This window comes from Nicotiana tabacum, chromosome 22 (assembly GCF_000715075.1).
Source record: "Nicotiana tabacum cultivar K326 chromosome 22, ASM71507v2, whole genome shotgun sequence".
NCBI classification, from domain to species: Eukaryota; Viridiplantae; Streptophyta; class Magnoliopsida; order Solanales; family Solanaceae; genus Nicotiana; species Nicotiana tabacum.
In genome coordinates, this window is record NC_134101.1 from 94,973,439 (window position 1) to 95,045,527 (window position 72,089).

Below are 72,089 nucleotides of genomic sequence, written 5' to 3' on the forward strand. Positions count from 1 at the left end.
AGCTGAAAATTCTGCTTTTCTTCACTTTTTCTATTTGAAATCAGCACTAAACCTGCTATTTGTTCTATTGAAACTTAGGTTCTTTTCTTTGAGTGTCCGAAAATCAGAAACTGTGTTCCATTGTTGCTTCGGATTCACCTATTTCTGCCTGTTGATTAACATTGGTATTTATGGGTCTCAACTGAGTCTGCTGAGTCTGTTTGTTTGGGCACTGGGTACTGTTTCATTGGGTTATTTCTGGTTTGTTCATCTGGGGTTGATTCTGCTCTACTGTTGCTGCTGCCATTTTTTGCTGCTGCCATTTCTCTTGCTGCTGTTGATTCTTCTACTTCTTTTTTTCTTCTTGTTGTGTTTCAACATCCAGGTACACACTCGAATTTCACACTGATGTAGCAGTAACAATGAATATGAAATGAAAGAAGCAAAGAATTTTAATCACTTGGTTTTGTAACTATAAGTCTTGTAAAGTGTTAGTAGATTATACGATTCTTTAAAGTTATAAGTCAACGGAAAATGAATTAGGTAGTTTGTACTTAATTGAAACTTAGTTTGTTTAATACTGTGATATATAGTTTGTTTAGTAGTATGCATGATATAGCTATGTAATTCGTGGAATGTACAAGTAGCTAGTATATTGATAATTAGACTTCATCTCCAGTCGTGTTTTGTACATATAGGGCGGGTGGCTTTTAACTTTGCCAAATGCAACGCAGTTTTAATCTTTTGAGTGTTAACCTTATCGGACTCCGTTAGGCAATTTATAGGACGAGGTTCGAATCCCATTGGTATCCATTGATCTCGCTTAAATGAGTTAGTTTAAATTCAACTTGAAGAATGTTTAGCGTGAATTTAGCATTTTATTAATCTTGTATGCAATTTTCTTTAGCAAATTAAAAGTATTCGCCCATGGAATAAGGCACGAAACAATTCCCGCCTCGTAAATAATTAATCTGATAATTAACAAGAATCCGGAGTTGGCCAAGCATGTAATTTAATTAGCATGTATTTTCTTTCTTCCATTTTTAGAGACAAAGATAATAGAAAAATGTAGTCGCTTTAGGTTTATCCTTTCAAAAAAAAACAAGACGAGCCTCGCCAAGTATAGATGCAGACTACGGGGCCCTCAATAATTAGTTGTAATAAATACTTAGAATTTGGGATGGACTGTTTAGTGAATGTCACTTCCTTCCCCAAAGATAATAATGCGTTAGACTCTTTAGGCGCGAATTAATTAAATTACATTCTTAAATTCGGGTGCGCATTTATGTGACCCAAATTCAAATCTCAACGGAGTCGGAATGTATTAACAACCACGAGTGCATTGACTGTGACGTGGTTCGAGACGCATTTTTACGACGTTGCAATTCTATAAAAATGATAATATTAAAAGCGGTTTAAACTTAATAAAAGTACATAAGTAATAACATGTATTAAATCAGATATTTAGCCATTATAACAATTTAAGCGACCGTGCTAGAACCACGGGATTTGGGGGTGCCTAACACCATCCCTCGGGTCAACAGAATTCCTTACTTAGAATTTCTGGTTCGCAGACTTCATTTGGAAAGTCAAATATTTTCCTCAATTTGGGATTCAAGATAAACCGGTGACTTGGGACACCAAAAGCAAAACCTTTCCCAAGTGGCGACTCTGAATCAAATAAATAATCTCATTTCGAATATTGTCACTTAAATTGGAAAAACTCCCTCGCGCATTTTACCCTTCGGGGTGGGCGCGCAAAAAGGAGGTGTGACAACAACTGGAACTGATTGAAGGGTTGGAGGCTTCGCCTCCGTATTCTTTACCCACACCAAATGATAGAAACATCCTTCCATGATCATCTTGCGAGCCTTAAGGTAAGAAATAAACTTCCCTTTATGCAACGCAATATCCCCCTTCCCTTCAATAACGGGCTCTCCTGAAAAGTTAAAGTGAACAACTTTCTTCAAACAATCCACCGTAGCATAACAAGAGGCTAACCAATCCATGCCCCTAATAACATCAAATTTTATCATTTCTAATTCATTTAAATCTGCCAAGGTGTGGTGGTAATGAATCATCACATTAATACCTCGATACACCTGCCTATCAAACACAGACTCGCCCATAAGCGTGGACACTTCAAACAGTTATCGTAACAATTCGGGTTCTTTACTGCATTTAGGAGCAACAAAAGGAGTAATATATGACAAGGTGGATCTTGGATCTATCAAAGCATACACACTAATAGAAAATATGGATAGTATACCTGCAACCACGTCCAATGATGACTTTTGGTTCTGTCAGCCTAACAATTTGTAGATGTGCTTCTATTGTCCGCCCGAGCTAGCCACTCCATCTCTACCTATCCCCCTCCCCACCGACGGCTGCATACCTTGCTCTCCTGAATGTACCATCGATAAAGAAGCTATTGCAGATCCCGCTGGCAGTATTACGCCACCCACATTTCTCAATGGGCAAAAGCACATGACATGACCGGGCCGCCAACAAGAATAACACAAATCTTAACCCTACCGACAATGCCTAAAATGATTCTTCTCAATCCCGGCGATGCCGCAATGCGCCATCGAGGGTCTCACCCTACTAGGATCCCCACTATTTTGTGAGTTATGTCCTTAAGAATTTCGGCCCATACCAAAAGAAGTGGTTCGTTCCCGACGCTGGCTCTGGTACTGTGATCGCATGTTAGCCACCGAATTATGAGAATGCCAAGGAAACGAAGGTCTAAACCTACCTTAAAACTAACTCGTGTCACTCGTGGATGTGACTCTTTTGAATTTGCTCTAGTCGTGTTCTCGACCAGCTCGTTGTTTGCAATCCTCTAAGTTTTGAGCACAATCTTGAATACAATCAATATCCATAATCGAATTCAAAGAAGTTATGGTACATTCATTTATCATATGGGTCCCAAGCCACCCGCAAATTGATATACCCGGTCACTCATCTTAGCCACCAGCGAAGGAGCATACCAAGATAAGGAGTTAAATTACATGCTATACTCATGGACACTCATATTACCTTGCTCAAACCGTAAGAATCTACCTTTTCTTTCTCGGGGGAGCTCAAGGGAAAATACAACTGCATGAACGCTTCAGAAAATTCCTTACATCCTGCTGCTCGGACAAGAGATCACCTAGACAATTCCCAAGTCTCATTCCAAATCAGGACGATATCCTGCAATCTGTAAGAGGCAAGCTCTATGGACTCAATATTAGTGACATGTATAACTTGCAAGGTCTGTTGCATCTGATCTAGAAAATTCTAGGGATATTCATTTGGATCAGTTCCTGTGAATACACGGGGATCCAAATTTATGGTATACCAATCCCTTGTACTAACTGCTCTATCTGCGGTGGCAGGGGCTTGAAGTTGGTCCTGAGAGTCCACTAATTGAGTCAACAATTGTACTGCACTTTTCATATCTAAATCTTGGTCAGAAGCAACCAGGGGAGAAATAAGAGGTACACTAGTTTCTCTATGCTATTCCGGGGGTAGTGGTGTCGTCGCCAAAACCTGAGTATAAGCTTCATTATGAGTCTCATGTTTATTCATATAGCCATGTGACACCTGGATGGCACCTTCCCCTGCTTCTTTATTCAATCCCTGAGCAATTGCCTGACGTTTTGTGGTAAGAATCACTATAACCATAAACACAATGGGGTTAGAAGTGAATACTTACGACTCTGCTCTATTGCACGATCTAGATCAGAAGGAAGGGTATTTACCCTAAAATATCCCGTAACCTCTTATTTATAAGTATGGTGCATGACATACCCATAAACAAGACTACTAAATACGGCTTGTAGACTCCCTAGAATAGACCTGCTCTGATACCAAGTTTGTCACACCTCAACCTTGGGAGGTGCAACAGGCACACGATGCCCGAAGACCCATGCAAATCGATGTCCATACTTACATCTTTAATCATGAAACCTGGGCCAATGAGACCTCTAAGTAGTAATACTGAAAATTTAAAATGTACACAACTGACTATGAAAGAAGCATTAACATTATACAACTTCACAACTGTTACCAACATGGTAATAAATAACCATGTATATACAACCGAATATTCGTCTGCAAGCCTCTAAGAGCGCTGGGAAAATATAAATATATGTGCAACTTGGTTGGGATAGGGCCCCACCATACCCAAAATGACTGCAACATAAACTTTGGTACCTATTGACTTCTGAACAGCTACTCCGAAGAAGTGGAGTGTAACAATCTATAGCTGAAATGCACACCCTACTAGGGAGGGACATCTCTGTTTCTATTTACACCCGTGGGCATGAACACAGCGCACAAAATAAAGGGACGTCAATATGTCAGCACAGAAAATATGATGAGTATGTAAGACTATGAAGATATGTAAATTCAAGACATAACATAAAAGATACGAATACATTATTTCAATCTTGATACCTAGGACAAGCCATTGGGGTGTAACCTCTGGAAACCATAAAACTTAAAAGTATGCATGCTTTATAAAAGGATAAGCCACTCTTGGAGATCATGCATTAAATATAACAGAATATTGTTCAGGCACTCTTTTATGCATATCACTCATCATACCTGGCTTGGTAGAGGACTCGGTAAAGTTTTATTCTTTCTTCATATTGTACCTGATATTAGGAGGCCTCGGCCGTACCTGGCCTCCCAAGGGCTCGGCTATGTAGTATTTCATAACGCATTATTTTGTACCCGGCCTCACTGAGAGCATCGTACCCAGCCATACAAGGGCTTGGTCATACCCGGCCACACATGGGCTCGGTAATATTTCACATTGTATCTCATCATACCCAACCTCGATCAGTGGTTGCACAATGCATGTTGTACCCAGCCGACTATAACGCAGCTCGGTAAAGTAAAATAGATACATACATATAAGTGTAATGCAAAATCAATTTCTCGACTTACTAAGATCAAACTTTAAGATGAATCATATTTTCCGACTTTCGGGCACTATCTGGGAACGCCTCAACCTTGAAAGAATGTTATCGGTGAGATGAATAAGAAAAGAAACAATGTTACTGTGAAGAGCTTAGAACCAACTAGCCTTACATTAACAAAAATCCCTTTTTAGAGAAGGAGATACTTTCAGCAACTCATGCCATCAAAGAAGGTTTTCCTGCATACCTTTGTGAGCACGTGATTTTTGACCTATGAGAATTACTCCCAAAAAAATTCAAAATAAAACAAGTTTTCCGTGGTTTGCAATTTTGTGGATTGTTGCGGTATTTTCTGTTATTGTTTGCATTTGTCTGTGCATGTTTATTTGTTAAATTAATGAAAATACAAAAATATGTTGCGTTTGCATTTAGGATTTAATTTTACAATTAGGATTAGTTAAGTAAGTTGTTTTACAAAAATGAAAAAATCACAAAAAATAACGTACTTCGCATATTATCGTTTAATGTCAAAATGGTATGATTTTCTTTTAATTAGGTATTTAGTTATTTATGATAATAACTACTTAGAATTAATTAATATTTTTTAGGATAATTTGGTCAAGGTTAAATTTAGGTTTGTATTTTTATTTTAATTAAAAAGAAAATTGAAAAGAAAAAGAAAATAAGAAGAGGAAAATCTGGTTTGGGCCAATTTAGTCAGAATCCCAGGCCCAAAACAAAAACCCACCCCAGACCTAATCCCCAGTCCAGCCCAACCCGTTCCCTACCCGGTCCGCCCCTACCAGAACCAAACGACGTCGTTTGGACACGCTTTGATCAGGGTCGTCGATTTCATTTGATCGAACGGCCCAAAGCCTTACCCATTACCCGACCCCGACCCATTTCATCTGAGACCGATCCCCCATGAAAAAAAACGACCCCGTTTCCTATTAACGATTTGATCAGAGCTGTTGGATTCCCATCATCCAACGACTCTAATTAAATCAATCATTTTAATATACCAAACCCCCCACTTGTCTCTCTTCAGAGATCAAACACATACACCACCTCACACCACCGTCCGCCGCCCGCCGAAAATCGCCCACGGCGGCGGACAACCTCCAATCACCCCCAGTTTTACACCATGGAACCCCCTTGATCTCCTCTTTCTAAATCCATAACCCATTCTCTTTAAATCCCCCTCGAATCCCTCGAATTTCAGATCGAAGTTTGATCCCCGAACCCTAGCTTACCCAATCGACCCCAAATCAACACCACATAACCCCCATAACTCCCTCATACCAAATCCATCATTGGTTTCCTTCGAATCTGAACGGAACTCATTGAATTTTAAATTTAAGTTCGAACCTTAAAAGTTCAAAATCAGTTTCTGTTGAGCCTGATGACATGCATCGATCCAAGCCTCTAGTTTTTTGTGATTAGAAGATCAATTCACTACAAAACCGATGTTGTTCGTTTGTTCTTGATAAAGAACAAATGATTAGCATCAGTTTGGGGTGAGTCAGAGTATCAAAGCCAAATCTAAGTTCGAGCCTGTCCGGTGAGTTCTTTCTTAGTTTTTGTTTATTTACATTAGTGTTATTGTGATATTCGTCTTCCTCATCTTTTTTCTTTTCCTGGTCAATTTCAATTGAAATTCGATCAGTTCTTTGGTATAAATTATTCCTGTTCACTGTTGTTTCTTTAAGGTTTGTTTTTGTGGATTTGTTTCGATATCAGCTTGTTTTAAGACTGTGAAGTTATATCTCGTTAATCACTTAGTCAAAAAAGTTAGGATTAGTTCAATAGTCTGGTTTAACCTCTTGTCTAATTATGTCGATAAGAACTGATTAATATAAGTATAATTCAAGTGTTTACCTACTTAAGAAGTTTCTAGTAGATAGTAGGGTTAGGATTGCACTAACGGATTAGATAATTGAGTGGACAATTGAGTGGATGATTAAAGAAATGAAAAGTTGAATTGATAGTGGTAAATGCACTAAGATGAATGCCTATAAAAGGCTGAACTTGAGAAGTGTTAAAGAACAGACAGGAGAGATTCTGAAATACTGGAAATGAAGAAGAACACTTTCTGAAAAATACTAAAAAATAGAGAGTGATAGACATTAATAGAGAAGATAGCTAAGAGATAGAAAAAAATCAGAAACGGTTGCAGAATTTTAGGAAAATACACTGTTTCATTGAGCTCATTTGGCATTTTCTGAAGTTTTCCTCTAGTATGGAAGTAATTTCTGGTTAGCTGATATTAGGAAAATACAATGTTTCTGCGTTCGCGCAACATCGGGTGAAACAATCTTAATCTTAATAAAACACTATCGTGGTTGTGTACATGTTCGCGTGACATAATTACGATTCTAAAAGCAAAATCGGAGTATGCGCAATTTTGGCCCAATTTTCTTAACATTAATAAAGCGTTATTAATTATGGACACGTACATGTGACATGATTTTTGACGCGCCAAACAAATGAGTATACGTGCACGTAACCCGTTTCAAGATAATTTTCTTGATTAAAAGGCGTTGAAAGGTAAATGCACATAGGTTTTAAAGTCAGTAATTAAACAATTTTAATAAGCCAAGTATGATCAAAGCGACCGTGCTAGAACCACGGAACTCGGGAATGCCTAAAACCTTCTCCCGGATTAATAGAATTCCTTACCCGGACTTCTGTATTCGCGGTCTGTATTACAGAGTCAACCGTTCATCGATTCGGGATTTTAAACCGGTGGCTTTGGACACCATAAATCTCCTGAGTGGCAACTCTGAGTTTAATGTAAATAATCCCGTTTCGATTGTCCTTTAATTGGAAAAACTCTCTTATACCCTTTCCGGGGTGTACGAAAAAAGGAGGTGTGACAGCTCTGGCGACTCTGCTGGGGATGAACCCAGAATCCCTAGTTCAGGGTTCAAGAATTTGAGCTTAGAATAATTGTTATATTTGGCTTTATTTTTTTTTATCTAGTTTTGTTCACATGTTTGTGCTTAATGTGCGAAATTTTGCTTTTTACTGCTTTGATATTATCTGAACTGCATATATAAACTGTTACAAAACCCTTATTCTTTCTGAGTCTTCTGAATTTATGGTGCACATGTGCGCGTGGCCCACCTTTCTATTAGAAGTCATACCAAATAGAACGATGTTGGGCCAAGTAACTAGGTCGGGTAGACTTTCGTGCTCCCGGTACGTTGCCTCCACTTCGGCTCACGCTGTCCGCTTGGGTAAGCCAGGTCTAGAACAGTATACCCCAGGTTTTACACTTATAATAACTCAGCTTCATGTCGGATCCCTAGTAGGAACGTTTGTTTGCATCATGTGCATTTGACTTCGGAGACTCAACACAAGGGTTGGGTCTGTCTAGGACAGGTGTACCCGAAATGAAAAGACCATCCTGATGCATCTTACTTGCTACTTGTGCATTCATTTGTTTCGGATTTGCATGTTGACCAGCTTATAGGAAAAGTTAGAAAAGGAAAAGCAAAGTGAGGACCAAGAAAGAAAATTGGCTGTTTTTCGAAAAAAAAAACAATTTCCAAAATGTTTTGAAATTCTTTCGAAAGTTTGAAAAAATCAAAAGAAGGAAATTTTGTGTTTCTTTTAAAAATAGTTTTATTATTACGAACTACATAAGTTTGATTCTCGCCGGATGTGAGATACGTAGGCAACCTACATCGGGCCCAACAATTTAAATAAATAAATAAATAGATAATAAATAAATAAAAATGTGGGTACATAAATGTCATTGTGTTGTCATAAGTAAGGCGATGCCATTCTTGTCCAAAATATTCCGAATGTCCCCAAAAGGGTCCCGTAAGGCTGGTTTTGTAAGAACATCCGCCTTTGGTCGTTTATTTTTCAAAAAAAAAATTTTGTCGGTTAGCAAACACGACCTTTAAATCTTCTTCATCGAAGTTTTTTTTATATGAATTTTTTTAGAAATATTAATGATTTTTTCAAAATAAGTCTTGATCTTGGTTTTTAAATTAAAATCACTCAAAGGTACAAAATGAGCACCATCCAGAACCCACCGTTCACAGATGTAGATGAGTTTCTATTTCGGCTTCAGATGTGGTGGTATGAGTTAGGAGGAGATGGTCAGAAATGGGTCATTAAGTATTTGAGAGCTTTCACAAATATTATGAAAGTTAAACCACGCGATGATTTGATTACGGCACTAGTGACTTTTTGGGACCCTGTTCACAATGTCTTTCGCTTCTCTGATTTCGAGCTTACTCCTACATTAGAAGAAATAGCTGGATATTTCGGTTTTGACGGAGATTTGAGAAACCAGAATCTTATATTCCCAAAGGCTCCCTCAGTACATCGATTATTTGGTCTTCTAAATATCAGTAATCAAATCAGAAAAAGCAACGTTGTCAAAGGGTGTTGTTCTTTTAACTTCCTATATTCAAGGTTCGGAAAGCCGGATGGATTTGAAATTCATGAAAAGGGCCTTACTAACAAACAAAACAAGGACACCTGGCAGATTCACCGTCGCTTCGCTTTCATGGTGGCTTTTCTGGGAATCATGGTCTTCCCAATCAAAGAGCGGACGATTGATATTCGCATAGCCAGAGTCGTACAAGTCCTCACTACCAAAGAACATCACACTCTCGCCCCGATCATTCTCTCAGACATTTATCGGGCGTTGACTTTGTGTAAATCCGGGGCAAAATTCTTCGAAGGGTGCAATATTTTGTTGCAAATGTGGTTGACTGAACATCTCCAACATCACCCCAAGTTCATGCAGTATGGTCCAAGCAAGGACAATTTCATCGAAAGTTATGAAGAAAGAATAAAAGATTATAAATCTCCAGAAGGGGTGGAAGCCTGGATATCCCATTTAAGATCTTTAATGGTAAGTCAAATTGAGTGGACTTTGGGATGGATCCCGGTAAGAGAGGTGATACACATGTCAACCTTAAAGAGTTATTTGTTGTTGTTGGGTTTAAGAAGCATCCAGCCGTATGCGCCACAGAGAGTTCTAAGACAGCTAGGGAGATACCAAGTGGTGCCTGATCATGAAGATTTAAGTGTGCAAGTGATTGAGCTACACCCCGAAGCCACTCTCCCTGAGGCTTTAATCCAGCAGATTTTGAATGGTTGTCGATACTTGAAAGATGATACCCAAGTTCCAGATCCTGCGAAAGGCGAGATAAATCCGGGTTATGCTAGGTGGTTTGAGAAAAGATCCCGTGTGGATGATTCACCAGAACCTGATCCTAGAAGGCCCACAAAAAGACCGCATGTTCAAGCCTTTGATGATAAAATCCAAGAACGGTTGGCTTGGGGTGAAAAGGAAAAGGGGTACAAAGCAACTATTCATGCCTTAGAAGAAAGCCTAAAGAACCTCAATTTGGAGAAAGACTTACAAACACAAGAAGCAGAAGGTGAAAAGAAGAGTCTGATTAACGAGAATAAAACTCTCCGCGCTCAGTTTTAACAGATGAAGAAAGCCTCTGAAGCGCTAGTGAGAAGTTTGAAAAATCAGAAAACCATTGCCAATCTGATGGAAAAAAATGCAAGATTATGACTCCATCTTGACAAAGACTGAAAAGGCGTTAGACAAAGCTAAGGAAAAAATCATACAGTTAAATGAGGAGGCCAAATCTAGTGAGGAACGCCAAGTAATGAGATTTGAAGAAGAAATGGCTCAATTCGAGAGAGAGAGGGACCATTGGATACATTCAGAAGCTCAACTCCATGCACAGTTGGAAGAAATGAGAAGGTACAATAGAGAACATCAGCACGCAGATATTGATAGGGAGAGCGCACAAGCAAGACTCGATCAGGCCAGACTCCGGGCTCAATTGGATTCACCTTTAGATCGCGAAGGCCACATAAGAGATATAGCCACCACTCGCCAACAACAGTTACAAAACCAAGACCAGAATCTCCAGAACATTAGAGCACAAATCCATGATTTGGCTGTTTACACCTCTCAAAGTTGTGTGAACTGCCAAGGGATGGATTATGAGAGGTTTCTAGAGCATGCACCTACTTTTGCCCGTCATCTTGAAATGGAGTTAGAGAGGATGTACCGTACACTAGGAGGTCAACCAGGTCAAGCCCCACCGTGAGCAGATGTTCCAGTGATTAAAAGCAAAAGATTATGGAGTGAAGCGTGGTCATAGTTGTTGGAACTTTTCATATAATAGTCATGTTTTAGTTCAAGTCCATGTTGAGTCTTTTAAACCATTTTTTTAAAGTATTGTCCAAATGTAATGTCGTTTCTGTCTTTGTACTGTTTCGTTTGTTAAAAAATAAAAGTAATAATAATTGTTTTCACCAGAACTACGCTCGGTCTGATTCATGCAGGGTCATGATACGTAGGCAATCTTCATAAGATTCGACCACAACTAAAAGAAAAGAATAAAATGAAAAAAAGGGAGGGAAATAAAGATAGGCGTGAGTGACAATAAAAGGGAAAGGTCAGGAAAAGCTGGGATGACACAAGCAACCGAGCAAATACATGGTAGAAATGACTAATTGCCTAGGTGCATTGCATCCCTATGTGTGGTTGTTTATTTGTTAAAACTCTGATCACTAACAAGTTTGGTTGTTGTTATCAGAATTCAAGCAGTTAGTACACCTAAGCATACTGGCAATCCACCCCTAGCAAACTAGATCCAAAGGAGAAATAATCATGTCTATCCCAGATGTAGACACCGGTGTCATTGAAGGAGAAGAGTTGGACATTAACGCCATAAAAGAAGAGATGTACAAATTAAAACAACAAATGGCCGAAATTTATCAGGCCTGGGCTAAAGGACAACCGCCATCCGCCTACCCGACTAACCCTACCTTCACTCCACCACCGGCTCAAACTCAGGATCATCCTGCCACCGATCTATCCCCGAGCTTTCCCATTTACCAATACTACCGGGGCACCACTTCTCATACACCACAATCTCCACCCCCTAAACCGATTCTATACCCCCCTCCACCAGTAACTCATGTCTTCGTAGCATCTCCACCAGCTACACTGCACAAATCTCATAGTGAGCCTATGTTCCAGGCCCAAGACAACCAATACTACCCCTCGGAGCCCACTTTCAAATCTCCAGAAGACCTTTCATATACTCCTCACTTTGACCTCCTGATATAAGCTGACAAACCAGTCAAAAATACCGAAAAGGAGGAGATGTTCAGGAAAGTTAAAAGCTTAGAACAATAATTCAGAGACATGCGGGGGTTGGGAGGGCAAGTCAGTGTGGCCTACAAGGACCTATGTCTGTTCCCGAATGTGCAATTACTGGCAGGTTTCAAGATGCCCAAGTTCGATCTATACAACGGGCACGGCGATCTAGTAGCCCACTTGAGGGGTTTTTGCAACAAGATGAGGGGAGCTGGAGGAAAAGATGAATTTTTAATGGCTTACTTCAGTCAGAGTTTGAGTGGATCAGCATTGGAATAGTATACCCGCCAAGACCATGGGAGATGGTACACATGGGATGATCTGGCGCAAGCATTTGCTTATCACTTCCAATACAATCTTGAGATCATTCCAGATCGACTATCCTTGACTAAACTTGAGAAGAAGCACAATGAAATCTTCAGAGAATATGGTTTCAGATGGAGGGAGCAAGCAGTGAGAGTAGATCCCCCAATGAAGGAAAGTGAGATGGTAGATTACTTCCTACAGGCTTTGGAACCTACTTACTATGACCATTTGGTCTCAGCTGTGGGAAAGTCATTCAACGAAGTAGTAAAGATGGGGGAATGGTAGAAGAAGGCCTCAAGTTGAATAAAATCATGAGCTATTCGGCTATCAAAGCGACTACTTAGGCTATTCAGGGCGGCATAGGAGGGATTGGGAAGAAGAAAAGAGAGGAAGCAGCAATGGTTGATTCAGGAACTTGGTCCGGATCCAGAGGTTCACCTTACCACTACAATCAACCTCGACCCCACCAACAAACTTATCACCACAATCTACCCCAACACTACTATCCCCCACCAGAACCTCATTTTTCCGTCCACCATGCACAAGCATACAACCAACCTCCTGCCCACACTCAATGGTGTGCTCCTGTCCTACCAAATACTTATCCACATCCACGAGCCTACCAAAATACTCTCGGACCAAGTTTCAGGCCTAGTCAAGCATTCAAGGGTGAAAGGTTGCAGAAAAAGAAAACCTTTACTCCGTTGGGAGAATCATACACTAGTCTGTTCCACATGCTTAAACAACTAGATATGCTAAGGCCGATACAGTCCAAACTACCAAATCCTCCTTCAAAGAATCTTGACTATACTGTCAGCTGTGAGTATTGTTCTGGTACTCCGGGTTATGATACAGAAAAATGCTGGCACTTGAAAAGTGCGATACATGAGCTTATTGATACCAATAGAATTGAAGTTCAAGCTCCCGAAGCACCCAATATCAACAGGAATCCGATGCCAGCCCATCAGGAGGCAAATACGATCAAAATAGTGCATGCAGAGGGAGAACCCAAGAAGCCATCATAGACCGTCATGATGATTTGGTCTAGTGGAGTCAAGACAGATGAACAATCAGCAGATGAGAAGTTGGTGCTAAAGTAGAGCAAAAAGAGTGTTGATCCATCTGTGGCAGTTGAGAAGGGGTCTTTAAGAAAAGTTGCAACGAAACAGGAATGGGTGAAGGTGATTGTACCGGGAGCGGCCAGCAAACCCATCATAATCGTGCAAGGAGCCTGCGCAGATCGGGTTATTATCAAGTCAGTAACCCAGTTACCAATAATCAACAGCAAGGCTATTCTATGGAATTATGAACGGGTAATGGTGATGTACAAAGGGAAGGAAGTCAAAGAAGAAATCTGTGAAGTATAGGGTTTGACTCGCTCAGGAAGGTGTTTTACTCCTGAGGAGTTAAGAAGAGCTAAAGATAATCCAGCACTAGTAAAAAAAGCCGTAACTGAAGAAGAAGCAGAAGAATTCTTGAGGAAGATGAAGTTACAGGACTACTCTGTCGTGGAACAATTAAGAAAGACGCTTGCTCAAATTTCCCTATTGTCATTATTGATCCATTCGGATGAGCACCGTGAAGATTTAATGAAGATCTTGAATGAGGCGCATGTTCCCGATAAGATATCCGTGAATCACTTGGAAAAAATAGCCAACAAAATCTTCGAAGAAAATAAAGTCATGTTTTCTGATGATGAATTGCCTATAGAAGGTACTGAGCATAACAGAGCTCTTTACCTCACATTAAAGTGTGAGAACACTATGGTGACCCGGGTATTGGTTGACAATGGGTCAAGCGCAAACATCTGTCCTCTCTCCACTCTAAGCAAGTTGAAAATAGAAGATGAGAGGATCCATAAGAACAGTATTTGTGTGCGGGGATTTTATGGCGGAGGTAAAGATTCAGTTGGGGACATAGTGCTAGAGCTGATGATAGGGCCAATTGAGTTCACAATGGAGTTTCAGGTGCTGGATATAGCTGTTTCCTATAATTTACTGTTGGATCGACCATGGATCCACGCCGCTAATGCAGTCCCATCAACACTACACCAGGTAGTCAAATTTGAATGGGATAGACAAGAAATAGTTGTGCATGGGGAAGACAGTTTACGTGCTCGCAACAATGCCATTGTACCAGTCATTGAAGTGGAAGATGACCAGGGACCATGGATCTACCAGGTTTCTGAGACGATGTTGGTAGAGAAAGTTCTGGAGGGGAAATACATTCCAAATCCAAAGATAACTGCCGCATCAGTCATGGTAGCCTATGAGATCTTGAATAATGGTTTTGTACTCGGTAAAGGTTTGGGCTCGTCTTTGCAAGGCATCATACAGCCGGTGTCTCTTCCCGAAAACTTGGGAACATTTGGTTTGGGATTCAAGCCCACTGCCGCAGACGTAAGAAAGGCCAGAAAGCTAAAACAGAAGGCATGGGTCCTTTCAAAGCCAGTCCCACGTCTTTCCAAATCATTTGTCAAGTCCGGTACCAGAAGTCGCCCAGTAACAACAATTCCCAGTTCTATGATTAATCCTGACGAGGAGTTAATTGAAAGATTTGAAAAGTTGTTTGACAATGTGAACATGGTGGAAAGTGGTAAAGGTCCTAGCAACGCAGAAATTCAATTCGTTGGGCCAGAAACAAAGCATAATAATTGGAAAGCCACTCCTCTCCCCATTCGAAAGGAGTCTTGGTAGTTTATTTCGATTTTCCTTCAGTTTGTCTGGATCATTCCAGGGTTGTAATCCAGATTTTCATCTTTCAATCTGTTTGAAGTGTGCAAACCTTGTTATCTTTCATCATTCAATGAAATGCAGTTTCCCCTTCTTTATCATTCCTGATAGTTTTTCTTTTGTTTTTCTTTTCTTTTCTGTATAGTTCTTTTACGCTGGCTCTTGTGATATGGCATGCATAAGGAATCCTCAGCCTAATCTTAAAAATCAATCTGATTCCGAAATAATAGTTCAAGAAGTAGATTGTGATTACGAATCAGAATACGATGAGGATGAGGCCTTCGAAGAGATTAGTAAGGAGTTAATTCACTTCGAAGAAAAACCCAAACCCAACCTGAATGATATAGAAGCCGTCAATATAGGAGACACAGATAATATCTGAAAAATTAAAATAAGAGTCCACCTCGAGCCAAAGATCCGAGAAGAGTTAATCAAAGTACTCATCGAATTCAAAGATGTTTTTGCATGGTCGTATGTCGACATGCCGGGTTTGAGCACTGATTTAGTGGTCAACAAATTGCCCCCCGAACCAGTGTTTCCTCCTGTCAAGCAAAAGTTGAGGAAATTCAAAACTGATATGAGTGTGAAGATTAAAGAAGAAATCACCAAGCAGTTGGATGCAAAGGTCATTCGTGTCACTCGATATCCTGTTTGGTTGGCTAATGTCGTACCTGTGCCAAAGAAGGATGGCAAGATCAGAGTATGCGTAGATTACCACAATCTCAACAAAGCAAGTCCGAAGAATAACTTCCCACTAGCCAGTATCCACATTTTGATCGATAATTGTGCCAAGCGTGAGATAGGATCTTTTGTGGATTGCTATGCCGGGTATCATCAGATTCTAATGGATGAAGAAAATGCATAAAAGACGACATTCATCATGCCATGGGGAACTTATTGCTACCGGGTAATGCCATTTGGTTTGAAGAACGTCGGGGCAACTTACATGAGAGCAATGACTACGGTGTTTCATGATATGATACATAAGGAGATTGAGGTATACGTGGATGATGTGATCATAAAGTCAAAGCGTCAAGCCGACCACGTTGGGGATATGAGGAAATTCTTCCTGAGACTTCGCAGGTACAACCTCAAGCTTAACCCTGCCAAGTGCACATTTGGTGTTCCATCCGGAAAGCTGTTGGGATTCATAGTCAGCCGGCGAGGCATCGAGTTGGACCCATCAAAGATCAAAGCCATCCAAGAATTTCCACCTCCGAGGAACAAGACTGAAGTGATGAGCCTGTTAGGGAGGTTGAACTACATCAGCAGGTTTATTGTTCAGCTCACGACAACTTGTGAGCCTATTTTCAAATTGCTGAAGAAGGATGCTGCGGTCAAATAGACTAATGAGTGTCAAGAAGCATTTTATAAGATAAAAGGATACTTGTCAAACCCACCTGTGCTAGTTCCGCCAGAACCAGGGAGACCTTTGATTCTTTACTTGACAGTCTTGGAAAATTCATTTGGCTGTGTATTGGGGCAGCATGACAGTACCGACAGAAAGGAACAGGCTATCTACTATCTTAGCAAGAAGTTCACGGTTTATGAGGTTAAGTACACTCATCTGAAAAGTACATGTTGCGCCCTAACTTGGGTGGCTCAGAAATTGAAACATTATTTGTCATCCTACACTACTTACCTCATTTCGCGCTTCGATCCGTTGAAGTATATCTTTTAAAAGCCTATGCCGACGGGGAGACTTGCGAAGTGGTAGATATTGCTCACAGAGTTTGACATCATCTATGTGACTCGTACTGCGATGAAAGCCCAAGCATTGGCCGATCATTTAGCCGAAAACCCGGTCGATGAAGATTACGAGCCATTGAGAACTTATTTTCCCGATGAAGAAGTGATGCATATCGATGAACTGGAGAAAATTGAAAAGCCAGGCTGGAAACTTTTCTTTGATGGTGCTGCCAACATGAAAGGAGTCGGAATAGGTGCTGTGCTTATTTCTGAAATAGGGCATCACTATCCTGTTACGGCTCAACTTCGGTTTTATTGCACCAACAATATGGCTGAGTATGAAGCCTGTATTTTGGGTCTAAAACTAGCTGCAGACATGGATATCCAGGAAGTCTTGGTCTTGGGAGACTCGGATCTTCTGGTATATTCCAAGGGCCCATAATGAGGTAGTCGATGCTTTAGCTACCCTGGCATCAATGTTGCACCATCCGGACAAAGCTTATGTCGATCCTCTGCATATTCAAGTCCGAGATCAGCATGCTTACTATAACATGATTGAAGAAGAACTTTATGGCGAACCATGGTTCCACGATATCAAGGAGTACATCAGAATGGGTATATATCCAGTGCAAGCCATGTGGGATCAAAAGAGAACAATTCGATGATTGGCAAATGGATTCTTCTTAAGTGGAGGAGTTTTGTATAAGAGAACACCAGACCTTGGATTATTAAGATGCATATATGCTAGACAGGCTACGACTGTCATGTCCGAAGTACATTCGGGAGTCTGCGGACCACATATGAGAGGATATGTGTTGTCAAAGAAAATTCTCCGAGCAGGCTATTATTGGCTTACCATGGAGTGAGATTGTATCAATTTTGTGTGCAAATGTCATCAGTGCCAGATACACGGAGATTTGATTCATTCTTCACCATTGGAATTGCACACAATGTCGGCACTATGGCCCTTCGCTGCTTGGGGCATGGATGTCATTGGACCAATTGAGCCAGCAACATCCAACGGGCACAGGTTCATTCTGGTAGCCATTGATTATTTCACCAAGTGGGTTGAGGCCAAAACTTTCAAATCGGTGACCAAGAAAGCAGTGGTCGATTTTGTTCACTCAAATATCATCTGTCGATTCGGAATCCTAAAGGTGATCATCACAGATAATGGTGCTAATCTTAATAGTAACTTGATGGAAGAGGTATGTCAACAGTTTAAGATTACACATTGCAATTCTACCCCATATCGTCCCAAGGCGAATGGAGCAGTCGAGGCATCCAACAAAAACATAAAGAAGTCTTCGGAAAATGGTAGAAGGTTCGAGGCAATGGCACGAAAAATTACCATTTGCGTTGTTGGGATATCGCACTACTGTTCGTACTTCGGTAGGTGCAACTCCTTATTTGTTGGTATATGGCACTGAAGAAGTAATACCTACAGAAGTTGAAATTCCTTCCCTTCGGACTGTCGCTGAGGCTAAGATTGATGATGACGAGTGGGTAAAAACCCGTTTGGAGCAGTTGAACTTGATTGATGAAAAAAGATTGGCAGCAGTATGTCATGGCCAGTTATATCAAAAGAGGATGGCAAGAGCATACAACAAAAGGGTACGTCCTCGAAAGTTCGAAGTGGGTCAGCAAGTGTTGAAACGTATCCTTCCACATCAGGTTGAAGCAAAAGGCAAGTTTGCCCCGAATTGGCAAGGGTCATTTATTGTAACCAGAGTATTGTCCAATGGTGCTTTATGTTTAACAAATATCGAAGGAAAATGCACAGACATGGCTATCAATTCTAATACAGTCAAGAGATATTATGTATGATTTCTTTGTTATAATTGTTGATTGTTTGTACTTGGCATTGTTTTGAAGAATGAAATGACGAAGGGAATTTGTTCCGCTATCTAAACACTCTACCTTTTGTTCCCCCTTTTGAGCTGCATTTTTTTCTTTCATACCCCTCTTTTGGAATCAATAACAAAAAGAAAAGGTAAAGAAAGAAAAAGATAAAAGAGAAAAGAAAAGAAGTGAAAAGAGAAAGTATAACAACAAGGAAATTCAGGTGTGAACTACGTTTGACCTGATTCTTGTTAAGGATACGTAGGCAGCCTCACGGCTCGGTCATAGTAAAATAAAATATCAAAAAAAATCCAAGCAAGAAACTGGGGCAGAAGTTGTACTTGTAATAAGAAATGTGATTCCAAGAGTTGTAATTTTAAACCCATGTCAAATTGTTTTGAGCCTTTGATACCCTTTCTTTCTAACCCCATCTAAAAGCCCACATTACGGTCCAAAGAAAGACCTTCCGATCAGTCTTCGAGAGATGCCAAGTTGAGCAAATAGAGGTGATTCATATCAGGATAACACTCTGATCCAAGCAGGAAAAGTAGTAAAAATGAGAGAGTCTTATCGGTGAAAACCCTCACGGGCACCATGAGGCAACGAAAGCTGAGAGAAAGTAAAAATAAAAGAGTCTTATCGGTGAAAACCTTCGCGGGCACCATAAGGCGACAAAGAATTGATGAACAAACGAATGAGAGATGTTTGTCGGTGAAAACCCTTCAGGGCACTGCAAGTCGAACAAGGTCCGTAAGTTGGCAGAAAGTAAAATTGGGTTGTGGAAATCTTGGAGAATAAAGTAAAATAATTGGAAAGGAGATTGGTTAAATAGACAATACTGATTAATCCAAAATGCATACCATGATCATTGGTGCCAGTCACTCCACTCATATAAGTTCCTTTTTCCTATCTCCAACAGTCATCCAAATTTGGATTTTCTTCTTTATTCTTAATTCTCAAAATTGTCGCATTTCATTGTTGTTAATTTTTACTCCTCTAAAGCTCTTCCAAGGTTATCCTTGTGCCAACAAATAATAAGGATTGTCAAAGTATACTACCGGATTCAAAATTGCACAAAGCAAAATACGGCTAGGACATGCTGGAGATAGTATGACGAAAAGTGGGACCTAGGGTGTAATCAAAGGTTAAATTGGTGGAACGGTTCAGTAATGTCATGAGAGATGTATGGTTACAAATAAAAGGGGCAGAAGTGAAAAACAAAAGTTGGAGATCCTGCAGTTAAGGATTAGCCATGAGGTCAAAACAGTCCTTTCGACCAGTTCAAGACAGTCTATTGAAGCAAAGCATGGCAAAGAGAAAACCCTCCCCAACAAGAATGCCACAACTAACCACCACGTTTTAAACTGACAAGATTTTCTTTGATTTGAAGCAGGGGCAAAGATGGCATTTATTTCAGGAAGCACCCTATGAGGAAAGCAAGTACCATGCAGGTTTGATCGTATAAATTCTCAGGACCCTCCTGGAAAATGGGACCTAGTTTAAAATTCAAAACAATCATGAGTAGCAAGAACTAGTATAAATGTACCCCAAAAGAATATAAGTTGGCTTTAAAGCTTTTATTGTTAGGATAGGATTTAGTTTGAAGTTTTCAGGACCCTCCTGGAAAATGGGACCTAGGTTAAACCCTAAAACAATCATAAGTAGTAAATATAGGATAAATGTGCACCAAAAGGAATATAAGTTGGCTTCAAAGTTCGCATAAGAGTTGTCAGGACCCTCCTGGATAATGGGACGTGGTTTAAAACCTTCTTAGATAACAAGATTTAACAGAAGTCATAACTTTAAAAGATATATCTTAGATTTAAAATTGTCGTTTAGTTAAGAGTTGTCACGACCCCCCTGGATAATGGGACCTAGCTTTCAAATTCTTAGTAATATTTGGTAATATGTTTCAGTTTAACACTCACAAATGCGCCCAGCTACCAAACTGGGGCAGAAAATTTTCTTTTGTTTTGTCTGTTTTTGTTGAAGTCAGGTGCCCATCTGAAGAACAGGGAGAACAACACAGATAAGAGCATGACCAAGTACTAGCAATCAGGCGTCCACCTGGAGAACAAGGAACAACAGTTGAAGTATTAGCAATCAGGCATCCACCTGGAGAATAAGGAAAAGCAGTTGAAGATTCAGTAATCAGGCGTCCACCTGGAGAACAAGGAACAACAATTCAAGTTTCAGCAATCAGGCGCCCACCTGGAGAGCAAGGGGGTACAATTCAAGTTTCAGCAATCAGGAGCCCACCTGGAGAACAAGGGAATACATTTCGATTCTCAGCAATCAGGAGCCCACCTGGAAAACAAGGGAATACAATTCAAATTTCAAGTAGTCAGGAGCCCGTCTGGAGAACGAAGGGAGGAAGCAATTCAAATTTCAAATAATCAGGAGCCCGCCCGGAAAATAGAGGAAAGGAAACAATAGTCAAAGGAAGACATTTAAAAGGTTCATCAATTAGGTGCCCGCCTGGAGAAGAAGGGAAAGCATTTCAAAAAATACCATTCAAGTTAGCCACAAAGGAACTTCTAAGGAAAATACAAGTCAACAAGGCAACATCAATCACAAGATTAAGTTTGAAAATAAATTTTTGTAAAGCATAGATTATAACTTAGTCTAGCTTCTTCATTTTTGTCATAGTGTAATAAGGAGGTCAGTAGGCAGTATCAGCAGCAGCAACATCAGTAATAGTAAAACCGCAGATTCATGGTAGTCCCAGCTACCAAAGATTCTCGAACTACATTGACCTGATTCCTTTATAGCCAAAGATATGTAGGAAACCTTTGAAGCAGAGGTTCGGTCAAATCTTTCAAAAAATGCTTCCCACGGGCAAAAATCGCTCGTATCCGCTCACTTTATCTTTGCACGAAAACTCTTTGTGTTTTCGGGCAAAGAGGGGCAGCTGTGAGCACGTGATTTTTGCCCTATGAGAATTACTCCCAAAAAAATTCAAAATAAAATAATTTTTCCGTGGTTTGCAATTTTGTGGATTGTTGCGGTATTTTCTGTTATTGTTTGCATTTGTCTGTGCATGTTTATTTGTTAAATTCATGAAACTACAAAATATGTTGCGTTTGCATTTAGGATTTAATTTTACAATTAGGATTAGTTAAGTAAGTTGTTTTACAAAAATGAAAAAATCACAAAAAATAACGTACTTCGCATTTTAGCGTTTAATGTCAAAATGGTATGATTTTCTTTTAATTAGGTATTTAGTTATTTGTGATAATAACTACTTAGAATTAATTAATATTTTTTAGGATAATTTGGTCAAGGTTAAATTTAGGTTTGTATTTTTATTTTAATTAAAAAGAAAATTCAAAAGAAAAAGAAAATAAGAAGAGGAAAATCTGGTTTGGGCCAATTTAGTCAGAATCCCAGGCCCAAAACAAAAACCCACCCCAGACCTAATCCCCAGTCCAGCCCAACCCGTTCCCTACCCGGTCCGCCCCTACCAGAACAAAACGACGTCGTTTGGACACGCTTTGATCATGGTCGTCGATTTTATTTGATCGAACGGCCCAAAACCTTGCCCATTACCCGACCCTGACCCGCCCCTGAACCGGTCCAGCACCCATGAAACAAAACGACCCCGTTTCCCATTAACGATTTGATCAGAGCTGTTGGATTCCCATCATCCAACGACCCTAATTAAATCAATCATTTTAATATACCAACCCCCCCCCCACTCGTCTCTCTTCAGAGATCAAACACATACACCACCTTACACCACCGTCTGCCGCCCGCCGGAAATCGCCCACGGCGGCGGACAACCTCCAATCACCCCCAATTTTACACCATGGAACCTCCTTGATCTCCTCTTTCTAAATCCATAACCCATTCTCTTCAAATCCCCCTCGAATCCCTCGAATTTTAGATCGAAGTTTGATCCCCGAACCCTAGCTTACCCAATCGACCCCAAATCAACACCACATAACCCCCATAACTTCCTCATACCAAATCCATCATTGATTTCCTTCGAATCTGACCGGAACTTGTCGAACTGTAAATCTAAGTTCGAACCTTAAAAGTTCAAAATCAGTTTCCGTTGAGCCTGATGACATACATCGATCCAAGCCTCTAGTTTTTTGTGATTAGAAGATCGATTCACTACAAAACCGATGTTGTTCATTTGTTCTTGATAAAGAACAAATGATTAGCATCAGTTTGGGGTGAGTCAGAGTATCAAAGCCAAATCTAAGTTCGAGCCTGTCCGGTGAGTTCTTTCTTAGTTTTTGTTTATTTACATTACTGTTATTCTGATATTCGTCTTCCTCATCTCTTTTTCTTTTCCTGGTCAATTTCAATTGAAATTCGATCAGTTCTTTGGTATAAATTATTCTTGTTCACTGTTGTTTCTTTAAGGTTTGGTTTTGTGGATTTGTGTCGATATCAGCTTGTTTTAAGACTGTGAAGTTATATCTCGTTAATCACTTAGTCAAAATAGTTAGGATTAGTTCAATAGTCTGGTTTAACCTCTTGTCTAATTATGTCGATAAGAACTGATTAATATAAGTATAATTCAAGTGTTTACCTACTTAAGAAGTTTCTAGTGGATAGTATGGTTAGCATTGCACTAATGCATTAGATAATTGAGTGGACAATTGAGTGGATGATTAAAGAAATGAAAAGTTGAATTGATAGTAGTAAATGCACTAAGATGAATTCCTATAAAAGGCTGAACTTGAGAAGTGTTAAAGAACAGACAAGAGAGATTCTAAAATACTGGAAATAAAGAAGAACACTTTCTGAAAAATACTAAAAAATAGAGAGTGATAGACATTAATAGAGAATAGAGCTAAGAGATAGAAAAAATCAGAAACGGTTGCAGAATTTTAGGAAAATACACTGTTTCATTGAGCTCATTTGGCATTTTCTGAAGTTTTCCTCTAGTATGGAAGTAATTTCTGGTTAGCTGATATTAAAGAGGATTTAATTCAAGTCTGTTTTGGGGTCTTCTGATTTATTGAGACTGAAATTAGGGTCTGGACTATTGTATCTCATCTTTTGGGTTCAAAACCAGTCTGTTGGTTCATTTTCTGATGTTGAATGCTACTACTGTTGCTGTTTACTGTGATCACCCCTTTTTCCTTTTGTAATATCCAGGTATTCATCTCACCTCCCAATGTAACAAAATGGATGAATATGAAGATTGGTTCCCTTAAATAGAAATTTGTACTAATGCAGTTTGTTATTCAAATGTTTTCTGCACTTTTTGAAACTGTTTAGCTTAACATCTTATTATATTTCTTTCTGTTCGTTCTAAGTATGAACTGTTGTAGTATTATTGGCTGGTTAGTTCATTGTGGGGCATCAAAGGTGCATGAAAGGTCATGTTAAATGTTTGGCAGTGTTTGAAAGTCGTAGGTATCGATGAGATTGGATAATTAGTACATTTGGTGATCAGCATGTAGGCCGGCTTCTATATTTATATTGTTGAAAGGAGTGAGTTCAAAGTTAAGTTGTAAATGTGATTAAGTGTTAGAAAGGAGAGATATGATTATATAGTTAATTGTTTCAGTGGTGTTTCAATTCTTAATATGTGAATAACATCTTGTGAATGTGTTTCATGGTTGTAGATTGCATGATATTCATTCCAATCCATCTCTGCAGTAGTTTAGTGAGTTTGATCTAAATGTACCTTCCATTAAACATGTATTAAGTAAGAGCTTCTTAGTTTGCCGTAATATATTTGGATCCACTATGCATAATGGATGTGTAATTACTTAAAATGGAATTTGGTTTATTAATTTCAGGGGTGTTCTAGCTTAGTGGCATCTATGTTTATACAATGTTGCAAACTTTTTATTATCATTATTTTTATATGTCCTAAGGGCTGTTGGTATAATTTGAAAACCTATGAGTTGATCGTGTTGCTGCAGGGATTCGACCTTGAATCCATGCGTGGCCATTACACTGTGTCATTGAATTGGTATGGCATTGGTAACATGATACTGGGATCCCTTTGGGCCCAAGATTTAGATAGTATCTGGACTCATTAGTAATTAAAATAAGTTAGGCTGTTGAGCTCAGGTTTGAGCCTAAACTGGGCAGCCTTGTGTTAATTAAACCATCAGTCCATTAATTGAAGAAGTATAAAAGAATGGTCATTAGTTAGGTTGTTGGGATTACTGCCGAATTAGACAGGAATCCGGGTAATCGTAAAAATGAACGGGTTGAGTTTTGGTCATGTTATGCATCGGGCTTAATATCAACTTCATTTTCTTTCTTCATTTATACTAGTAGTATGTTTATTTAAGGTAAATTACTTGCATTTGAATGTTAAATATTGTTTGGTTTCTTAATTATGCGAGTTTGCTTTAAGTGGTTTAGGCTAGTCCATATAATAAAATCTGGGTGTTGTAGTGCCATGATAAAAGTCATTTAATTGCTGGAATTTTACATCTCAGGTCTAAGGCTCAAGAATGCGAAAGGTGGTTATTTTCGTAAATGTCTCTACTTTAGTGTAAGACTAGTTATTCTTGCAAATGTTTATTTAATTAATGAGTAATTAAGGCTGCAAATTAAAATAGCAGGCGCAGTTTCATAGGTGGGAGCGAATTAACTAATTAATGTAGGAATTTAATTGAGTCGTGCCGAACAAAAATGACAATTGCGTAACCCTCGCTTTAATTAATTTTTAACTCAACCTTAAAATCCGAGGCGTGCCATTTAGCAAAATTCCATGGCACTCGCGAAGTTAAAACGCGTAGTTGCTTTAGGCGCGTATTTTAATAATATTACCTTCCCAAACTTGGGTGCACATTTATGTGACCCAAATCCAAATCTTAACAACGTTAAATAAAAATATGTCGCGGATCGCGGGTGCATTTCATGTGGCGTGATTACGGGTTCCAGAATTAAGACCAACGTATGCGTTCGCGCAACGTCGGGCGAAACAATCTTAATCTTAATAAAACACTATCGTGGTTGTGTACATGTTCGCATGACATAATTACGATTCTCAAAGAAAAATCGGAGTATGCGCAACTTTGGCCCAATTTCTTAACATTAATAAAACATTATTAATTGTGGACACGTACACATGACATGATTTTTGACGCGCCAAACAAATGGGTATACGTGCGCGTAATCCGTTTCAAGATAATTTTCTTGATTAAAAGGCATTGAAAGGTAAATGCACATAGGTTTTAAAGTCAGTAATTAAACAATTTTAATAAGCCAAGTATGATCAAAGCGACGGTGCTAGAACCACGGAACTCGGGAATACCTAACACCTTCTCTCGGGTTAATAGAATTCCTTACCCAGACTTCTGTATTCGCGGACTGTATTACAGAGTCAACCGTTCCTCGATTCGGGATTTTAAATCGGTGACTTGGGACACCATAAATCTCCTGAGTGGCGACTCTAAATTTAATGTAAATAATCCCGTTTCGATTGTCCTTTAATTGGAAAAACTCCCGTATACCCTTTCCGGGGTGTAGGAAAAAAGGAGGTGTGACAACCTTGTTGAAGAACTATCTACATTTTCCTAAATTCCTATGCCTTCGTGGTAATTGGCTTAGCCTCCAATGATCTCCAGAAATCAAGATAACAGGTATTGCACTGATGATCCAAAGCTTCATCACACTAAATCCTACTAGAATCGCCTCTGATTCAGCATAGTCTGCTTGGAAACTCTCAAATGAGGGTTGAGAGCATTTTGGGTTAGTTAAAGTGGGTGACACTTCCTAGAATGAAAATAAAGAGACACATTATTTTTTATACTATGCCAGGACTAGGAAATTCTGCCACCCCCACAAGCGAAATGGGTTGCCCCGCCCCAGTCACTGGACCCGGTGAGACAGTTGGCGCAAGTCGAATAAAATGTGTAGCCACCTTTTGTCCTCATACGCTCACCGGCTGATTGGCTGCGCTAGAAGTCAAACTTTCCAATCCTCAACTTGTGTGTTTGGGGTGTAACAACACCTCTTAGGTGTCACGGCCCAATTCCTACCATAGATCGTGATGGCACCCAACATCATTGTTAGGCAACCTAATGGTGAAGCATCAACTTAATTGTCCATTTTTATACTCTTATAATCATGTGTTTCATAAGTAAATGATGTTAAGGGAAGAAACCATAGAGACATACATACGTTATTACTAAGCCATAAAGTATAAATGAAGCATAAAATGAAATGATGATAATATTTTGGTAAAACCAAAATCATCTATTAGAAATTTAGCAACAACTCGGTATCACGAGTGCATGAGCAATATAGTAGAATAGACAAACTACTATACCTATTGTCTGAAATAAAACACATAGAAATGATAAATATGACAAGAAGGAGACTTCGGGTGTTGTAGATCGGAGAATGGAGAGCAGCTCACCACTAATTCTCTAGACAGTTTATGCGCGCCCGAATGATCGCCTAAAGTATGTGTTTTAGTACCTGCACAATTAGTGCAGAAGTGTAGTATAAGTACGTAAATCAACGCTTACCCAGTAAGTATCTCGTCTAACCTCAAAGAAGTAGTGGCGAGGGGTCGACATCAACACTTACTAGTGGTCTAAAACAATTAAAGTACATGAAACATAGACAGACATGAAACACAATAAGTAGCAATGATATAAGTAATTGTAACTAACATGATCCTTCAACATAATAATAATAATAATAATAATAATAATAATAATAATAATATGAAATCTTCAAATACAATGTGTTATCTCAAACAAATAAGGAACATCAAGTAAATTTCAAGACTTAAGTCAAGAAGAAAAACTCATGTATATTCTGACTCTTATCGATATTACGCGCGAATTCTTCCGAGGTCATACGACCCGATCCATATTAATAGTATACATTGTCGAGGTCGTATGGCCCGATCCATAATGCTATTACATAGCACTACCGAGGTGTACGACCCGTCTTAGGAATAGAGGAACTTTCTGAGTTACTAATCATATAAGCCTAACACAAGGATAGGAGTGTAAAACAAACACAATTTTTACCGAAATTCAAGTATCTCGCCAAAAACTCGAGGTAAAGAGACTTTGCCTAACATAGATTCTAATTCAATCTCAATTATAAATTTAAGTAATTAAAATAAAAAGTTTAGTTCAAGTAAACTGAAAAGGCATGGTAAAGTCCTAAGTCTAGTGGACATAAATATGACTTAAGCTACGCACAGACTCTCGTCATTTTGTATGTACGTAGCACCCATAAGAAGTAACACAAAACAATTAGAATACCTACGGGGATAAGTTCCCTATTACAAGATTAAGCAAGAGACTTACCTCGCTTTCCAAGCCCTCTACTCGGCTCTCAAACCTCACTAGTCACCTCCAAAAAATGCCGAGCAACCCGAAACTAATCAAAGGGTGTATAAATCAATCAATATATGCTCAAAACTTCATAATTTAACTATTAGAGTAATTTTCCAATCCAACTCGAAAAGTCCATAAAAGTCAACCCCAGAACCACATGCCGGGATTCCAGAAATTTCGAAGATAAATATTACCCATCACTTTACAAACACAAATATATAACTTATTCCCAATTCCATAATTAATTTCGTGGTCAAATTCCACTTTTACTAAACCTTACGTGTTTCGACAAAATCCCATAATTCTACTAATTTCTATGTTACCATAATCTATGTACTAAACTCACATTAGGTAAAAATCACTCACCTTCTAATGCTTGATGAGAATCCCCCTCAAAGAAGCTCCAAAATCGCCCAAGCCAAAAGAGATATGGGGAAAATAAGCATAAGTCTCATATTAAAATGCGTTATGCCCATGCATTCCTTCTTCGCAATCGCGGAAGCCTCTTCGCGATCGCGAAGGCAAAACTTCTGTCGCTCCAGAAATTCTCATCGCGAACGCGACCAGGGCTCCATGATCGTGACGACTGACCTGGTCTACCGTTCGCAAATGCGGATGACCCTTCGATAATGCGAAGGACAAATGCCTACAATCCTTCAACCGGCCTACCTCTACACGAACACGACACTAAGAACATGAACACATAGGTCACTGACCCCAATGCTCCGCAATTGCGACACCAAGACGGCGAATGTGAAGCACAAAAATGTCACAAACAAAATCCCTCATCGAGAACGCGTGACTCCCACCATGTTCGCGAAGAACAAAACCAGCACCAGAAATTTGGCAACTTTAAATTTGGTTTGGGTGGTCCAAAACTCATGTGAGACACTCGGGACCCCGTCCAATTATACTAACAAGCCCATAAACATTATCCGGACCTACTGAAAGTCTCGGAACACATAAAATAACATTGAAAACAAGAATCTCACCTCAAAACCAAATTAATCACTTTTTAAACTTCAAATTTCTTCTAACCAACTTCGAACGCGACGAATCATAATTAGACAACTCGGAATGATGCCAAATTTTATGCATAAGTCACAAATCACTATACGAACCTATATCAAGGCTCAAAATCCGAAACGGTCATATATAGCACCATAGTATACTTCAAATCAAACTTAGAAAACTCTAAATGCTTCAAGACGCCAGCTTTCAACCATAAGCATTGAAACGCTCCCGGTTCACTCAAAACTCAATCCAAACATACGCCCAAGTACAAAATCATTATACGAACCTATTAAAACCTTCAAATTCCGGTTCTGATGTTATTTACTCAAAGTATTGACTCAAGTCAAACTTGGCCACCTTAGGCCACCATTATGGAACAGTGCTCCAGATTCAACCCGAACCCTTGCAAAACCAAACCACCATCCCCGCAAGTCAGAAAATAGTATGGGAGTTTTAAATATGGAGAGAAGAATCTAGAAATCCTCATCGTGAACGCGACTAGGGCTATGCGATCGCTATGCTTAATCTTGCCTAAGCTTCACGAATAAGGAAGGCCCTTCACGAGTGCGAAGGACAAAGGCCTACAATCCTCCTGTCAGCCTACATCTACGTGAATGCGAACACATAGGCCACTAACCGCAATCCTCTGCGATCGCGACACCTAGACAGCAAGCGCGAAGCACAAAAGTGTCGCAGCTAAAATCCTTCATCATCAATGCGTGACAACCACTATATTTGCGAAGAACAAAACGAGCACCAGAAGTCTGCCAACTTCAACTTTGCTCCGGGTAGTCTGAAACTCATTTGAGACACTAGGGACCCCGTCCAATTATACCGACAAGCCCATAAACATTCTCCAAAACTATTCGAAGTCACGGAACATATAAAATAACATTGAAACCATGAATTTCACCTCAAAAAAAAATTAATTAACTTCTAAACTTCAAACTTCTTCTAACCAACTCTGAATGCAATAAATCATACTTAGACAACTCTGAATGATGCTCAAATTATAGGCACAAGTCACAAATCATTCACGAACATATTCGAAGGCTCGGAATCCCAAACGGACATCGATAGCACCATAGTATACTTCAAATAAAACTTATAAAACTCTAAATCCTTCAAGTTGCTACATTTTCAATAATAAGCACAGAACGCTCCCGGTCTACCAGAAACTCAATCCGAACACACGCCCATGTTTATAATCATCATACAAAACTCTGAAAACTTCAAATCCCTATTTTGATGTTGTTTATTCAAAGTATTGGCTTAAGTCAAACTTGGCCACCTTAGGCTATTATTATGGAACTATATGCTCCAGATCAACCCGAGCCCTTCCTAGACCAAATCGACCATCCTTGCAAGTCAGAAAATAGTAGAAGCACATATAGGATGTCTTAAATAGGGAAACAAGTATCTAGAAATTCTCATCACAAATGCGACCAAGGCTCCGCGATCGCGATTCTTAACCCAGCCTAACTTTCGCGAACGTGAACAGCCCTTCGCGAATGCAAAGGACAAAGCCTTGCAATCCTTCAGGTAGCTTACCTCTACAATAACGGGACACCAAAACGTAAGCACATAGGCCACTGACCCCAATGCTACGCGATCACAACAGCGAGACGACAAACGCGAATCATAAAAATGCCGCAGCTAATATCCTTCATTGCAAATGCGTGACTCCCACCGTGTTCGCAAAGAACAAAACCAGCACTAGAAATCTCCCAACTTCAACTATGCTCGAGGTGGTCCAAAACTAACCCGATACACACGGGATCCCATCCAATTATACTAAAAAGCCCATAATAATTATCTGGACCTACTCGAAGTAACAGAACACATAAAATAATATTGAAACCATGAATCTAACCTCAAAACAAAATTAATTAACTTCTAAACTTCAAACTTATTGTAACCAACTCCGAACTCAATGAATCAAACTTAGACAACTCTGAATGATGCTCAAATTATATGCACAAGTCACAAATCACTACACGAACCTATTCGAAGGCTCGGAATCCCAAACGGACATCGATAGCACCATAGTATACTTTAAATCAAACTTATAAAACTCTAAATCGTTCAAGATGCCACACTTTCAATAATAAGCACTAAGCGCTCCCGGTCCACTCGAAACTCAATCCGAACATTTGCCCAAGTCCAAAATCATCATACGAACCTATTAAAACCTTTAAATCCCGGTTCAAATGTTGTTTATTCAAAATGTTGACTCAAGGCAATGTTTGCCACCTTAGGCTACTATTACGGAATAAAGTACTCCAGATTCAACACGAACCCTTCCAAAACCAAACTAACCATCCCCCGAAGTCAGGAAATAGTAAAAGCACATATGGGAAGTCTTAATTAGGGAAATAGATATCTAGAAATACTCATCACAAATGCAAACAGGGTTCCCCGATTGCGATGCTTCACATGGCCTACACTAAAACTAGCATTAGAAAATCTACCAACTTTAACTTGGACCGGGTAGTCAGAAACTCACCCGAGGCACGTGGGACCCAGTCCATTTATACTGACAAGCCCATAAACATTATCGAACCGACTCGAAGTCGAGAAACACATAAAATAACATCGAAACCAAGAATCTCACCTCAAAACCAAATTAATCAACTTCTAAACTTTGCACTTTTTCTAACCAACTCCGAACATAATGAATCACACTTAGACAACTCTGAATGATGCCAAATTTTATGCACAAGTCACAAATCATTGTACGAACCTAATCACAAACAGACATCGATAGCACCATGGTCTACTTCAAATCAAATTTAGAAAACTCTAAAACCTTCAAGACGCCAACTTTCAATAATAGGCACGGAAACGCTCCCGGTCCACTCGAAACTCAATCCGAATATACGCCTAAGTCCAAAATAATCGTACAAGCCTATTGAAACCTTTAAATCTTGGTTCCGATGTTGTTTAATCAATGTCTTGACTCAAGTCAAACTTGTCTACCTTAGGCCACTATTATGGAACTAAGTGCTCTAGATTCGACCCGAACCCTTCCAAAGCCAAACCAACCATCCTTGGAAGTTAGATAACAGTAAAAACACCTATCGTAAGTCTTAAATCGGAAACAAGTATGTAGGAATTCTCATAGCGAACACGACCAAGGCTCCGCAATACTGATGCCTAACCTGGCTTACCATTCGCGAAAGCGGACGCCCCTTCATGAATGTGAAGGAGAAAGGCTTGCAATCCTTCAGTCAGCCCACCTCTATGATAACGGAACACCAAGAATGCGAACACCTTGACAACTGACCCCAATGGTACACGATCGCGACACCTAGATGGCAAACGCAAAGCACAAAAATTTCGAAGGCAATATCCTTCATCGTGATCGTGTGACTCCTACCGTGTTCACGAAGAACAAGACCAGCACAAGAAATCTGCCAACATCAACTTTGCTCTGTATGGTCCAAAACTAACCCAGGACCCCGTCCAATTATACCCACAAGCCCATAATCATTATCTAGACGTACTCGCAGTCACATAACATATAAAATAACATTAAAACCATGAATCTCACCTCAAAACTAAATTAATCAACTTTTAAACTTTAAACTTCTTCTAACCAACTCTGAACGCAACGAATTATACTTAGACAACTCCGGCTGATGCCAAATTTTACGCACAAGCCTTAAATCACAATACGAACCTATTCGAAGGCTCAGAATCTAAAACGAACATTGATAGCACCATAGTATAGTTCAAATCAAACTTGGAAAACTCTAAATCCTTCAAGACGCCAACTTTCAATAATAAGCACCGAACGCTCCTGGTCCACCTGAAACTCAATACGAACATACGCCCAAGTCCAAAATAATCATACGAACCTATTAAAACCTTCAAATCCTGGTTCCAATGTTATTTATTCAAAGTGTTGACTGAAGTCAAAGTTTGCCACCTTAGGCTACTATTACGGAACTTAGTACTCCAGATTCAACATGAACCATTCGAAAACCAAACCAACCATCCCCGCAAGTCAGGAAATAGTAAAAACACATATGGGAAGTCATAATTATGGAAATAGGGATCTAGAAATACTCATCATAAATGCAAATAGGGTTCCCCGATCGCGATGCTTCACCTGGCCTACCCTAAAACTAGCATTAGAAAATCTACCAACTTTAACTTGGACCGGGTAGTCAGAAACTCCCCTGAGACACTTAGGTCCCAGTCCATATCTCATAAATATTATTGGAAGTACTTGAAGTCTCGGAACACATAAAATAACATCGAAACCAAGAATCTCACCTCAAAACCAAATTAATCAACTTCTAAACTTCGCTCTTGTTCTAACCAACTCCGAACACAATCAATCATACTTAGACAACTCTGAATGATGCCAAATTTTACGCACAAGTCACAAATCATTGTACGAACCTAATCACAAACAAGCATCGATAGCATCATAGTCTACTTCAAATCAAACTTAGAAAACTCTAAAACCTTCAGGATGCCAACTTTCAATAATAGGCACTAAAACGCTACTGCTCAACCCGAACATACGCCTAACTCCAAAATAATTGTACGATCCTATTGAAACCTTTAAATCTTGGTTCCGGTGTTGTTTTATCAATATGCTGACTCAAGTTAAACTTGGCCACCTTAGGCCACTATTATGGAACTAAGTGCTCTAGATTCGACCTGAACCCTTCCAAAGCCAAACCAACCATCCTCACAAGTTAAATAACAGTAAAAGAACATATGGGAGGTCTTAAATAGGGAAACAAATATGTAGGAATTCTCATCGCGAACGCGACTAGGTATCCACGATACTGATGCCTAACCTGGCCTACCCTCCGCGAAAGCGGACACCCCTTCACGAATGTGAAGAATAAAGGCTTGTAATCCTTCAGTCAGCCTACCTTTATGACAATGGAACACCAAGAACGCCAATACCTTGGCCACTGACCCCAATGGTACACGATCGCGACACCCAGACAGCAAATGCAAAACCCAAAAATTTCACAGCCAATATCCTTCATCGCGAACGTGTGACTCCTATAGTGTTCGTGAAGAAGACCAGTACAAGAAATCTGCCAACATCAACTTTGCTTTGGGTGGTCCAAAACTAACTCGGGACCCCGTCCAATTATACCCACAAGCCCATAATCATTATCTGGACCTACTCGAAGTCACATAACACATAAAATAACATCAAAACCATGAATCTTACCTCAAAACCAAAGTAATTAACTTCTAAATTTAAAACTTCTTCTAATCAACTCTGAACGCAACAAATCATACTTAGACAACTTTGAGTGATGCCAAATTTTACGCACAAGTCACAAATCACAATACAAACCTATTTGAAGGCTTGGAATCTCAAACAAACATCGATAGCACCATAGTATACTTCAAATCAAACTTAGAAAACTCTAAATCCTTCAAGATGCCAACTTTCAATAATAAGCACTGAACACTCCCGGTCCACTTAAAACTCAATCTAAACATACGTTCAAGTGTCGCGCCCCCTTTTTCTCGTGAAATCAGGTTTATGACATTTGTTATGGGACAACTCGTTCCTTTCAGGAACTGGGTTTTGCATTTGGGAAGAGTCGCCACCTAATGATTTAAGGTACATTAGGACACCAATGTGGTTCAATTCTATGTCATTTGAATAACCAGAGATAGGGTAAGGGCTTGAAGTTATTCCAAGGGAAAGGTATTAGGCACCTCTCAGGATCCACTAGTGTGGTTCTCGGCCAAACAGTTATTGTGAATTTAGCAAATATACAAGTACAGGCTCAAATGTTAGGGGATTTAAACACATAAAAAAAGAAAGAACAATTAAAAGAAAAGTTAAACAAAAAAAGAGTTTGCAAATGAAATGAAAGGAGATCCTAGGTTTATATTTAATATGGATCACGTCAATGCAATACCCGATAATCACTCCTCAAAAGAGGGGTTACACGTGGCATTAGCGCACCGGTCATCATATCCATATCTACCCTTCCCACCCCGTTAAAGTATTAAAGCGCAGATTGGTCTCAATTACTATTGCATGCTATTACCCATTCTATTCCTATCAGTCTCGAAGACACTTAGAACTCCTTGTCCTAAAGGGTGGGATATTAGGTTGATTGGTTTCAAAGGATAAAAATCTAAGGCGACATACAAAAACACATACTGCATGTTGGGGAAGCATATAAACAGATAAAGGCTCAAGTATACCTCCTTGAACAAAAGCACATAATTAGCATGACTTGCATATGCTTTTTAGGTCTGATTAAAATACTAAAGACGAGGGGAGTTTGATTATTGAAGCAGATTTGTTTATTACATAACTTAGATAAGAAGTTCGAATCAGGCCTTCCTGCTGATTGTAACAATTAACAAATGCAGACTCAATTTTACAGTCATTACTCTAAGGATTGCCTAAGTATTTAGACGGGGTCCGATAGGCATGATATCTACTTAATTCAGAAGGTGGTGAAATAGTGATAACTCAAAACGAATTATTTGAAATCCTATAGGCATGCTTGCTAAACCTCGTTAAAATAAGGGAATCATATTATTAAAAAAAAATTCAGAATGGAAGAATTTTAAATTAGACTAGTTTCAGTTTCTGCAGATGACAGTATCCACTATCGCTGATTTTTACTCCTATGAACATTGTATCTAGGATTACTGATTTTAGACCCTTGTAGACATAATTGCCGATTTTAAACCTTTGTGTACATAGTATCTGAATAATGTCAAACCCCTATAGGCATGTTTTCTAGTAGACAATGGAAACATGCATGTTTTCACTTGGGAATTCCTATAAGCATGATTTCTATTTATTATGTTGATTTTAACAGGTGACTGGGTTAAAGCCAATTAGGCCCTAAAAAAACATGATATCTAAACGGTGACAAACATGCAGAATTTTAGATAATTCATATACGCAGCTTATCTGGATGTGAAGTTGAACAAGTAGGTTCTATAAACATGGTTTCTAAATGTGATGTAAATATGCAGAATTAAAAGCAGTCCTATAGGCATGTTTTCTAAATCCGAATTGAACATGTAGAAAAAGCAGTCCTATAGCCATGTTTTCAACCCTTGAGCATGCATAATTACCCAACCCTTTTCACTAGCTAGCCAAAAATATTCATTACAAATTATTACAAAACTAGGAATACTGAATCACATCAGAAAAGTACAAAGAATAGTTACAACCAGATGAAGCCTGATTCTTGACTTCCTCTCTTAGTTATGGAGTAAACCACCTCAAAATACCATTGATCCAAAGCCTTTCTCAGACTTGAGTGTGTCAGAGCTCCCTAAGGGCCTCAATAGGACCCCGGGCAGTGCTCACACCCAAGTTACATAACCAGAATGGAAATGAGTGCAGTGTGGAAATGTCAGCCCTCATGTGTCCAAGTTCAGAGGGAGCTCATGGATCCCAAGGCAAGGCTCACATGAGGGGTAGAACTTAAGTCTAAGAAGAGAGTGAAAGTACAGGAACAAAGTTCAAAGAGCTGAGGGAATAAATGAAAGGGAAAGGGTGATGGGAGACAGCCATTAACATTTTTGGGAGTCAATAACTTCACACAAAGGGGGCGGGGGATTGGGAATCTATGGCAAGGAGCTTATACACTTAGGCATGGGTTAACTTTGGGCATGTACAGCAATAGGAAGTGCTGACATGCCTGTAAATAAACTAGAACACTCAACATATAAGAGAAATATGGTGGTTATGATCCTAAGAGGATCAAGTTTGGATCATGCACAGCAATTTCCAATGCTGTCATGCCCCAAACCAACCACAAGTATTAAACACATTGGGGTAGGGATTTATAATTCACAGGTCATGATACATTGATTTAGAACAGGAGAAGAAATTACAGCATACTAAACAATGGTATTGGGCCAAATACAAATAGTAGGTAGACAAGAATGCAAGAAACAGTAAATAAGCATATTGTTGTTGGTGCAGAAGACTAAGTTAGAACATACCAGTAAGAAATGCAAATGCAGAAAATAAGAAAGTTTCCCCATAGCCTAGCCTTGGCTTTCAGCCGGCTAGGTAAGGCAGCAATATAGTAGTAGCAGAGAAAAGAGAGATTTGGTGGAGTGTGTGTTTGAACGCAAGTGTTTATGCCTTGTGTTCGTGTTTTTTGAAAGAAAATAAGTACATGGTATTTATAGCTTTTTTAAAACGAGTAAGAGAAGGTAATAAGCTACAAACATGGAAACAATCATGATTCAGAATCAATTATGCAAGTGATTGCCTTTAATTAAGGGATCACTTTGCTTAATGGGTAGTGACAGGTTCAAAAATAAGGAAAGAAATCAATTTATAAGTAGGCCGACAGTTGCCAGAAAAGAAATAGTAAAACATTAAGTAGGACATCGAGACTAGGTACAGATTTACACTAATTTTGGAAAGAATTCAGCAAGGCAAAACATGGAAAGGAAATCAATTAACCCTAACAGGCGAGTGAAATCTGAATTTCACAAAGGAAAAGTTCGAAATCAGTCACAAGTTGAAGGTCAAACAAAGAAGGAAACTTAGCATATAAATATGGTGCATAAACACTATACATGCAAGGCCAAGCCTGTTGGCAGAAGGAAATAACATACAATAGTAGCACATAATTCAGTGGATAGCAACATTTGAAATATGATAGCCCAGTAGGTCAGGTAGTGAAGAAAACATAGAATATCAAAGCATGTGATGATCTCAAAGTAGCAGGTGAAGAAAACCCCTCTTGAAAATTAGGGTTTCAAGTATAATCGATTTGTAGAGATGATAGAAACCAGAGTCAGAAGGAATCACACAGAGAAATAAGAGATTTTGAGATAAAGAACTTCAAAATCGAGTTATGTACTTTAAACGAACAGCCTCAGACCCAAAACCGTAGGATTTTCAACAATAGAAGAGTTTCTTAAAAGAGGATAAACAAACAAATTGGACAAAAACTCAGGCAAACAAACATTCGTCTAATAAACAGCCATAAGAAATTAAGGCTTTTAACATGAAAACTCAAGTAGAAGAAAGATATAGGGAAACACAGTAGAACATGTCAAAAATCAGAGAAAAGTTTTGAAATAAACTAACAAGAACCCTAATCGGAAAAGATAAGGGGTTTTGAAGGCAGAGTTTTAAAAGAAACTTCGAGAAAAATGCTTAGCAGTTCAGAGCAAACATACATCTGAAACAGATCTAAAAGAAATTGAAAGAGCCTTAAAGGTTAGGGTTTCAGAAGAACCCCAAGTGATGAGAAAGGCTTTGAAAACCATCGATCTAAGCAAGAGAGTCAAGAGTCTGACTCAAATAGCCATGGCTGACTGGAGAACAGTCATGAACTGAAATTGAACAGGGTATGGACTAGGCTCTTTCAAGATCTAGCCTTGAGACCATAAAAATCGAACACGTAGAAGCCTTGGGGGTTGATACAGGTCTCCGATGACCTTGGAAGCCATAGATTTGGGAGGTATTAAGGTTGGGTTAGGTGGCGGCGGCTAGGGTTCATGAGGGATTATAGAGAGAGTTGAGAGGGCAAAGGATTCAAGGGCGGCGTTTGGTGTGAAATGAGGTGGGGTAAGGGGTCGTTTGAGGTTAAAAATGGAAAGGGCCGATATTGGCCGTTGATCTAAATAATCAACGGCCAGGATTGAAAGGGTTAGGTAAGGGATCCAGGTTGGATTATATAATTGCAACAGCCACTTTTTGGGTTGTAATTGAAATTGGGGTCGGGTTGTAATTGAAATTGGGGGGCCTGTTTTGGGTTTTAATTGAAACTCAATTTGGGCTATAATTGCAACAGCCACTTTTCCGTTTTAATTTTATAAAAAATAGTAAATTAATTCATGAAAATAAATCGAAGGTACTAAAATGATTTGTAATACATAATTATCAATTTAATAATATTGAAATTAATTTTTATAAATATAAACGCAATTAAATCTAAAAGAGGCTAATATTGCAATTATATGTAATTTAGCTTTAAAAATACTAAATAAATTTGTAAAAATATGCAAAAATTATATTGACTATATTTTAGTATAAATATGAGAATTCAATAAATGAATCACCAAGATTGATAACTTTGGGAATTATTATTGGGTTTTTTATGAATAAAACAAAGGAATAAATTGGTTAAGAAATCTTTAAAATTAAGAAAATTAATAAAACATTGGGACATACTTATATATGCATATATATGCTATTTTGAAAGTATTTTTCATACAAAAAATATATAGAGAAAAATTGGATATCAACAACTGCCCCTCTTTACCTGGGAATGATGAAAGAGTTGTCGGGTAAAGATATGATGGCCAATTTTGACCAAGCGAAATGGTTTGAGAAGTTAGGCCGCACCCTAGCTTCTGAGTTACCTACATATCTCTGGTCTTACAGGAATCAGGCCATATATAGTTCGGGATTCGTTGGCGGGGTATGCCGATGGATACTTTCGAGAATGGACGCAATATTCAGGACGGGGGAATGGTTAAGATTGGACATGGCTGCGGGAACTAGAGCGGGATAGCTCTTGCCAAGATGGCCGTTGCTTGCCGGTTTACTTGCAAATAAGCAGTACAAGCATATATTTTGCATAAATTTAAACATGATGCAATCTCCCATCGGACCATGAGGATTGTCTTCGGACGGTTAGAATGACGTCCTTAGACCATGATGTCCTGGGCCATGAAGTGTATAATAAAGGATTCGCAGACCATAAAATGATGCTCTCAGGCTACGAGGATGATTCCTCCGAACCATGACACCTTTGAATAATGATATGCAAAAGATTAAAAGGGGTCCTTAGGCTATGATATGGCGTTCTATGGCTATGAAAATTGTGCCTCCGAACAATGATGACTTCGGATGATTTGGCGATCTTTCAACCCATGAGATGCAGTATTTGGCGATCTTTCAGCCATGCAAATGTGGATAAGATGGCAAAATGGTGCCTCCGAACAATGATGCCTTCGGATGATTTGGCGATCGTTCAACCCATGAGATGCAGTATTTGGCGATTTTTCAGCCATGCAAATGTGGATAAGATGGAGATATTTCAGCCATGCAAATGTAGATAAGGTGGCAATTTTTCAGCCATGCAAATGTAGATAAGGTTGCGATCTTTCAGCCATGCAAATATAGATAAGTTGACAATATTTCGCCATGCAAATGTAGACGAGGTGGCGATCTTTCAGCCATGCAAATATAGATAAGGTGGCGATCTTTCAGCCATGCAAGTGTAGATAGGGTGGCGATATTTTAGCCATGCAGATGCAGATGGAGGTTGCGTTTAACCTCGGAAGGCTGAATGGTAGCCTTATGCAATGCAGAATGCAGTTGGAGACAATGTTTAGTCTCAGAAGGCAGAACGGTAGCCTTATGCAATGCAGAAATGCAAATGGAGAGAGCATTTAGTCTCGGAATGCAGGATGATAGACTTATGCAAGAAATAAAGTAGCAAACGGTAACAGAACTTTCTTAGCTGATAGTGGATTGCAATATTGTAACTACTGGGAATATGGTGACACACAAAATGTCACCGGTATGCATGGATGGCAGATGTGAGTAAGTGTGACAGTTATGAGAGTTGTATTCTTGAATGATGTTTGTCTCGTGAGTGTATTGTATGTATGACGCTTTCCTAATCCAACTGTCGGCATCTAAAGAAAAATCGTGAGTTTTGTAAAGAGGTTAGGTTAGTTCGTATCCCCACTGGCTCCGCTTGACTAGCTTGGCTTAGACCTGGTGATAATATATGTATCATTGGGGTAGCGTTGCTAAACAAGGCAATTTCAGTAATAAACATGCATGATTTGTAAAAATATAACATAGGTATACAATTAAGATAGATTTTTAGATGGACCGACGATTGTGACGTAGTTTGAGACATTGCAACTTCTCTTGCTACGGAATTTTAAGGGTCCTCCTCAAAATTCTGCCCCAGTTTGATAGGTTGACGTTTCTGACTGTTGCTCGTGTGGCAATCGGCTGAAATTACTTCAGAATTTTGAGGATCCTCAAAATTCTGCCCTAGTTTCCAATTTCAGGGAGGAAATGAAAATTCTATTGAGTTGTGACCGAACCCATAGGGCTGCCTACGTATACTTTCTTAAATGGGAATTAGGTCAGGCGTAGTTCAATTTACATCATATAAGAGAAGCATAAAGATTACACATAGTAACGCATGACTGCATCTGACTTGATAGGTTTTGGCCAGACTTCTCCGTCCATTTCTCCAAGTATGAGGGCTCCTCCTATCAGAACCTGATGAACCATGTATGGACCTTGCCAGTTGGGAGAGGATTTTTCTTTGGATTCATCTTGATGTAGAAAAATTTTCTTTAACACCAGCTGCTCTGGTGTGAACTGGCTCGGCTTGACTCTTTTGTTGAAGGCTTTGGACATTCTGTTCTAATAAAGTTGACCATGGCAAACTGCGTTCACTCTTATAGTCTATAAGGGATAGTTGCTCATAACGACTTTTCACCCATTCTACGTCGCCGAGCTCAGCTTCTTATATGACCCTTAAGGAGGGAATTTCTACTTCGGCGGGAATGACGACTTCTGTACCATAAACCAGCATATAGGGGGTTTCCCCCGGTTGACGTGCGGACTGTGGTGCGATACCCCAATAAAGCAAATGATAACTTCTCGTACCACTGTTTATGCTTCTCTACCATTTTCCTAAATATCTTCTTGATAATCTTGTTGGCGTCTTCTATAGCTCCATTAATCTAAGGCCTGTAGGCTGTAGAATCCTTGTATTTGATCTTGAAAGTTCCACACATAGCTTTCATCAAGTCACTGTTGAGGTTGGAGCCATTATCAGTAATGATTTACTCTGGAATCCCGAATCAACAAACAATGCGGTCGTAGACAAAGTCTGCCATGACTTTCTTAGTCACTGCTCTATAAGATGCTGCTTTGACCCATTTGATGAAATAGTAAATTTCTACCAGGATAAATCTGTGCCCATTGGAAGCGGCGAGCTCAATTGGTCCAATAACATCCATTCCCCAAGTAGCGAACGGCCATGGTGAGCTTGTTGCATTAAGCTCATTTGGCGGTACCTTTTTATCATGTCTGCATGTATTTGACAGTGGTGGCATTTCCGGACATTCTGGATGCAGTCTGTTTCCATAGTCATCCAAAACTAACCAGCTCGGAGTATCTTTTTTGCTAAGACAAAGCTGTTCATATGTGGACCGCAGGTCCCGGCGTGAATTTCCTCTAGTAACCTGGATGCTTCTTTTGCGTCGACACACCTTAGTAATCCCAAATTAGGAGTCCTACTATACAGGATTCCTCCGCTGTGAAAGAAATTATTGGACAACCTCCAAAGCGTGCGTTTCTGAGTAGGATTTGCAAGCTCTAGATACTCTCCTTTTGCCAAATATTCCTTGATATCATGAAACCAAGGCTTTCCATCTGCATTTTCTTTAAAATGGGCAAACTAAGCTGATCATGGAATGGGATCAATGAAGTTTTTGTCAGGATGTTGTATCATGGATGATAGGGTAGCCAACACATTAGCGAACTCATTCTGAACTCTAGGAACATGTTGGAACTCCGTTTTTGTGAACCTCTTCCTCAATTCCTGTACATGATGCAGATACGGGAGTATCTTGGACTTCTTGATCGCACATTCTTCTCGGACCTGATGCATGAGTAGGTCTGAATCTCCAATCACTAACAACTCTTGAATGTTCATGTCAATGGCCATCTTGAGCCCTAAGATGCAAGCTTCGTATTCGGCTATGTTGTTGGTGCACGAGAACTTGAGTTTGGAAGACACCGAATAATATTGACTGGTTCCCGATACTAGGACTGCTCCTATGCCAACTCCCTTGAAGTTTGCTGCTTCGTCGAAAAACATTCTCCAACCATCATAGGATTCTGTAATGTTTTCTCCTATGAATGATACCTCCTCGTCGGGAAAATACATTTTCAGGGGTTCGTATTCTCCATCCAAGGGGTTTTCAGCAAGGTGATCTGCTAGTGCTTGTCCCTTGATTGCCTTCTGAGTTACGTAGACAATGTCAAATTCAATTAACAAGATTTGCCACTTGGCTAGCTTGCCAATGGGAATGGGCTTCAAAAAGATGTACTTCAAAGGATACATCCTTGATATGAGATACGTGGTACATGCATAGAAGTAATGCCTCAGCTTCTGAGCTACCTAAGCCAAAGCACAGCAAGTGCGCTCTAACAGAGAATACCGGGCCTCGTATAGGGTGAACTTATTACTGAGGTAATAGATGACCTGCTCCTCCCTCCCCGTTTCATCATGCTGCCCCAGAACGCAACCGAAAGCTCCATCTAATACTGCAAGGTAGAGTAATAAGGGTCTACCTGGCTCAGACGGGACCAAGACCGGTGGTGTTGACAAGTACTCCTTAATTCTATTGAAGGCCTTCTGGCAGTCATTGGTCCATTCGATAGCGGCGTCCTTCTCAATATCTTAAAGATCGGCTCATAGAAAACTGTAGACTGTGCTATGAAACAGCTGATGTAATTAAGCCTTCTCAAGAAACTCATCACATCCTTCTTGCTCTTTGGTGGTGGAAATTCCTGAATAGCTTTGACTTTTGACGGATCCAGTTCTATTCCTTGGCGACTCACAATAAACCCAAGTAATTTCCCAGCGGGAACCCCAAATGTGCATTTTGCAAGGTTCAGTTTCAGGTTATACCTTCGCAATCTATTGAAGAACTTCCTCAAATCTTCCATATGGTTAGTGGCTCTCTTGGACTTGATGATGACATCATCTATATATACCTCAATCTCCTTGTGTATCACATCGTGGAAAATAGTGGTCATGGCCCTCATGTAGGTGGCCCCTGCATTCTTAAACCCAAACGACATCATCTTGTAACAATACTTTCCCCACAACGTAATAAAAGACGTTTTCTCAGCATCTTCTTCATCCATCTAGATCTGATGATAACCAGCGAAACAATCTACAAATGATTGCAACTCATGCTTGGCACAATTGTCAATCAGGATGTGTATTTTTGGCAAAGGGAAGTGGTCTTTTGGACTGGCCCGATTGAGATCCCGGTAGTCGACACAGACTCTGACCTTCCCATCCTTCTTTGGTACAGGCACGATGTTGGCTAACCACATAGGATATTCTACTACCCTGAGAACCTTAGCTTTGACCTGCTTAGTGACATCTTCCTTAATTTTTAGACTAATATCAGGCTTGAACTTTCTGAGCTTTTGCTTTACCGGTGGACATATTGTATCGGTTGGCAGTTTGTGAGCCACAATAGACGTACTCAGGCTAGTCATATCATCATACGACCAGGCGAATATATCCTTATATTCTCTTAGAAAATCTGTGTATTCCTTCTTTTCTGATGGTGATAAGTGGACGTTGATTCGTGTTTCTTTGACGTTTTTTGCATCTCCTAGGTTAACAACTTCTGTCTCGTCCAGGTTGGACTTAGGTCTGTTTTCAAAATTCTCAACTTCTTTAACAATCTCCTCTGGTATGTCATCTTTCTTTGAATCTATGTCCGTTTGTTGCGTTGTCTCGTTGCATGTCACAGTCATTGGTTCATCAAGATAAGTAATAGTAATGGTGTATAAGTAAATTAATAAGAGAAAAATAATAATGAGCGTCGAATCATGAGAAAAGTTAAAATACTTTGATAAATTGCATAATTGTTTTGGAACATTGGAGATCTTATTGTGGGAATTAAAATGCGAAAATAAAATCATTTAGTAAAATAAAGACAGTGCATGATGCTTGTTTTAGCCTTGCTACCCCGAGGCTCGTCGGGCTCTGGTTGTCCTGATGTTCAAGTTATTGAGGCGTGCTCCTCTACTTACAGCATGCATGGAAGGTCCTTCCTCCCCCTCCTCCTCGAGAATAACACAACAGTCCATATCATTGCCTTCTAGGAACAAGTTCTTAACCGCTGCCAGGGCTTTCTCCTTATTAGACCCATAGATAATAACGGCCAGTTGGAAAGTCTGCTCCAAATGTGGTATTGGCTGCTCCAGCAGATAGTAGGGACCGTGCCATAGTGGCGACCAGTTGTTGAATTCTTCCCAGGAGTACTCGTATCTCAGACCGAAAGTGGTGCCATATTTCTTGAGTTTTATGGGCTTAGTGATTCCTTAGAGGTTCTTGCCGAGCCCCTTGCCAGGTTCGTACCCACTCCAATTCAGTATACTCTCGATCTTGTTATCCTACTATTTATTTTTGTCAACATCATTTACCCGTTCAATGTGATGGTAAGTCTCTCCACCCAGCTTCCTTCTTCATTCAATTGACGGGATGGTCTGGCGACTATATATAGGGTTTCTACCATCATCGTGAATGATCACCTCCTGGTGATTCCATTCAAACTTTACTGTCTGATGTAGTGTTGATGCTACAGCCCTAGCAGTATGAATCCACTGCCATCCCAACAGCAGATTGTAAGATGTTGGCACGTCTATCACTTGGAAATCAACATCGAACCAAGTTGTCCCCATTTGCAAACACAAACTAATCTCCCCAATAGTAGACCTTTGGGAACCGTCAAAGGCTTTCACGTTGATGGCTCCGTCCTTTATCTCATGCAGTGCTTTTCCTTCTTGAGTGTTATTAGTGGACAAATGTTGATACTGGAACCCCCATCGATAACAATCCTAGTGATGAAATAGTCTTCGCGTTGCATGGTGATGTGCAGTGCTTTGTTGTGACCCAACCCTTCAGGTGGCAGCTCATCCTCATGAAATGTAATTTTATGACTTTCCAATACCTGTCCTACCATATTAGCCATTTCCCCGCCAGTGATGTTGCTTGGCACGTATGCTTCACTCAACACCCTTAGCAGGGCATTCTTGTGTGCCTGAAAATTTTGTAGCAAAGCAAGTATGGAGATTTACGCTGGTGTTTTGTTTAACTGGTCGATGACCGAGTATTCCTTGGCCTGTATCTTTCTCCAAAGATCGTATGGACCTATCTCAATAATGGGTGGCCGGTTGGAGGCATGCTTGATTGACTCAGCCAGATGTTTAGGAGTATAAACTCTACCGGTTCTCGTCATACCTTGTGCGGCAATAGTTTCTTCAAACCTACCATTTCCTTTCCTCCTTGCCTCGGCTATATAGTCCTATGGTATATCCTTTGTATGGTATGGCGTCATGGTTGACATCGCCACTGGAATCGACGTGGATATCTTTACTCTGAACGAAGCATGTGCCTTGGGTAGTAAAACCACAACATCAAACGGTGTGGGTGCATTTGCTGGAGACACGAATTCGACCTCAATCGTTACTGGTGTCTTTAGAGATGATTTTGTTTCAAACTCAAGTGGCACAGATATATTTACCTCGGCGTCCCTAGAGGGTTGAATCTGGACCACGATCGGATTAAGAGTAACTATTGGCTTCTTTGTGTCATCACCTTCTGTGATCAAACCGATCGATCCCTCGGGATCCCAATCATCCTCTATTTCAATCATGTGAATGCCTACACCCTTGTTGTCTGGCAGCGGGTTATTGCGGACATTCGAAGCGGGTTCCTTTGCCATAATAATTTTGTTGTCAATTAAAGTCTGGATCTTGTCCTTCAAAGAACGACATTCGTCGATGGTGTGTCCTTTTATGTCGGAGTCGTATGCATAGGATTTGTTTGTGTTAACCCACTGAGAAGGGTTCTCAGGAGTTGCAGCAGGGATGGGGGTGACATAACCAGTAGCTTTGAGTCTTTCGTAGATTGGTCAATAGGTTCAGCAATGGCTGTATATTGTTTCGGAGGTCTGCGGTCAAAATTTAGTCGAGGTCTAGGGAAGTTTTGGTGTGCAGGAGAGGATTGATAGTGGGATGGTTGAGCATTGTAGGCTTGGTAAACATGTGCGGGTTGGGAATATCTGGGTGAAGTAGGCTGGTATGTGGGAGGTGGAGGTGATTGATAAGCGGGTGGTGGAGTTTGGTAAGAGGGTGGGGGTGCTTGATAGTTTGGGGTAGGCTGATATGTGAGTGGAGGCATTGGGTAGGTTTGGTATTTGATGGGAGATTTGGTTCTTTGTGCAACCATTACGGCCCCTACGTCCCTTTTCTTGGACACACCACCAGACTGTAAGGCCTTATTTGTAGCTTGTAAGGCCTCGAAGTTTGTAACCATACCGCTTTTGATGCCCTCTTCGATCCTTTCACCCATCTTGATAATGTCAGAAAATTTGTGGCTCTCAATTATCATTAGTCATTCATAATACTGCGGGTCCTGAGCCCGGACGAAGAATTTGTTCATTTGTTCCTCTTCTAAGGCAGGTCTGACCTTAGCATCTTCGGACCTCCAGCGAGTAGCATACTCGCGGAATGTTTCTGTAGGCTTCTTCTTTAGATTATAAATATAGAACACGTCTGGCACATTCTCTATGTTGAACCTGAACCTATCCACAAAGTCGGATTCCATGCCTACCCAATTTGACTATTTCTTTGGATCTTGGCTAATGTACCAGGACAAAGAATCTCTTTTCAAGCTCCTCATGAAAAGCTTCATGTGGATTCTCTCATCTTTCCCTACTCCAACCAGCTTGTCACAGTACATTCTCATATGGACCCTTGGATCCCCTGTACCATCAAACATCTCGAACTTAGGAGGTTTTTACCCCTTGGCAGCTCAACATCGGGCTATATGCAAAGATCTTCGTAGTTTAGTCCATCAATTCCCTTGCTTCCTTCAACGCCTTAAATCCGGCTAGTTAATTTCTTAAGTTCTTCAGCCAGGTTCCTGATGAGCAAATCCTTGTCATCATACTCGGGTGTTCTTGAGATGGGTTGGGTGGAGTGTGGCATAGTCTCCACGTAGATGGAGGTATTATGGTGGGTATGGAAGTGGTCATTTGTGGAGTTTTGGAGTTCTGGGATGAGCAGCGGGGTGTTGTTTGAGGTATGGCGGGTGTTGCAGTGATGGTGAGGAGCGGGATGGTTTTGTTGCTTTGGGATTTTGTGGAGGTGTAGGGTTCTAAGCATTTGGGAAATTGATATCTGGACTGGTGAGGGAAAATGACAGATTTTCCAGATTCCAAACCTGATCAAGTTCTTCCTGGAATTTCAGCAGCTTTTGTTCGAGTTGGGATGCATTTTCTTTAGAAACCTGAGTACCGTGGCCATGAGTGACCTCTACCCGTTCAGTTGAGTTCTCTTTTCTGGCGTTGTTCAAATCCTTCATTTTTCCTTTGTTCTTGTTTTTGACAAGACTAAGAAGAGAAGTGGGTGGAGGGCCCCTGGATCTCATGGAATAAGATGATGTTGCTAGAGTGCATGAACTAACCTTTGCGGAGGGGAATAATAAACAAAAAGGTAACAAGTTAGTGAGGTTTATAAAAAGCATTGCAATATTTATACACATAGTGCGAGAATGTAAACCGTGTCCTAATTTGGGGACCTCTTTGTGTCCGAGGTAGGCCTAGCGACAAATTAATTTGGAGAACTCAGAATGCTAAATGCCTCATTTTATTGATAGAAAATAAGACGAATCCCAAATCGACACTAAATAAACAGGAAATAAATGTCACTACTGGCCATTAGCCTTATTACATTTTATAAAGCGAATAGAAAAAAACTCATATCTACTTGGTCCCAGAAGGACCTTCCCCAGATTCGGCATCCTTGGTTCCGTCGAACAGCTTTCCCAACTCGCGAAGTCCCAGCAATAGGTAGACTCTGGCTAGAAGTCCACCTTCATTTCTTTCGCCATTTTGGTAGTCTTCGACCCTCTTGAGAAACTTTCTTTCTAATTCAACTATGCCTCGCTCCACGTATCCCAGTCACTTATTGGCACTGAAAGCCATATCCTTCCACTCCTCAATTAACTTCTGGTTGGCTTCTTGTATCTCACGGTGCTCGCTTTTGCACTCCCGGATCCTCTTGCGCAGTTGGTTGTATTTGACATGTGCCTCGACCTTTTCATCTATGATCTTGTGTCCCCTAGCGAACCCTAGCTGGCCCAGACTATCGTGATTATCTTCCAACCAAGCTGAATAGTAAGGAGCGCAACCAACATGGTATCTGTCTGGCTCGATGGTATCTCTCCCCATGACTATCTTGAAGTGCCATATATGCTGAGCTTGACACTTATAAGGACTATCATCAGCCTGAAAGTTAGCCCGGAAATGACTCAACTTGTCGACCCTGGATATAACCTGCTTCATACCAGCTTGCCTCATAACCCGAAGAGGGACATAAGGGTATGTTCCTCGCAAACCGATCAGTAACAGGAAAGGTGCATCTCTGGATCGGACTATGAATTCCTCGGTTGGAAACACTCGAACATCCACTGTACCTGATCCTCAGTTAGATTGTCAAATAACTCTACCCATCCTTTGGAATCTTCTGGCTGAGCGAACATATTGGTCATGTAATTCATTCACCTCGGATGATGAAAAACGATATGATCATCCCAGTCCCTTCGCTGAATCTCTTGTCGGTATTCACCCCTTTGGAGATGCTCCATGAGCCAGTGTTGAAGTAACAAATTGTAGCCTTTGAAGTGTTTGGCTCCTCGTTGAAACTTCTCCAAGCCTCGGTATATTTCTGCAATGATCATGGGCACAATGCTGAAGGGTTGCCCACAAATTCCTTCCACTAGAGTCTTAGTTACCATAGCCAGCCTGGTATGGATTCTTGCTTTCTTCATGGGAAACACGATTAACCTGAGGAAACAAAACATGAATACAAAGACCCTTCGGTGAATATGCCCTAATGATGTGATGGAGAACTCGTCAGGATAGGTACGGTAGGATTTGTTATGCCCGTACCTCTCATAAAAATAATCAAAAGGGATGTAGGATTCTTTCAAACATATCAGTTCTGGGTTCTTCTTCAAACCCATCTTTTTGAGGAAGCCCCTGCCCTTGCGGTTCTCAGGCATTAACAAACCCGGAGTTTCCCATGCTATACCGGCCAATCCTCCTATCTCCTTTTGTAAGGGTGTCATCTCAATGTCCCCGAAGCGGAATACATCCCTCTCACAGTCCCAGAACAAAGTAGCAGCTTCTATGATCCTGTTGTTGGGTTGAATCTACAAAAAAAAGGTAGATTGTCCTGATATTTCCGGACAAGAGTTTGATCACTAGAGTGAAGGTCCTTCCACCAGCTTAGCAATTTTGGGTGGATGTTGGTGACCATGCCGAATCTGGGGACTTCGTGCCTCATATTTCTGCAAGACAAATAAGGTTAGGCCCTTAACCCCACCAGAATCAACTATTTAATATCAACAATCGGCATAAAGCATTTCGTTCTCCAAATAAATGCACAGAACGTGGTGATGTCCTTTTGGGTTTAGGGAAACCCAGTGGACTTTGGATAAGGCTTATCTTAAAGGGTCATTATGCAAACAACATAACTGACTCAGCTAGGTTTGACCATGATGCATGCACAGTTTAAACAGAGTAAGGTTTCTATGGGGTTTTAGACTAGTACCCTTGAGTGGACAACTCAAGGGGGAAAGGCACGGAACTGTCGACTACACCGTTGATCGACTGGTTTTACCGCAAATATGCCTTTTTCGAATTTAGGGGGTAACAATATAGGAAGAGCGTAACCACTCATTCTAAGCGTTGTTATGGTATTTGTTTGGGCACGAGTGGGATATGATGTTGATCATGATTATGAAATAATTAAAAGCATGTTGGAACGTATTTGCACGTTAAGAAAGTAGTAAATACAACAATTTCATAATTTGAAGCTGTAATAAAAGGAGGAAACAAAAAGAGAAGTCAGTTTTGCAATTGAAAAGGGAATTGAATGCTCAAAGAAATTAAGTAAGTAATTGCACATAAAGGAGCATAAATTCACAATGATAGTCTGAAATGGTAAAAGCCTAAAAATCCCCAGCGGAGTCGCCATGCTGTCGCGCCCCCTTTTTCTCGCGAAATCGGGTTTATGACATTTGGTATGGGACAACTCGTTCCTTTCAGTAACTGGGTTTTGCATTTTTGAAGAGTCGCCACCTAATTATTTAAAGTGCATTAGGACACCAATGGGGTTCAATTCTAAGTCATTTGAATAACCAGAGATAGGATAATGGCTTGAAGTTATCCCAAGGGAAAGATATTAGGCACCCTTTAGGATCCACTAGTGTGGTTCCCAGCCAGACAGTTATTGTGAATTTAGCAAATATACAAGTATAGGCTCAAATGTTAGGGGATTTAAACACATAAAAAAATAAAAAACAATTAAAAGAAGAGTTTAAAAAAAGAGTTTGCAAATGAAAGGAAAGGAGATCCTAGGTTTATATTTAATATGGATCATGTCAATGCAATACCCAGTAATCACTCCTCAAAAGAGGGGTTACACGTGGAATTAGTGCACCGGTCATCATATCCATATCTACCCTTCCCACCCCGTTAAGGTATTAAAGCGCGGATTGGTCTCGATTACTATTGCATGCTATTACCTATCCCATTCCTATCAGTCCCGGAGGCACTTAGGACTACTAGTCCAAAAGGGTGTGATATTAGGCTGATTGGTTTCAAAGGATAAAAATCTAAGGCGACATACAAAAACACATACTGCATGTTGGGGAAGCATATAAACAGATAAAGGCTCAAGTATACCTCCCTGAACAAAAGCACATAACTAGCATGACTTGCACATACCTTTTAGGTTTGATTAAAATACTAAAATACTTTTAGCATGACTGCAGGGGAGTTTGATTATTGAAGCAGATTTGTTTATTACATAACTCATATCTGCCTGCTGATTGTGACAATTAACTAAGGCAGACTCAATTTTACAGTCACTACTCTAAGGCTTGCCTAAGCATTTAGACGGGGTCCTATAGGCATGATATCTACTTAATTCAGAAGGTCATTAAACAATGATAACTCAAAGCGAATTATTTGAAATCCTATAGGCATGTTTGCTAAACCTCGTTAAAATAACAGAATCGGATTATTAAAACAAGATTCGGAATGGACGAATTTTTAATTAGACTAGTTTCAGTTTCTGCAGATGACAGTATCCACTATCGCTGATTTTTACTCTTATGGACTTGGTATCAAGGATTACTGATTTTAGACTCTTGTAGACATAATTGCCAATTTTAAACCTTTGCGTACATAGTATCTTAATAATGTCAAACCCCTATAAGGATGTTTTCTAGTAGACAATGGAAACAGACAGGTTTTCACTTGGGAATTCATATAAGCATGATTTCTATTCATTATGCTGATTTTAACAGGCAACTGGGTTATAGCCTATTAGGCCCTAAAAACATGATATCTAAACGGTGACAAAAATGCAGAATTTTAGATAATTCTTATAGGCGGGTTATCTAGATTTGAACTTGAACAAGTACGTCCTATAGACATGGTTTCTAAATGTGATGTGAATATGCAAAATTAAAAGCATTCCTATAGGCATGTTTTCTAAATACGAATTGAACATGTAGAAAAAGCAGTCCTATAGGCATTTTTTCTACCTTTGAGCATGCGTAATTACCCAACCCTTTTCACTAGCCATCCCCAAATGTTTATTACAAACCAGGAATACCGAATAACATCAGAAAAGAACAAAGAAAAGTTACAACCAGAGGAAGCCTGATTCTTGACTTTCTCTCTGAGTTATGGAGTAAACCACCTCAAAATGCCATTGATCCAAAGCCTTTCTTAGACTTGAGTGTGTCAGAGCTCCCTAAGGGCCTCAATAGGACCTCGGGCAGTGCTCACACCCAAGTTACATATCCAGAATGGAGATGAGTGCAGAGTGGAAATGTCAGCCCTCATGTGTCCAAGTTCAGAGGGAGATCATGGGTCCCAAGGCAAGGCTCACATGAAGGGGGGAATAACTTAAGTCTATAAAGAGAGTGAAAGTATAGAAACAGAGTTCTAAGAGCTGAGGGAATAAATGAGATGGAAAGGGTGATGAGAGACAGCCATTAACATTTCAGGGAGTCAATAACTTCACACAAAGGGGGCAAGGGATTGGGAATCCATGGCAAGGAGCTTATACACTTAGGCATGGGTTAACTTTGGGCATGTACGACAATAGGAAGTGCTGACATGCCTATAAATCAACCAGAGCACACAACATATAAAAGAAACATGGAGGTTATGATCCTAAGAGGATCAAGTTTGGGTCATGCACAGCCATTTCCAATGTTGTCATGCCCCAAACCAACCACAAGTATTAAAAACATTGGGGTTGGGATTTAGAATTCACAGGCCATGATACATTGATTCAGAATAGGAGAAAGGAAATTGCACCATGCTAAACAATGGTACTAGGCTAAATACAAATAGTATGCAGACAAGAATGCAATAAACTATAAATAAGCATATTGTTGTTGGTGCAGAAAACTTAATCAGAACATACCAGTAAGAAATGCAAATGTAGAAAATAAACAAGTTTCCCCACAGCCTAGCCTTGTCTTTCAGCCGGCTAGGTAAGGCAGCAATATAGTAGTAACAAAGAAAAGAGAGATTTGGTGGAGTGTGCATTTGAACTCAAGTGTTTATGCCTTGTGTTCGGGTTTTTTGAAAGAAAAAAAGTACATGGTATTTATAGCTTTTTGAAAACAATTAATAGAGGGTAATAAGCTACAAACATGAAAACAATCATGATTTAGAATCAATTATGCAAGTGATTGCCTTTAATTAAGTGATCACTTTGCTTAACGGGTAGTGACAGGTTCAAAAATAAAGAAAGAAATCAATTTATAAGCAGGCTAACAGTTGCCATAAAAGAAATAGTAAAACATTAAGTAGGCCATCGAGTCTAGGTACAGAGATACACTAATTTTGGAAAGAATTCAGCAAGGCAAAATAGGAAAAGAAAATCAATTAACCCTAATAGGCGAGTGAAATCAGAATTTCACAAAGGTAAAGTTCGAAATCAGTCACAAGTTGAAGGTCAAACAAAGAATGAAACTTAGTATATAAATATGGTGCATAAACACTATACATGCGAGGCCAAGCCTGCTGGCAGAAGGAAATAGCATATAATAGTAGCACAAAATTCAAATGGATAGCAACATCCGAAACATGATAGCCCAGTAGGTCAAGTAGTGAAGAAAACATAGAATATCAAAACATGTGAAGATCTCACAGTAGCAGGTGAAGAAAACCCCTCTTGAAAATTAGGGTTTCGAGCATAATCGATTTTTAGAGATGATTGAAAACCAGTGTAAGAAGAATCACATAGAGAAATAAGAGATTTTGAGATAAAGAACTTCAAAATTGAGGTATGCACTTTAAACGAACAGCCTCAGACCCAAAACCATAGGATTTTCAAAAATAGAAGAGTTTTTTAAAAGAGGATAAACAAACATATCGTACAAAAACTCAAGAAAACAAACATTCGTCTAATAAATAGTCATAAGAAATTTGAAGAAAGATATAGGGAAACATAGCAAAACATGTCAAAAATCAAAGAAAAGTTTTGAAATAAACTAACAAGAACCTTAATCAGAAAAGATAAAGGGTTTTAAAGGCAGAGTTTTAAAAGAAACTTTGAGAAAAACGCTTGGCAGTTCAGAGCAAACATAGATCTGAAACAGATCTAAAAGAAATCGAAAGAACCTTAGAGGTTAGGGTTTCAGAAGAACCCTAAGTGATGAGAGGCTTTGAAAAGCATCGATCTAAGCAGGAGAGTCAAGAGTCTGACTTGAATAGCCATGGTTGATCGGAGAAAAGTCATGAACTGAAATCGAACAGGGTCTGGACCAGGCTCTTTCAACATCTAGCCTTGAGACCATAAGAATCGAACACATAGAAGCCATAGGGGGAGGTATTAGGGTTGGGTTAAGTGGCGGAGGCTAGGGTTCATGATTGATTGCAGAGAGATTTGAGAGGGAAAGGGATTCAAGGGCGGCGTTTGATGTGAAATGAGGTGGGGTAAGGGGTCGTTTGAGGTTAAAAATGGAAAGGGCTAATATTGGTCGTTGATCTAAATGATCAACGGCCAGTATTGAAAGGGTTAGGTAGGGGATCCGGGTTGGGTTATTTAGATTGGGTCAGGGGTCGGGTTGAAAATGAAATTGGGTGGGAAATGGGGGCCTGTTTTGGGTTATAATTGAAACTCAATTTGGGCTATAATTGCAATAGCCACTTTTCCCTTTTAATTTTATAAAAAATAGTAAATTAATTCCTGGAAATTAATAGAAGGTACTAAAATGATTTGTAATACATAATTATCAATTTAAAAATACTAGACTTAATTTTTTATAAATATAAACGCAATTAAATCTAAAAGAGGCTAATGTTGCAATTATATGCAATTTATCTTTAAAAATACTAAATAAATTTGTAAAAATATGCAAAAATTATATTGACTATATTTTAGTATAAATATGAGAATCCAATAAATGAATCACCTAGATTGATAACTTTGGGAATTATTGTTGGGTTTTTTTAATGAATAAATCGGAGGAATAATTTGGTTAAAAAATCTTTAAAATTAAGAAAACTAATAAAATATTGGGACATACTTATATATGCATATATATACTATTTTGAAAGTATTTTGCATATAAAAATATATAGGGAAAAATTGGATATCAACACCAAGTCAAAAATCATCATATGAACCTATTGGAACCTTCAAATCATGGTTCTGATATTGTTTATTCAAAGTGTTGACTCAAGTCAAACTTGCTCACCTTAGGTTACTATTATGGAACTAAGGGCTCCAAATTTAACCAGAACCCTTCCAAAACCAAACCAACCATCCCCACAAGTTTGGAAATAGTAAAAGAACATATGAGAAGTGTTAATTAGGGAAACAGTGGTCTAGAAATCCTCATCGCGAACATGAACAAGGTTCCCCGATTGCGACGCTTAACCTGGCCTACCCTTCACAAACGAGGACGACCCTTCGCGAATGTGAAGGATAAAGTCCTGCAATCCTTCAGCCAGCTACCTCTACGAGAATGGGGCACTAAGAATGGGAACACAAAGGTCACTAACCCCAATGCTCCATGATCACGACACCCAGATGGCAAACGCGAAGCACAAAAATGCCGCAACCAAAATCCTTCATCGCAAATGTTTGACTCCCACCATGTTCGCAAAGAATAAAACCAGCACCAGAAATCCGCCTACATTAACTCTGCTCTAGGTGGTCCAAAACTCAGCCGAGACACCTGATCGAGGCCAACCTTGCACTACTATTGAGTAGCGAGAGAGGTTGAAGCAGCTTTTACCCGATTAAGGTCGGTATCGATTTCCACATGGAGCTAGATATTGGAGTCGGGTGTCTATCTAAATAAGAGATGCATATTTGCTCCAAATTGCACTTCTACACATTTTTGGGTTTGATTATGATTCTAATTTTATAAAACTACAATGCTCAACTAAACTAAAATAAGCTAAGGTTAAACTATTGCGAATTGTTCAAATGATTAAAAGGCACTAGGGTATTGACTTTCGCATAGGTGGTCAATTGACGGATTCTTGAGTCTAAAACTAGATTGTCACATTTGGGGAGTATGATATAACCATTGCACGATTCTACTCACTTTATACCTCTTGGTAGTTCGAGTGCGACCGTGGTGGCTTCTAGTGCGGTCCACATGAAATGGAGCGCGGACCGCATTGGGGTTCAATCTTCAAACTGGAAACTCTCTGAACCTTGGCTCTGCGGACCACACTAAATTGAATGCGGCCGTAGTGAATCCAATGTGGACCGCATAAAATCCTTTGCAGCTGCACTGCCTTTTGACCTGAGATGCACACTCTCTGATTCATTTGTGTGAACCGCAGAGAATGGTATGCGGCCGCACTGGCCCTGTTTGACTAAGCTTTGCCTTGTCTTGGTACTTGTGCAACTTTCACTCCTTTTTGAGTTGATCTTTGACATCTTGTCACCTTGTTGATCAAACCTGCAATCAAGCATAACTTGTGAGCCTTTGGCACTATTTTGTACACATTTGTAATCAAAATTTGAGCATGAAGGAGTGTAAAATGCGTCATAATTCCTAGTTATCAACTCCCCCAAACTTAAGCTTTATCTTGTCCTCAAACAACCAAAATAAGGCCCACCCCTTAAGAGAAAATCCAAGAAAATTCAGCTGTCCTAAAATGACTTCATCTAGCATCAATTGGGACTAACAATTGCCCTCAATACAAATGAATCATTAACAACACTCTACTCTTTTAAACACCATGGATTAAGTGCGATACAAGAGCATCAAGAGTTGACTCAACACATCAAAGAACTCCTTCTATTACTTTGGTCATTGTGGAACCCAAACTCACACATCCTCAATTTTACCTAAGCAAACCTCACCTTTAGGATAGTGGCACTCAGAACGAGGTTAATGGAAACACACTCATCTCTCTCAATAAAAAGTCACAAGTCTGGATCTAAGTACCATATGCTTGCCCCTTATATGACTCACCACTAATGTAAGCTTCATTAAACTCAAGATAATATAGGGCTTTTGTGGAGACATAGTGAAGGCTTTTGGTTTAGGGTAGGAAATGTTTGGTCTAAGTAGATTCCATCTTCCCTTAAGCACTTCTTTTGTTTCATTTTGGCACACATTAACTTGAGTTTTTAAGTCATTTCACTTCTTTCTAAGGGGTTAGAGAGACACACTGTCACTCTTTCTTGTTCACTTCAAATCTTTTCTCCTTTCTCAATTTTCCACACCTTTCATTCTTTGATTTTCTCGAATCCCTTTTATTCATTTCTACATTGAACATTCTTTTTTGTATTTTTGCTTTTCTTTCTTTTTTCATTGCCCTTCCTTTTCTTCATTTTGTACCTTTTTACCACTTTGTTGCCATCCTCATCTCTCCCCCCAAACGTATAATTTGCTAAGGAATGATCGGGTGCCAAGAGAGATTATCTTTTAGAACGGGTAAAGGCTTGTATTATGGATCTTAAAGGAAAAAGGTCTAAGGCTCAAAAGGGTTGATTAGGAATTTTTATCATTGGTGGGTTATGGAAGTGTTCAAGCTATCATTTGGATCAAAGAGAGCCTATAATCATGTCTCAAGTCAAAATTTTACTTAGGATTTCGCCTCAACAAACATTCAGGGCAAGTTCTAGACCAATGGCTCGGGACTTGGACTTGCAATGCAAATTTCTCACCACACAAGCTATGGGATCGCTAAAGACACAGAGTCGGTGGCCCACAACAACCTTAGATAAGATTTGATCACACAATGGTCCCGAAAACCACTTGATGATTATCGGTCAACACAAAAGCCTTAACGTCATGACTTTCACCATCCTAAACACAATAATTTGTTTTTGACCATGAGATCAAAGGCAAATGTGCTAGGCCCAAGTGAAGCTTTGCTTGAGGCACCCTTAACCACTAACTACTAAAAAGAAAGAGAAAAGAAAAACAGACTCAAACCCTTAAGAAGGTAGTCATGCCATCCATCATTGGGAAGAGCCACCCGGTTCACACAAATTTCACCTTTGGAAAGAACTGTGGCATTAAGAAAACCAAAGGCTTATTGCAAAAATACAAAACAAGAAGCTACGAACAAAAATAAAAATCTAAGAAAGAAAAAATTGCGGAAAGTAAAATGAATATTTACAAGAGGGGGTTTAATTGAATATACAATAAGGGATATGAATATATACAATGAAACATACTTTTATATACAGACCCAAGATAAAAAGTGCAAAAAATGTAATAAAGTGCTAAAATTATATACATACCAAAGATGAAAAATAAATAAAGCATAAAATCTGTCAAATATATACATTCATCCAATCAAATCAAAGTAGGGCCTACCCCTTAAATGAAAGCTGACATTGTCCTCAATGCCAACTAAGCAAAATAAGCACCAAAATTAAAAGGGAAGAGGATACAGAAACTCCCTATGGCCCGTCTGTCTACATAGGATCCTGAGTGGTCCCTGGGTCCTCTGTAAGCTCGGGAACCTGAGACTGGCTCCATATAACCTGTTGCTCTACTACTGGGACCTGGACTTGGAGCGAGGCCTGGGCTAACTCCTGGGGCTGGCTGGAGGACACTCCCTGCGGGTCTGCCAACTATATGACTATGTCATCTGCACGGGGAATCACCCTCTTCTTCTTGGGAGGCCTCTTTAACTGCACTGGATGGGGATGGGCTGCTGGCAGAGGGTCATCTAACAATAAATCCAAAGGCAGGTGATCTGCCTTCAACCTGTCAACCTCAACCCGCAACTCCTTCACAGACTCCTTGGAAGCCCGTGTCTTCCTCATCTTCTTGGCCTCCCTAGCAAGCTCCTTGAGAGCTTTCCCATGAGAATCCACAACATCCGTAAGAACTTTCTGAGTGTCAAGGATTTTCTTCTGGTTGTACAAAATATCCTTGAGGGCGTCCTCAATAGATTGTGGGACTTGTGGAGGCGGAGCTTCCGATTGAGCTGCCACTGTAGAAGTAAGGACAGACAACTTAGGGAAGTTGTCTGCATCTAGTTGTTGATACTGAGAAGGGCCTGGCTCAGACGGTGGGCAGTCACTGGGTGGGCTGGAATTGAGGGTATGTCTTGAACTACTAAAGTGGATGGACCAGGAGGCATGTCCGCTAAGGTGGAAGAAGGCTGAGTAAGAGCCACTACCACTACTGGCTCTTCAAACTGGCCAGTTGAAGAAGTGGTTGTTCCCTTGTAGTTCTTTCTTATAGGGTTGTCATCACCCTGCATGTTGTACCATGAGAACGGGGCCTTTGCTTTCACTTTGATATCAAATGGTCGCGTCTCTACCTTTAGGTCCCTGAAGTACATGGTTAAGAAGCTGGGGAAGGGGTAGTTTCTGTCACCTTCACTGACTACCTGCGTAATCACCCGAGACATCACCTTCCCGACGTTAATCGGGTATCCTACCATAATTGTTGCTACTAGTACTGCCCGGTGAAGAGGGAGTGAGTTGTCATGGGTAGTAGGGTCCAGTCAGCTGCACACAAATGTTTCCCACTCCTTAGCCTCGAAATTCAAACTTCTCCTTAAGATCTTCACTCCCGCATTCAACCAATCGGGGGTGGTACCTGGGATTGCCAGATACAGTGTTTTTTCCTCTTTATCGAAGCCCAAGTAGTCATTTATTGCTTTCCCATCAAATAGTACTTTCAAATTCCGCACCTTGGTCACTTTGGTGCCCTTTTTGATGTGGGCAACATTGGTCTAGAATTCCTTGACCAGGTGCTCGTTTGCATCCTCATAGGTGTTTAAGAAGTACTCCCAACCCACTCTCTCTCTAAACTGCCTTCTCACATTAGGGTTGTGAGGCAAGAGGTCTCTATCCACAGAACTCCGCTCCGAAATAAATTTCATCACAGGCCACAATTCTCTAAACTTATGATAGACCACCTCACTCACAAAGCGGTCCTGCCACACCTCCGAGTTTCTAGTTCGTTCTACCCCGCCAACCTGAGGCTCACCCCCTTCCACTTCTTCCCTGTCATCTGGTAATGCACCCTCTCCGGATAATGAAACTGTGGGAGAGGTGGAGTACTCATTTCCACTACCGATAGCTGAGCCCTCAGATGACTCATAAGAAACTCACACTGAAGCTTGGGCAGTGGGAGAAGCTAGAGGTGAAGGTGTATCTCTCAATCTATTTATCTTCGGCCAGTCTTCAATGTTTTCTGGCACGGAGTCTGAAGATATATCCCGGGAGGGCTCATACTCACTCCCCGACTAATCAATAGCTGTGTCTGTAGCTTTGATGATTTTCCTTATGTTCTTGATGTTTTGACGAGCTTTTGCGGTCAGTCTTATCATATTCTTGCCTTTACCACCTCGAGAGGACTCTCCCCTGCCTGGTTGCTTACCACCATTGCCTCATTGTTTCACCATTGTCTGCAAATAACAGTCAGTTATGCTTTGTTAGTCTCAGTAGAAGCAATGAAGTTCACAGTTGTAGAAAAGAAAAAGTTGTAGATAGTATCAAAAAGTTGCAGAATGCGGACCGCAAAAAATACAGTGCGGCCGCACAGAGGCCAATGTGGACCACAAAAAATGGCATCGCGGCCCGCACAGAGGTGGGGTTCAGACTACCCACTCACTGAATAAATGCACTGCGGACTGTACAAAATGGCAATGCGTTCAGCATTGAGGCACCGCGGACCGCACAAAATGCAATGCGACCGCAATCCTCTAGGATCAAGTTTCAGAACATTCTTCAATGTGATCCGCACAAAATTCCATTGCGGACCGCATAGGGGCACCGCGGACCCCACAAATTCCACTGCAGTTCACACTGAATGCCCAATTGCAGCACTAACTTAGGGTTCATGATATTTTGACTTTAAGTCCACTTTTACACCTAATAAAGGGTCCCTAAGTGTTTTCCCAATGTATTAACTACCTAATCTAACTTTAAACAAGAATTAACTAACCTAATCTACATTACTGAAAGAAATACAGGTATGGCAAGAAGAAGAAACAAGAAAAACCAAAATTAGAAGAAAACAACGAAATCAAACAATTAAGAAGAAGTTAAAGTTACCAGATGTGAGAATTACTGAAGATTAAGCGAGCCTAGGCAGATGAATTACGAGCAAGAAGGAAGATGAACAGTGAAATTTTGAGTTCTGAGAGTGAAAAGTTCGAAAAGTGCAAAAGGAGGGCCTCAGGCCCTATTTATAGAAAAGGTCCTGGAGCCTAGCTTACCAACCTAATGCGGACCGCACTGCATTTTGTGCAGTCCGCACCACACAGTGTTATGAAAGTTTGAGAAGGCAACCACTGCGGTCCACACAAAATACCATAGCGGCCGCAGTGGTCCACCGCGGACTGCACAAAATGTAATGCGGTCGCGGTGGCAAACATCAGAGAGCTGGTTGTTTCATCCCTCATCAGTGCGGTCCGTACTGATTTTGTGCCCCTGCACTAAGTTCCTTTTGGCCGCACAAAATGTAGTGCGGTCCGCATTGCAAACTTCAGAGACTTAACAACAATTTTTTTTTCACTTTATCCTGCACTGCATCAACACAAACCTGTAACATCTCACAACCAGTCAGTCCAAAAATAAATCCTATACTACAATTAAAATCAAAGAAAAATAAGAAGAAGAACATGTGGGTTTCCTCCCAAGAAGCGCCTGATTTAACGTTGCGGCACGACGCAGGTTACCATCAAATCATTAGAGATGAAGAAGTGCCACCATGTGGTTGTCATCAATTTTTCCCAAGTAGTGCTTGACCCTATGCCCATTCACTCTTAAAACTTCCCCATTTTTGGTTTTTAAATCAAGTTCACCAAATGGGATCACACACACCACTTCAAAAGATCCACTCCGTTTTGACTTAAACTTTCTCGGAAACAGACGTAACCGAGAGTTGAACAAGAGAACCTATTCACCCACTTTGAACTCCTTGCTACGAGCATATTTATCATGAAGGTACTTCATCTTGTCCTTGTACAACAACGAACTAGAGTAGGCATGGAATCAGAATTCATCAAGTTCATTGAGCTGCTCCACGCGAAGATTGGTTGCAACATCCCATTCAAGATTTAGCTTCCTCAAAGCCCACATGGCCTTGTGCTCTAACTCAATTGGTAGATGGCAAGCATTCCCAAACACCAACTGATACTGAGACATACCAATCAGAGTCTTGTAAGCAACCCTATAAGCCCATAGAGCATTATCCAACTTCTTTGACCAATTGGTCCTATTTTCATTGACCGGCTCTGACAATATGCTCTTGATTTCCCTATTGGATACTTCAACTTGGCAACTTGCTTGAGGATGATAGGGAGTAGAAACTTTGTGATTGACACCATACTTTGCAAACAAAGTGTCAAAAGCTCTATTGAAAAAATGAGATCCCCCATCACTTATGATTGCACGAGGAGTACCAAACCTTGTAAAAATGCTCTTCTTGAGGAATGCAACAACAATCCGGGCCTCGTTGTTGGGAAAAGCCACGGCTTCCACCCACATTGAAACATAGTCCACCGCCACAAAAATGTATGTGTTCCCACACGAGATAACAAACGGGCCCATAACATCAATGCCCCATACATCAAAATTATCAACCTCGAGGATGGTATCGATATGCATCTCATCTTTCTTCGAAATTCCACCCGCTCTTTGACATTCGTCACACCTCTTCACAAGTTCACTTGCATATTTGTACAGAGTTGGCCAATAAAACCCACAACTAAGAACTTTGGAAGCCGTCCTCGCCCTGCCATGATGGCCATCATAGGGAGAGGAATGACAAGCCTCCAAGATACTCAATTGCTCTTCCTCCGGGACACACCTTCGGATCACACCATCCGTGCAAATCTTGAACAAATACGGCTCATCCCAATAGAAATCCAAACTATCCCACTTGAGCTTCTTCCTTTGGTTAGAAGAGAGATCACACGGGATTATACCAGTCACAAAGAAAATTAACAACATCTGCAAACCATGGCATACCAATCAACGACACCGAAATGAGTTGTTCATCGGAAAATCAATCATTGATCTCTAGGCCATCACGAGGCCTCCCCTCCTCCTCCAAGCGGTACAAGTGGTCCACCACTTGGTTCTTACTACCCTTCCGGTCCACAATCTCCAAATCCAACTCTTGAAGTAACAAGACCCATCGCATCAGTCTAGCTTTGGAATCCTTCTTCGTCATCAAGTACCGGAGTGCGGCATGGTCGATATGGATTATGACCTTGGCACCCATAAGATACGGCCAAAATTTCTCCATTGCGAACACAATAGCCAAAACTTATTTCTCAGTCACCGTGTAGTTCACTTGAGCATCATTCATTGTCTTGCTCGCATAGTACACCGGATGAAACATTTTGTTCACTCTTTCACCCAAAACCGCCCCAACTGCAACATCACTCACATCACACATGAGCTCAAAGGGTAGGCTCCAATTAGGTGCGGTAATGATAGGAGTGGTGGTCTACCTATACTTGAGAAGTTCAAAGGCTTGCATACATTTGTCATCAAACACGAACTTGGCATCTTTTTCCAAAAACTTGCACAAAGGATTCACTACCTTCGAAAAGTCTTTGATAAATCTCTGGTAGAATCCCACATGACCAAGAAAACTTTGAACTCCCTTGACAGATTTAGGGGGAGGGAGTCTTGAAATCACATCAGTTTTTTCTTTGTCTACCTCAATACCATGCTTTGAAATTTTATGCCCAAGAACTATTCCTTCTTCCACCATAAAGTGGCATTTCTCCCAATTGAGAACAAGATTGGTTTCTTCACAACGGGACAAAACTCTATCAAGATTCTTTAAGCACTCATAAAATGAATCTCCCACAACACTAAAGTAGTCCATGAAAACCTCCAAAATGTCATCCACCATATCGGTGAAAATGGCCATCATACACCGCTGAAAAGGCAAAGATGCCATATGGACAAGTTAATGTGATCTTCTCCTGATCTTCTAGAGTAATCAAGATTTGGTTGTACCCAGAATACCCATCCAAGAAATAGTAGAAGGCACGCCCAGCAAGTCGGTCTAACATCTGATCAAGAAAAAGCAAAGGAAAGTGATCCTTGTGGGTCACTTTATTCAACTTGTGGTAGTCCATGCATACCCTCCAACCGGTGACGGTTCTGTTAGGAATCAACTCATTCTGTGAATTTGCAACCACGGTCATGCCACCCTTCTTCGGTACACATTGCACCGGCGAAGTCCAAGAGCTATTAGAGATAGGGTACACAACCACGACATCCAACCACTTGATCACCTCATTTTTCACAACTTCTTGCATTGGCTCGTTCAACCTCCTTTAATGTTCCAAGGAGGGCTTTGCATCATCTTCCAGAATAATCTTGTGCATATAGAATGCGGGGCTTATCCCCCGAATATCAGCTAGAGTCCATCCAATTGCCTTTTTATGCTTTTGAAGAACCGCCAATATGGCATCAACCTGCATGTTAGTAATACAAGAAGAAAGAATAACTGGCAAAGTAGAACTAGGGCCTAAGAACTCATACCTGAGGTATGGAGGCAGTGGTTTCAACTCCAACACCGGAGGCTCCTCAATTGAAGGTTTTGTTGGTGGAGTCTTCCTATTCTCGAGATCCAGAGAGAGTTTCCTAGGCTCATAAGAGTAAGAGCCCATTCCATGTAAGGCATTCACACACTCCACTTGGCCCTCATCACCATTGACATCAAGATTCAACAGTACGACGTCCAGAGGGTCCTCTACATTGATCATTGCATTGTTATCATCAACTATCACTGCCATGACAAGGTCCATAAAAAGAGCACACCTCGGAACTATTGGGCTGCTTCATTGACTTGCAAACATGAAAGACCACTTTTTCACCACCCACCCGGAAGGTGAATTCCCCTGCTTCCACATCAACTAAGGCTGTAGCGAGGAAAGGTCTCCCCAATATGATAGGAACTTCATAATCCACCTTGCAATCCAAGATCACAAAGTCAGATGGAAAGATAAATTTGTCCACCCGGACAAGCACATCATCAATAATACCCAATGGTCTTTTCATCGTTCTATCTGCCATTTGTAATCTCATGGAAGTCGGAGTCGGTTTTCCAATACCCAAAGTCTTGAAAACTAAGTAGGGAATCAAATTGATACTAGCCCCCAAAGCATATAGAGCCTTAACAAAGTCCGAACTCCCAATGGTGCAAGGAATGGTGAAAGCACCGGGATCTTCAAGCTCCGGGCCATTGAATGCACTATTGCACTAACTTGGTGAGTCATCTTATAGTTTCACAATCCATAGACCGCTTCTTTGTTACCAAGTCCTTCATGAATTTAGCATAGCCCGGCATTTGTTCAAGAGCCTCCACTAAAGGCACATTAATGGATAAGCTCTTCATCATGTCAATGAACTTTTTGAAATGATTCTCATTTTTCTACTTCGCAAGCCTTTGAGGATAAGGTGGAGGTGGCCTTGGCTAAGGAGCCATGGCTTTAGGCATAACTGTTTCTGGCATGTATATTATGTGTTCCCTACACGGGTTCACATCATTTTGAGTTTCCACCTCGGCATCTTGAATATCAATCCTCACTTCTTCATTCACATTGTCATCAATCACATTTTCAATCACCAAAGGAACTTCATCTTCTTGCAACTCAACATCATCACTCAAAATTTACTTTTGTTTGGAGGCATTCACATCACCGCCTCGTCCACTCCTTGTAGTTACCGCCATAACATAATTGTTCCCACCCCTCGGGTTCACTACCGTATCACTTGGTAGAGCACCTTTAGGGAGAGTATTCAAGGTCTGTGAGATTTGGCGTAACTGAACCTCCAAATTCAGAATCGAGGTATTGTGGGAAGACAATTGAGCAACGAAATCCGCACTCTTTTTCATCATCTGTTCGAACATTATTTCAATTCTCCCCATATCATTGCTAGAAGAACTGGGACCTTGATATGGGAATGGGGGTGGATTGTTCGGCTGTTGGTACATTGGGGGCCTTTGAAAGCCTTGCCCCTGGTTTCCTTGGTTTCCATTGTTTCATCCACTTTGATTGTTGTTACCACCCCAATTGTTGTTACCATTCCAATTTCCTTGATTGTTTTCTGATTGCCCCAGTTGGAGTTTTGGTTGTTATTACCCCAATTACCATTGCCTTGTTGTTGTTGATTGCCCGAATTGCCTTGGGGTCTCTATTGTTGTTGGTTGGAAGAATTGCCCCTTTGGCCTTGATAATTATTCACGTACTGAACCTCTTCACTCTGTCCATCAAAACCATCATCTTGAAATCCACCACAATCATTGTCAAATTGCTCTAAATTCCCTTGGTTCTGTTGACCTCTTTGTCTTCTTTTGTTGACAATCATGTTAACAACCTCCGTGGCATTCACTTGGCGAGGATTTTGAACTTGTTGCAACTGTGCCTTTGTTAGTTGGTTCATAGTAGTTGTCAACACAGCTATAGCCTGCCCATGATTATGTAACTCCTTGTGCAAATGAGTGACCGTGGGGTCACCCTGGGGCACGTTGGCTCTACTTTGCCACGCAGAAGAAGTGTTAGCCATCTCATCAAGAATGTCACAAGCTTCATCATAAGACAGCTTCATAAAGTTGCCCCCAACAATTTGGTTCACTATGCATTGGTTTGTTGTATTAATGCCCCGGTAGAAGGTTTGTTGGATCATCGCCTCAGTCATATCATTGTTGGGGTATTCCTTTACCATTGTTCTATAGCGCTCCCAAATCTTATGCAAAGGTTCCATGGGCTCTTACTTAAATGCCAAGATCTCATCTCTCAATGCATCCATATGGCCCGGTAAGAAAATTATTGCAATGAACTTATCCGCCAACTCATCCCAAGTAGTGATGGAATGGTTGGGAAGTCGCTCAAGCCAATCAAGTGATTTCCCTCTAAGTTAAAATGGGAAGAGTTTTAACCGCAATGTATCCTCGGACACATTAGTTTGCTTGCTCCCCCAACATGTATCCACAAACCCCTTGAGATGTTTGTAAGCATTTTGATTTGCAGCGCCCGTGAAATACCCACGGTGCTCCAGCAATGTCAGCATCACATTGGTTATTTGAAAATTGTCGGCCTGAATCCGGGGTGGGACAATTGCATTTGCATATCCTTGGTTTGGAAGCACTCTCGGAGCCACTCTTGGAGGTGGCGGGGGAGGGTCTGGAATATTATCATTGGTATGGAGGCCTCTCCTTTATCCTTGTGGCACAATAGGGACCTCACCTTCAATATTGTAATCTACTTCCTCCCCACGGACGGAAGATCTCCAAGAGGTGCATTGTTTAAGTTTGCTGCCATTTTGTACCTGAAGTTGTGACACAAACAAATTAGTAACACAGAAGCAAAGAAGAACAGTACACAAAACTATTTAGATAAATTGCCAAAACCATTAGCTCCCCAACAATGGTGCCAAAAAGTGATCGAGACAAACCCTGCACTACTATTGAGTAGCGAGAGAGGTCGAAGCAGCTTTTACCCGATTAAGGTCGGGATCGATTTCCACAAGGAGCTAGATATTGGAACCGAGTCTCTATCTAAATGAGAGATGCATTTTTGATCCAAATTGCACATCTACACATTTTTAGTTTTGATTATGATTCTAATTTTATAAAACTACAATGCTCAACTAAACTAAAATAAGCTAAGGTTAAACTATTGCGAGTTGTTCAAATGATTAAAATGCACTAGGTAGTGACTTTCGCCTAGGTGGTCTATAGATGGATTCTTGAGTCTAAAACTAGATTGTCACATTTAGGGAGTATGATATAACCATTGCACGATTCTAATCACTCTATATCTCTCGGTAGTTCGAGTGATTTTGCCCGAATTGACTTTCTTAAGACCAATTGGGTATGCAAATTTGCACGAGCAATCAAGGTTCAAGTCGGGTATTATTATCTCTAGGTTTAACCCTTTAATTGGGGCTATCAATCTCTTGAGTACGTCCTAATTCCTTGTTGGACCAATTTCAGAGACTTAGGCTCTCTTTTTCAAGAAGAGCCAAAGTCAACTAAACACAAACTAGTGTTTGCAACCACTAATTCAGCAATTAAACATGAAATTAGTCCAAATATCAAACACACATAGACAATCAAGCATCAAAACACAAGACCCATCAATTACCCACACTAGGGTTGAGCCACAACCCTAGCTTATAAGTCTAGCTACTCATAATTATAGAAGAAAACAAAGAAATAGATGAAGAAAAACTCATATTAATTAATTGCTAAATTAAACTTGAAGATTCAATGTTGAAAATGAAGCTAAAATTACTCAAAATAGTTAAAAGAAGTGAAGTCACGAGTGCAGCTCTGTCCAAAAACTATCTACTGACCTAAAAATGAGAAAAGAAGCTATTTATACTAAGCTGACAATTCTAGACAAAAATACCCCGGCGGGGCTAGTGCGGACCGCACAAAATCAAGTGCGGCCGCACTAAGGCTCTTGTACGCGGTGAAATCAGAAGACTTGATTTCTCGCTATCAAGACATTTCGGAAGCATACCCCCGGACCCCGAGGGCGGGAGGCCGCGACCGAGTTCTCGGCCTCGGGGCTCGTCGAAGCCTGACTCGAAGGAGATGAAGAACGAAGCCAGGACAGAGGGGGAAGCCACCTAGGCATATGGCTAAGTCTGACAGGCCCGACCTATCCGGAGCCTATGCTGAGGCATCACCTCAAGCCATCCCATCGCCGTACTTTGTAATTAATCTCCACTTACTTGTAGCTGAGTCTCCCCTCCTATATAAAGGGGACTCGCCCTACCTTGTAGATGGTTGATGTTGCTCCATTCTCTCCACAAGTACAATAATATCTCTCTCTCTCTCTTTTCTTCTAAGTTGTTCGCTCTTACTGGCCCGAGGCTGCTTTAGCATTTATCATTCTCTTATTTGTTCTTCACTACTTTGCTCAATATTGGTAACATAGAGCCTTGCTCGATCATATCCCTACCTGTTATCCCATTCCCGACTGCCCCCGATAGTTCGAGATCAATACTAACGCCGACCCCGAGGTCCTATCGACCATCTATGCACCCGGGCAACAGCCGCCCTTCGATTTTGTTACTGCCTCTTTTAACTCGAGCTCCATCGTTAAACATAACATTCTTAGCATAAACTGCTTTAACAACTAGCTCGAGAATAGATTACGTATTTTTAGGATCCCGTTTACAAATTTAATTGTTGTTACCATTTTCACGGTAAATAGTTTGGCGCCCACCGTGGGGCTAAAAATAATAGTAATTATTTTCTTGCTTGTTTCGTCACACAAACACACGTTATCTTACACACTTTTTCTTGCCCAAGATCTTTTGACTTCAGGATAATGCCCAGCTCGGTAAGCAAAATCGAGAACGACTACCCCGAAAGTCACAGCAAAGACAACATGGCTGCTCCAGAGGTTGGCGCGACACTGCAGGACCCCGATAACGCATTTGGATTGTCTCAAGCGGATGCGGGCTTGCAAGGCGCGCAACAGGTCAACAAAGCCTCGCACACCAATGGTAGCACACAACGTGTTGACCAAAGTAAGCTCAAAAAACACCGGCCCAAGTAGAATAGGAAGTTAGTCTTCATGTTATTTTTGAAATGTTGCAAGCACGACAGTTGGCTATCGCACGGCTGCAATGTCACCCGGAGACTCCCAACGCAGTAGCGCCGGGAACATCTCCTTACGTCAAGCTAGTACCTGAGAGATCAAGTAACGACGGATCGGTAACCGACCCCGCCGTAGTGAGGATGCTTGGGAATATCTTTGAAAGGATCGAATCAGGTTCGTGGAAGCTCTTACAGTAACCGTCTCGCGAGGAAATGGTACTAGAACTCGCTTCACAGAAATCCAGAACGACAAAACTCCCTAGGTGCGATAGGACCTCGGATCCCTACGGGCGCACCACCACTTGTGCGTGCTCGTTCAGAGGCAGCGACCTCCAAGATGATGAGTTCGAGCTCGTCTCACTGAGGAAGTTCGAAGAAACTCTCTTGAAAGAAATCATGACGCAGCGCTACTGCCTGGTACCTGACCTCACAGACTCGCTTACCATACCATCGTGGTCCTCCGTGAAAGCACACGCCGGTGTCATCAAAGCAGTATCGAGAGGGCCCGATACACCTGACGCCGAACAAAGAAGAAATGAAATGTCGCGGGAAGCTGCACCCCATTCCCTGATAGGACGAATAAGATCGCTCCCGGTTTCGGATGATCAGGCAACACAGGCCTTCACCCGAAGCCTAAACGAAGCTGATCAGATACCCAGCCGAGGTCTGGTTGAATGCCCACACCCGGCACCATCCCCAAATCGGGGTCATGGACAATCGTCCGGGAACCTCCTCGAGTTTGGTATATCCAAGTAGACTCCCGGCAAAGAAGCTGATGCTAGACAGATGGAGGTATCATCCATGCGCCGCAAATAGAAGGAACGAATCGAGATGTAACCTCCATTACAACAATAGGGAAATAGCCCGAGGACAGCACCCTTGAGGAACCTCCAATGGAACCAGATTCAACAAGGCACAGCTGGCAGGGAAATCCCGCCCAGCCGAGTACGATTTCAGCATTGCTATACCAAACATCGTGATCACCATAAGCGAAACCAGGAACGCTAGGCAGCTTAGACCTATTCAATCAAAGCCCCTTCAAGAGAACTATGGCTTGGCGCAGGAACCGCAGGATGTGCGCGGTCACCGACTCAAAAGAATGACAACTATGCTATTCAATAGAGGTCGCCATCAAGTATCATCGAGCGGTCAGGTTCGAATCCAGCTCCCAGGGAGGAAGGAGGTCGGGCCACGACAGTAAAGGGGCGGCGGCACCCTTCAAAGATCCGTAAAATGTAAAAGTGCTCATCGCCGGGAAAAGACGGGTCCAGGGAATATTCCCAAAGGACACCCTTGCATCCAAGGAAAGGGACGCCAAGACTTCGCCTCAGCCTCGTATTAACACGTTGGTAACCCCTTTCCTTATTTAACCTATTTTAAGTAAAGCATGTGTTCATAAGTACAGGTGGTTCGATCAACTATACCGACGGCGTTAGACCAAAGCCAATAGGGCAGTTTGGACTGACGAACCAAATCACTCCCATACCTCGAATCTTTGATGGATTCCCGACGCCGATCACCACAACAATCAGGAAATTCACTCCCTCTATACAGCCCGCCTAAGCTCAGACTAGAACACTAAGCCCGTGAAACACGTACGTTTCATTCAAATGACAACGGGCATACCTACTAGAGGTGACTTCAACCCCACTTCGTCAAAAGGGATGAAACTCCCCGACAGAGGTGGGACTAAAGCATTCGACAAGGAGCTACACGCGATGAGAATAAATCCCTTACCACATGACCCATCACCGGCATCAATGCCTCCGCCCTCGAAGGGATCAAAGGGTAAGCAGAACCACATCTTCGGCCAAGCCTGGTCAAACATAGCAGAAGGCTGTATTAGGGCTCACGCCTCGAACGTCACATACGCATCCCACAGCAATGAAGAACAACTCTGCTCTTTTGGTGTTTCTTTTCTTTTACTAACCTATATGCAGGCAATCAGCCGAGGCATTCAGAAGTTCTGAACTCCACTCGGAGATTCGGGGCCTCTGCAGGACCTGTCGAGCTCTCTTCCCTCGACTGGGCTTCCAACCTAAAGAAGGTCCCGCCAGCAAGATTAGTAGCAGAGCAGCGTACTCCACAAAAAGGGATCCAACGAGATCATAGTCCTTTCTTCTATAGTCGGACGACGTGCGATGACCTTCTCTTAGGGACACCGTCCCCCCCAGAAAGGCCAATAAATGGCAGGCTAAGTTTCGAAACGGAACCATGTAAACGGATCAGATGATTAGAGGAGCCGCACCTATGCG